Here is a 68,821-nt window from a genome sequence, read left to right as displayed (position 1 = left end):
TGTGAGGACCATCGCCTCGGCTTCCCGGCAGCGGGTGAAGACCGGTGAGCGCCTCTTCATCTGCGACGTGTGCGGCAGACGGTTTACCATCGCCTCCTTCCTCGCCCGCCACCAGCAGACCCACACGGCCGAGCAGCCCCTCGAGTGCGACCTCTGCGGCAAGACCTTCGCCTCGGCCGGCAACTACCGGAGCACCAGCGCCAGCACGACCGGGAGGAGACGGACCGCTGCGACGTGTGCGGCGATTGTTACCCGGAGCCTCACCGGCTGGCCGAGCACCAGCGCAGTCACCTCCAGAGGGAGCCCTACGTGTGCGGGGTGTGCGGCATGAGTTTCAGTCGGCTGCACTACCTGCAGTGGCACCAGCGCATCCACACCGGCCTGCCGGGCACTCCGGGCCAGAGGGTCACCTCCACCAGCCCCACCCGCAAAGTCTCGCCGCTGGACGCCAGGAGGCAGAAAGGGGCGACGCCAGCCCTCGGAGGCAAGCGGCCCGCGGAGGAGGAGGAGGAGGAGGAGGAGGTGGAGGGTGTGCGCGACGAGGTCTTTGCCGCCCGGGGCCTCCCGCAGGAGCACCGGGCCACGCTCACCGGCCGCAGGGAGCCCGGCCAACCGGAACCGCCGCCGCACAGTCCCGCCTGCTGCACGGCGGCCTGCTGCCGCCGCCGGCTTTCCGAAGGGAGCGCCGCCCCGCAGCCCAGCCCCGCCCCCCAGCATCAGCCGCGGATGGACAGCGGTGGGGAGGGGCCGGGCCCGGGGAGCCCGGTACCCGGGCAGCCCGATGCAGGAGGAGGAGGCTCGGGCTCGTTCATCTGCGACCTGTGCGGCGATGACTTTGTCCACTGGCGGGACCTGCAGGGCCATCAGCGGCTGCACCGACCCGCGCTCCCGGACAGCGACAACACGGTGACAGCACCACTGGGCGAGCTGTGACCTGGGGCGGGGTGGGGGGCGTCAGTGAACTATCAGACTGCCTGAGGGAGGAGGAGAGGCTGGGCATTGATGGACCAGTTGGTGGTTAGAGGCCTCCCATGGTTTTGTTTCTGTGACGGGCTTTAGTGCAACCGTCTCTGCATCTTGTGCTCCCCCTCCGCATCCCGCTCTCTCTCCCCCTCTCCATCCCGCTCTCTCTCCCCCTCTCCATCCCGCTCTCTCTCCCCCTCTCCATCCCGCTCTCTCTCCCCCTCTCCATCCCGCTCTCTCTCCCCCTCTCCATCCCGCTCTCTCTCCCCCTCTCCATCCCGCTCTCTCTCCCCCTCTCCATCCCGCTCTCTCTCCCCCTCTCCATCCCGCTCTCTCTCCCCCTCTCCATCCCGCTCTCTCTCCCCCTCTCCATCCCGCTCTCTCTCCCCCTCTCCATCCCGCTCTCTCTCCCCCTCTCCATCCCGCTCTCTCTCCCCCTCTCCATCCCGCTCTCTCTCCCCCTCTCCATCCCGCTCTCTCTCCCCCTCTCCATCCCGCTCTCTCTCCCCCTCTCCATCCCGCTCTCTCTCCCCCTCTCCATCCCGCTCTCTCTCCCCCTCTCCATCCCGCTCTCTCTCCCCCTCTCCATCCCGCTCTCTCTCCCCCTCTCCATCCCGCTCTCTCTCCCCCTCCGCATCCCGCTCTCTCTCCCCCTCCGCATCCCGCTCTCTCTCCCCCTCTCCATCCCCTCTCCCGCTCTCTCCCCCTCCGCACCTCGCTCTCTCTCCCCCTCTCCATCCCGCTCTCTCTCCCCCTCTCCATCCCGCTCTCTCTCCCCCCTCCGCATCCCGCTCTCTCTCCCCCTCTCCATCCCGCTCTCTCTCCCCCTCTCCATCCCGCTCTCTCTCCCCCTCTCCATCCCGCTCTCTCTCTCCCTCCGCATCCCGCTCTCTCTCCCTCCGCATCCCGCTCTCTCTCCCCCTCTCCACCCCGCTCTCTCTCCCCCTCTCCACCCGCTCTCTCTCCCCCTCTCCATCCCGCTCTCTCTCTCCCTCCGCATCCCGCTCTCTCTCTCCCTCCGCATCCCGCTCTCTCTCTCCCTCCGCATCCCGCTCTCTCTCTCCCCCTCTCCATCCCGCTCTCTCTCCCCCTCTCCACCCCGCTCTCTCTCCCCCTCCGCATCCCGCTCTCTCTCTCCCTCCGCATCCCGCTCTCTCTCCCCCTCTCCATCCCGCTCTCTCTCTCCCTCCGCATCCCGCTCTCTCTCCCCCTCTCCACCCCGCTCTCTCTCCCCCTCTCCACCCGCTCTCTCTCCCCCTCTCCATCCCGCTCTCTCTCCCCTCCGCATCCCGCTCTCTCTCCCCCTCCGCATCCCGCTCTCTCTCCCCCTCTCCATCCCGCTCTCTCTCCCCCTCCGCATCCCGCTCTCTCTCCCCCTCTCCATCCCGCTCTCTCTCCCCCTCCGCATCCCGCTCTCTCTCCCCCTCTCCATCCCGCTCTCTCTCTCCCTCTCCATCCCGCTCTCTCTCTCCCTCCGCATCCCGCTCTCTCTCTCCCTCCGCATCCCGCTCTCTCTCTCCCTCCGCATCCCGCTCTCTCTCCCCCTCCGCATCCCGCTCTCTCTCCCCCTCTCCATCCCGCTCTCTCTCCCCCTCCGCATCCCGCTCTCTCTCTCCCTCCGCATCCCGCTCTCTCTCCCTCCGCATCCCGCTCTCTCTCTCCCTCCGCATCCCACTCTCTCTCTCCCTCCGCATCCCGCTCTCTCTCCCCCTCTCCATCCCGCTCTCTCTCCCCCTCTCCATCCCGCTCTCTCTCCCCCTCTCCATCCCGCTCTCTCTCTCCCTCCGCATCCCGCTCTCTCTCCCCCTCTCCATCCCGCTCTCTCTCTCCCTCTCCATCCCGCTCTCTCTCCCCCTCTCCATCCCGCTCTCTCTCCCCCTCTCCATCCCGCTCTCTCTCCCCCTCCCCATCCCGCTCTCTCTCCCCCTCCCCATCCCGCTCTCTCTCTCCCTCCGCATCCCGCTCTCTCTCCCCCTCCCCATCCCGCTCTCTCTCTCCCTCCGCATCCCGCTCTCTCTCCCCCTCTCCATCCCGCTCTCTCTCCCCCTCTCCATCCCGCTCTCTCTCCCCCTCCGCATCCCGCTCTCTCTCCCCCTCTCCATCCCGCTCTCTCTCCCCCTCTCCATCCCGCTCTCTCTCTCCCTCCGCATCCCGCTCTCTCTCCCCTCCGCATCCCGCTCTCTCTCCCTCCGCATCCCGCTCTCTCTCTCCCTCTCCATCCCGCTCTCTCTCCCCCTCCGCATCCCGCTCTCTCTCCCCCTCTCCATCCCGCTCTCTCTCCCTCCGCATCCCGCTCTCTCTCTCCCTCTCCATCCCGCTCTCTCTCCCCCTCTCCATCCCGCTCTCTCTCCCCTCTCCACCCCGCTCTCTCTCTCCCTCTCCATCCCGCTCTCTCTCCCCCTCTCCATCCCGCTCTCTCTCTCCCTCTGCATCCCGCTCTCTCTCCCCCTCTGCATCTCGCTCTCTCTCTCCCTCTCCATCCCGCTCTCTCTCTCCCTCTCCATCCCGCTCTCTCTCTCCCTCTCCATCCCGCTCTCTCTCCCCCTCTCCATCCCGCTCTCTCTCCCTCTCCATCCCGCTCTCTCTCTCCCTCTCCATCTCGCTCTCTCTCCCCCTCCGCATCCCGCTCTCTCTCCCCCTCCGCATCCCGCTCTCTCTCCCCCTCCGCATCCCGCTCTCTCTCTCTCCCTCCGCATCCCGCTCTCTCTCTCCCTCCGCATTCCGCTCTCTCTCCCTCTGCATCCCGCTCTCTCTCTCCCTCTGCATCCCGCTCTCTCTCTCCCTCTGCATCCCGCTCTCTCTCTCCCTCTGCATCTCGCTCTCTCTCTCCCTCTGCATCTCGCTCTCTCTCTCCCTCCGCATCCCGCTCTCTCTCCCCCTCTCCATCCCGCTCTCTCTCCCCCTCTCCATCCCGCTCTCTCTCCCCCTCCCCATCCCGCTCTCTCTCCCCCTCCCCATCCCGCTCTCTCTCCCCCTCTCCATCCCGCTCTCTCTCTCTCTCTGCATCCCGCTCTCTCTCTCCCTCTGCATCCCGCTCTCTCTCTCCCTCTGCATCTCGCTCTCTCTCTCCCTCTGCATCTCGCTCTCTCTCTCCCTCCGCATCCCGCTCTCTCTCCCCCTCTCCATCCCGCTCTCTCTCCCCCTCTCCATCCCGCTCTCTCTCCCCCTCTCCATCCCGCTCTCTCCCCCTCTCCATCCCGCTCTCTCTCTCCCTCTCCATCCCGCTCTCTCTCCCTCTGCATCCCGCTCTCTCTCTCCTCTGCATCTCGCTCTCTCTCTCCCTCTGCATCTCGCTCTCTCTCTCCCTCTGCATCTCGCTCTCTCTCTCCCTCCGCATCCCGCTCTCTCTCTCCCTCCGCATCCCGCTCTCTCTCCCCCTCCGCATCCCGCTCTCTCTCTCCCTCCGCATCCCGCTCTCTCTCTCCCTCCGCATCCCGCTCTCTCTCTCCCTCCGCATCCCGCTCTCTCTCTCCCTCCGCATCCCGCTCTCTCTCCCTCCGCATCTCTCTCTCTCTGCATCTCTCTCTCTCTCCCTCTGCATTTCTCTCTCTCTCTCCCTCCGCATTTCTCTCTCTCTCTCTCTCTGCATTTCTCTCTCTCTCTCTCTGCATTTCTCTCTCTCTCTCTCTCTCTCTCTGCATTTCTCTCTCTCTCTCTCTGCATTTCTCTCTCTCTCTCTGTTTCCCTCTTTATTTCTGTCTCAAAACTTGGCACATTCTCCAGGCCTGTGTGAAAAAGCTCTTGGAAGCTTCAGAAAGTGTGCGTTGCGTGCAGTGGGGCCCCTCTCACTGGTGTGACTGGCCAGCACTTTATCTAATCCTCTCTCTGTTTGGTTGAAAGTTTTATGAGAGGAAAACAACACACAAATAAAAACCGTCAAACCGGTTCTCATTGTTTATCTGATCAGAGAGGGAGACGAGAGATCGGAGAGGAAGAGGGCGGTTCAGAGAGGGATTACAGTACGGTCAGTGAGAGACCTCAAAATCGATCGAGATAGGAACTGGACCCGGGGATTACAGTACGGTCAGTGACAGACCCCACAAAATCGATCGAGATAGGAACTGGACCCGGGGATTACAGTACGGTCAGTGAGAGACCCCACAAAATCGATCGAGACAGGGACTGGACCCGGGGATTACAGTACGGTCAGTGACAGACCTCACAAAATCGATCGAGATAGGAACTGGACCCGGGGATTACAGTACGGTCAGTGAGAGACCCCACAAAATCGATCGAGATAGGGACTGGACCCGGGGATTACAGTACGGTCAGTGACAGACCCCACAAAATCGATCGAGATAGGGACTGGACCCGGGGATTACAGTACGGTCAGTGAGAGACCTCACAAAATCGATCGAGATAGGAACTGGACCCGGGGATTACAGTACGGTCAGTGAGAGACCCCACAAAATCGATCGAGATAGGGACTGGACCCGGGGATTACAGTACGGTCAGTGACAGACCCCACAAAATCGATCGAGATAGGAACTGGACCCGGGGATTACAGTACGGTCAGTGAGAGACCTCACAGAATCGATCGAGATAGGAACTGGACCCGGGGATTACAGTACGGTCAGTGAGAGACCTCACAGAATCGATCGAGATAGGAACTGGACCCGGGGATTACAGTACGGTCAGTGAGAGACCCCACAAAATCGATCGAGATCGGGACTGGACCCGGGGATTACAGTACGGTCAGTGAGAGACCTCACAAAATCGATCGAGATAGGAACTGGACCCGGGGATTACAGTACGGTCAGTGAGAGACCTCACAAAATCGATCGAGATAGGAACTGGACCCGGGGATTACAGTACGGTCAGTGAGAGACCTCACAAAATCGATCGAGATAGGAACTGGACCCGGGGATTACAGTACGGTCAGTGACAGACCTCACAAAATCGATCGAGATAGGAACTGGACCCAGGGATTACAGTACGGTCAGTGAGAGACCTCACAAAATCGATCGAGATAGGAACTGGACCCGGGGATTACAGTCCGGTCAGTGACAGACCTCACAAAATCGATCGAGATAGGAACTGGACCCGGGGATTACAGTACGGTCAGTGAGAGACCTCACAAAATCGATCGAGATAGGAACTGGACCCGGGGATTACAGTACGGTCAGTGAGAGACCCCACAAAATCGATCGAGATAGGAACTGGACCCGGGGATTACAGTACGGTCAGTGAGAGACCTCACAAAATCGATCGAGATAGGGACTGGACCCGGGGATTACAGTACGGTCAGTGAGAGACCCCACAAAATCGATCGAGATAGGAACTGGACCCGGGGATTACAGTACGGTCAGTGAGAGACCCCACAAAATCGATCGAGATAGGAACTGGACCCGGGGATTACAGTACGGTCAGTGAGAGACCTCACAAAATCGATCGAGATAGGAACTGGACCCGGGGATTACAGTACGGTCAGTGAGAGACCTCACAAAATCGATCGAGATAGGGACTGGACCCGGGGATTACAGTCCGGTCAGTGACAGACCTCACAAAATCGATCGAGATAGGAACTGGACCCGGGGATTACAGTACGGTCAGTGAGAGACCTCACAAAATCGATCGAGATAGGAACTGGACCCGGGGATTACAGTACGGTCAGTGACAGACCCCACAAAATCGATCGAGATAGGAACTGGACCCGGGGATTACAGTACGGTCAGTGAGAGACCTCACAATATCGATCGAGATCGGAACTGGACCCGGGGATTACAGTACGGTCAGTGAGAGACCTCACAAAATCGATCGAGATAGGAACTGGACCCGGGGATTACAGTACGGTCAGTGACAGACCCCACAAAATCGATCGAGATAGGAACTGGACCCGGGGATTACAGTACGGTCAGTGAGAGACCTCACAAAATCGATCGAGATAGGAACTGGACCCGGGGATGACAGTACGGTCAGTGAGAGACCCCACAAAATCGATCGAGATAGGAACTGGACCCGGGGATTACAGTACGGTCAGTGAGAGACCTCACAAAATCGATCGAGATCGGGACTGGACCCGGGGATTACAGTACGGTCAGTGAGAGACCTCACAAAATCGATCGAGATAGGAACTGGACCCGGGGATTACAGTACGGTCAGTGAGAGACCTCACAAAATCGATCGAGATAGGGACTGGACCCGGGGATTACAGTACGGTCAGTGAGAGACCCCACAAAATCGATCGAGATAGGAACTGGACCCGGGGATTACAGTACGGTCAGTGAGAGACCTCACAAAATCGATCGAGATAGGAACTGGGCCCGGGGATTACAGTACGGTCAGTGAGAGACCCCACAAAATCGATCGAGATAGGAACTGGACCCGGGGATTACAGTACGGTCAGTGACAGACCCCACAAATTCGATCGAGATAGGAACTGGACCCGGGGATTACAGTACGGTCAGTGACAGACCTAACAAAATCGATCGAGATAGGAACTGGACCGGGGGATTACAGTACGGTCAGTGAGAGACCCCACAAAATCGATCGAGATAGGAACTGGACCCGGGGATTACAGTACGGTCAGTGAGAGACCTCACAAAATCGATCGAGATAGGAACTGGACCCGGGGATTACAGTACGGTCAGTGACAGACCCCACAAAATCGATCGAGATAGGGACTGGACCCGGGGATTACAGTACGGTCAGTGAGAGACCCCACAAAATCGATCGAGATAGGAACTGGGCCCGGGGATTACAGTACGGTCAGTGAGAGACCCCACAAAATCGATCGAGATAGGAACTGGGCCCGGGGATTACAGTACGGTCAGTGAGAGACCCCACAAAATCGATCGAGATAGGGACTGGACCCGGGGATTACAGTACGGTCAGTGAGAGACCCCACAAAATCGATCGAGATAGGAACTGGACCCGGGGATTACAGTACGGTCAGTGAGAGACCCCACAAAATCGATCGAGATCGGAACTGGACCCGGGGATTACAGTACGGTCAGTGAGAGACCTCACAAAATCGATCGAGATAGGAACTGGACCCGGGGATTACAGTACGGTTAGTGAGAGACCCCACAAAATCGATCGAGATAGGAACTGGACCCGGGGATTACAGTACGGTCAGTGACAGACCTCACAAAATCGATCGAGATAGGAACTGGACCCGGGGATGACAGTACGGTCAGTGAGAGACCCCACAAAATCGATCGAGATAGGAACTGGACCCGGGGATTACAGTACGGTCAGTGACAGACCTCACAAAATCAATCGAGATAGGAACTGGACCCGGGGATTACAGTACGGTCAGTGAGAGACCCCACAAAATAGATCGAGATAGGAACTGGACCCGGGGATTACAGTACGGTCAGTGACAGACCCCACAAAATCGATCGAGATAGGGACTGGACCCGGGGATTACAGTACGGTCAGTGAGAGACCTCACAAAATCGATCGAGATAGGGACTGGACCCGGGGATTACAGTACGGTCAGTGAGAGACCTCACAAAATCGATCGAGATCGGTACTGGACCCGGGGATTACAGTACGGTCAGTGAGAGACCCCACAAAATCGATCGAGACAGGGACTGGACCCGGGGATTACAGTACGGTCAGTGACAGACCTCACAAAATCGATCGAGATAGGAACTGGACCCGGGGATTACAGTACGGTCAGTGACAGACCCCACAAAATCGATCGAGATAGGAACTGGACCCGGGGATTACAGTACGGTCAGTGAGAGACCTCACAAAATCGATCGAGATAGGAACTGGACCCGGGGATTACAGTACGGTCAGTGAGAGACCTCACAAAATCGATCGAGATAGGAACTGGACCCGGGGATTACAGTACGGTCAGTGAGAGACCCCACAAAATCGATCGAGATAGGAACTGGACCCGGGGATTACAGTACGGTCAGTGACAGACCCCACAAAATCGATCGAGATAGGAACTGGACCCGGGGATTACAGTACGGTCAGTGAGAGACCCCACAAAATCGATCGAGATAGGAACTGGACCCGGGGATTACAGTACGGTCAGTGAGAGACCTCACAAAATCGATCGAGATAGGAACTGGACCCGGGGATTACAGTACGGTCAGTGAGAGACCTCACAAAATCGATCGAGATAGGAACTGGACCCGGGGATTACAGTATGGTCAGTGAGAGACCCCACAAAATCGATGGAGATAGGAACTGTACCCGGGGATTACAGTACGGTCAGTGAGAGACCTCACAAAATCGATCGAGATAGGAACTGGACCCGGGGATTACAGTACGGTCAGTGAGAGACCTCACAAAATCGATCGAGATAGGAACTGGACCCGGGGATTACAGTACGGTCAGTGAGAGACCTCACAAAATCGATCGAGATGGGAACTGGACCCGGGGATTACAGTACGGTCAGTGAGAGACCCCACAAAATCGATCGAGATAGGAACTGGACCCGGGGATTACAGTACGGTCAGTGAGAGACCCCACAAAATCGATCGAGATAGGAACTGGACCCGGGGATTACAGTACGGTCAGTGAGAGACCTCACAAAATCGATCGAGATAGGAACTGGACCCGGGGATTACAGTACGGTTAGTGAGAGACCCCACAAAATCGATCGAGATAGGAACTGGACCCGGGGATTACAGTACGGTCAGTGACAGACCTCACAAAATCGATCGAGATAGGAACTGGACCCGGGGATTACAGTACGGTCAGTGAGAGACCCCACAAAATCGATCGAGATAGGAACTGGACCCGGGGATTACAGTACGGTCAGTGACAGACCTCACAAAATCAATCGAGATAGGAACTGGACCCGGGGATTACAGTACGGTCAGTGAGAGACCTCACAAAATCGATCGAGATAGGAACTGGGCCCGGGGATTACAGTACGGTCAGTGAGAGACCCCACAAAATCGATCGAGATAGGAACTGGACCCGGGGATTACAGTACGGTCAGTGAGAGACCTCACAAAATCGATCGAGATAGGGACTGGACCCTGGGATTACAGTACGGTCAGTGAGAGACCCCACAAAATCGATCGAGATAGGAACTGGACCCGGGGATTACAGTACGGTCAGTGAGAGACCTCACAAAATCGATCGAGATAGGAACTGGACCCGGGGATTACAGTACGGTCAGTGACAGACCCCACAAAATCGATCGAGATAGGAACTGGACCCGGGGATTACAGTACGGTCAGTGAGAGACCTCACAATATCGATCGAGATCGGAACTGGACCCGGGGATTACAGTACGGTCAGTGAGAGACCTCACAAAATCGATCGAGATAGGAACTGGACCCGGGGATTACAGTACGGTCAGTGACAGACCCCACAAAATCGATCGAGATAGGAACTGGACCCGGGGATTACAGTACGGTCAGTGAGAGACCTCACAAAATCGATCGAGATAGGAACTGGACCCGGGGATTACAGTACGGTCAGTGAGAGACCCCACAAAATCGATCGAGATAGGAACTGGACCCGGGGATTACAGTACGGTCAGTGAGAGACCTCACAAAATCGATCGAGATAGGGACTGGACCCGGGGATTACAGTACGGTCAGTGAGAGACCTCACAAAATCGATCGAGATAGGAACTGGACCCGGGGATTACAGTACGGTCAGTGAGAGACCTCACAAAATCGATCGAGATAGGGACTGGACCCGGGGATTACAGTACGGTCAGTGAGAGACCCCACAAAATCGATCGAGATAGGAACTGGACCCGGGGATTACAGTACGGTCAGTGAGAGACCTCACAAAATCGATCGAGATAGGAACTGGACCCGGGGATTACAGTACGGTCAGTGAGAGACCCCACAAAATCGATCGAGATAGGAACTGGACCCGGGGATTACAGTACGGTCAGTGAGAGACCTCACAAAATCGATCGAGATAGGAACTGGGCCCGGGGATTACAGTACGGTCAGTGAGAGACCCCACAAAATCGATCGAGATAGGAACTGGACCCGGGGATTACAGTACGGTCAGTGACAGACCCCACAAATTCGATCGAGATAGGAACTGGACCCGGGGATTACAGTACGGTCAGTGACAGACCTAACAAAATCGATCGAGATAGGAACTGGACCCGGGGATTACAGTACGGTCAGTGACAGACCCCACAAAATCGATCGAGATAGGAACTGGACCGGGGGATTACAGTACGGTCAGTGAGAGACCCCACAAAATCGATCGAGATAGGAACTGGACCCGGGGATTACAGTACGGTCAGTGAGAGACCTCACAAAATCGATCGAGATAGGAACTGGACCCGGGGATTACAGTACGGTCAGTGACAGACCCCACAAAATCGATCGAGATAGGGACTGGACCCGGGGATTACAGTACGGTCAGTGACAGACCTCACAAAATCGATCGAGATAGGGACTGGACCCGGGGATTACAGTACGGTCAGTGAGAGACCCCACAAAATCGATCGAGATAGGAACTGGGCCCGGGGATTACAGTACGGTCAGTGAGAGACCCCACAAAATCGATCGAGATAGGAACTGGACCCGGGGATTACAGTACGGTCAGTGAGAGACCCCACAAAATCGATCGAGATAGGAACTGGACCCGGGGATTACAGTACGGTCAGTGACAGACCTCACAAAATCAATCGAGATAGGAACTGGACCCGGGGATTACAGTACGGTCAGTGAGAGACCCCACAAAATAGATCGAGATAGGAACTGGACCCGGGGATTACAGTACGGTCAGTGACAGACCCCACAAAATCGATCGAGATAGGGACTGGACCCGGGGATTACAGTACGGTCAGTGAGAAACCTCACAAAATCGATCGAGATAGGGACTGGACCCGGGGATTACAGTACGGTCAGTGAGAGACCTCACAAAATCGATCGAGATCGGTACTGGACCCGGGGATTACAGTACGGTCAGTGAGAGACCCCACAAAATCGATCGAGACAGGGACTGGACCCGGGGATTACAGTACGGTCAGTGACAGACCTCACAAAATCGATCGAGATAGGAACTGGACCCGGGGATTACAGTACGGTCAGTGACAGACCCCACAAAATCGATCGAGATAGGAACTGGACCCGGGGATTACAGTACGGTCAGTGAGAGACCTCACAAAATCGATCGAGATAGGAACTGGACCCGGGGATTACAGTACGGTCAGTGAGAGACCTCACAAAATCGATCGAGATAGGAACTGGACCCGGGGATTACAGTACGGTCAGTGAGAGACCCCACAAAATCGATCGAGATAGGAACTGGACCCGGGGATTACAGTACGGTCAGTGACAGACCCCACAAAATCGATCGAGATAGGAACTGGACCCGGGGATTACAGTACGGTCAGTGAGAGACCCCACAAAATCGATCGAGATAGGAACTGGACCCGGGGATTACAGTACGGTCAGTGAGAGACCTCACAAAATCGATCGAGATAGGAACTGGACCCGGGGATTACAGTACGGTCAGTGAGAGACCTCACAAAATCGATCGAGATAGGAACTGGACCCGGGGATTACAGTACGGTCAGTGAGAGACCCCACAAAATCGATGGAGATAGGAACTGTACCCGGGGATTACAGTACGGTCAGTGAGAGACCTCACAAAATCGATCGAGATAGGAACTGGACCCGGGGATTACAGTACGGTCAGTGAGAGACCTCACAAAATCGATCGAGATAGGAACTGGACCCGGGGATTACAGTACGGTCAGTGAGAGACCTCACAAAATCGATCGAGATGGGAACTGGACCCGGGGATTACAGTACGGTCAGTGAGAGACCCCACAAAATCGATCGAGATAGGGACTGGACCAGGGGATTACAGTACGGTCAGTGAGAGACCCCACAAAATCGATCGAGATAGGAACTGGACCCGGGGATTACAGTACGGTCAGTGAGAGACCTCACAAAATCGATCGAGATAGGGACTGGACCCAGGGATTACAGTACGGTCAGTGAGAGACCCCACAAAATCGATCGAGATAGGAACTGGACCCGGGGATTACAGTACGGTCAGTGACAGACCCCACAAAATCGATCGAGATAGGAACTGGACCCGGGGATTACAGTACGGTCAGTGAGAGACCTCACAATATCGATCGAGATCGGAACTGGACCCGGGGATTACAGTACGGTCAGTGAGAGACCTCACAAAATCGATCGAGATAGGAACTGGACCCGGGGATTACAGTACGGTCAGTGACAGACCCCACAAAATCGATCGAGATAGGAACTGGACCCGGGGATTACAGTACGGTCAGTGAGAGACCTCACAAAATCGATCGAGATAGGAACTGGACCCGGGGATTACAGTACGGTCAGTGAGAGACCCCACAAAATCGATCGAGATAGGAACTGGACCCGGGGATTACAGTACGGTCAGTGAGAGACCTCACAAAATCGATCGAGATAGGGACTGGACCCGGGGATTACAGTACGGTCAGTGAGAGACCTCACAAAATCGATCAAGATAGGAACTGGACCCGGGGATTACAGTACGGTCAGTGAGAGACCTCACAAAATCGATCGAGATAGGGACTGGACCCGGGGATTACAGTACGGTCAGTGAGAGACCCCACAAAATCGATCGAGATAGGAACTGGACCCGGGGATTACAGTACGGTCAGTGAGAGACCTCACAAAATCCATCGAGATAGGGACTGGACCCGGGGATTACAGTACGGTCAGTGAGAGACCTCACAAAATCGATCGAGATAGGAACTGGGCCCGGGGATTACAGTACGGTCAGTGAGAGACCCCACAAAATCGATCGAGATAGGAACTGGACCCGGGGATTACAGTACGGTCAGTGACAGACCCCACAAATTCGATCGAGATAGGAACTGGACCCGGGGATTACAGTACGGTCAGTGACAGACCTAACAAAATCGATCGAGATAGGAACTGGACCGGGGGATTACAGTACGGTCAGTGAGAGACCCCACAAAATCGATCGAGATAGGAACTGGACCCGGGGATTACAGTACGGTCAGTGAGAGACCTCACAAAATCGATCGAGATAGGAACTGGACCCGGGGATTACAGTACGGTCAGTGACAGACCCCACAAAATCGATCGAGATAGGGACTGGACCCGGGGATTACAGTACGGTCAGTGAGAGACCTCACAAAATCGATCGAGATAGGGACTGGACCCGGGGATTACAGTACGGTCAGTGAGAGACCCCACAAAATCGATCGAGATAGGAACTGGGCCCGGGGATTACAGTACGGTCAGTGAGAGACCCCACAAAATCGATCGAGATAGGAACTGGGCCCGGGGATTACAGTACGGTCAGTGAGAGACCCCACAAAATCGATCGAGATAGGGACTGGACCCGGGGATTACAGTACGGTCAGTGAGAGACCCCACAAAATCGATCGAGATAGGAACTGGACCCGGGGATTACAGTACGGTCAGTGAGAGACCCCACAAAATCGATCGAGATCGGAACTGGACCCGGGGATTACAGTACGGTCAGTGAGAGACCTCACAAAATCGATCGAGATAGGAACTGGACCCGGGGATTACAGTACGGTTAGTGAGAGACCCCACAAAATCGATCGAGATAGGAACTGGACCCGGGGATTACAGTACGGTCAGTGACAGACCTCACAAAATCGATCGAGATCGGAACTGGACCCGGGGATTACAGTACGGTCAGTGAGAGACCCCACAAAATCGATCGAGATAGGAACTGGACCCGGGGATTACAGTACGGTCAGTGACAGACCTCACAAAATCAATCGAGATAGGAACTGGACCCGGGGATTACAGTACGGTCAGTGAGAGACCCCACAAAATAGATCGAGATAGGAACTGGACCCGGGGATTACAGTACGGTCAGTGACAGACCCCACAAAATCGATCGAGATAGGGACTGGACCCGGGGATTACAGTACGGTCAGTGAGAGACCTCACAAAATCGATCGAGATAGGAACTGGACCCGGGGATTACAGTACGGTCAGTGAGAGACCTCACAAAATCGATCGAGATCGGAACTGGACCCGGGGATTACAGTACGGTCAGTGAGAGACCCCACAAAATCGATCGAGATAGGAACTGGACCCGGGGATTACAGTACGGTCAGTGACAGACCCCACAAAATCGATCGAGATAGGAACTGGACCCGGGGATTACAGTACGGTCAGTGAGAGACCCCACAAAATCGATCGAGATAGGAACTGGACCCGGGGATTACAGTACGGTCAGTGAGAGACCTCACAAAATCGATCGAGATAGGAACTGGACCCGGGGATTACAGTACGGTCAGTGAGAGACCTCACAAAATCGATCGAGATAGGAACTGGACCCGGGGATTACAGTACGGTCAGTGAGAGACCCCACAAAATCGATGGAGATAGGAACTGTACCCGGGGATTACAGTACGGTCATTGAGAGACCTCACAAAATCGATCGAGATAGGAACTGGACCCGGGGATTACAGTACGGTCAGTGAGAGACCTCACAAAATCGATCGAGATAGGAACTGGACCCGGGGATTACAGTACGGTCAGTGAGAGACCTCACAAAATCGATCGAGATGGGAACTGGACCCGGGGATTACAGTACGGTCAGTGAGAGACCCCACAAAATCGATCGAGATAGGGACTGGACCAGGGGATTACAGTACGGTCAGTGAGAGACCCCACAAAATCGATCGAGATAGGAACTGGACCCGGGGATTACAGTACGGTCAGTGACAGACCTCACAAAATCGATCGAGATAGGAACTGGACCCGGGGATTACAGTACGGTCAGTGAGAGACCTCACAAAATCGATCGAGATAGGAACTGGGCCCGGGGATTACAGTACGGTCAGTGAGAGACCCCACAAAATCGATCGAGATAGGAACTGGACCCTGGGATTACAGTACGGTCAGTGAGAGACCTCACAAAATCGATCGAGATAGGGACTGGACCCAGGGATTACAGTACGGTCAGTGAGAGACCCCACAAAATCGATCGAGATAGGAACTGGACCCGGGGATTACAGTACGGTCAGTGAGAGACCTCACAAAATCGATCGAGATAGGAACTGGACCCGGGGATTACAGTACGGTCAGTGACAGACCCCACAAAATCGATCGAGATAGGAACTGGACCCGGGGATTACAGTACGGTCAGTGAGAGACCTCACAATATCGATCGAGATCGGAACTGGACCCGGGGATTACAGTACGGTCAGTGAGAGACCTCACAAAATCGATCGAGATAGGAACTGGACCCGGGGATTACAGTACGGTCAGTGACAGACCCCACAAAATCGATCGAGATAGGAACTGGACCCGGGGATTACAGTACGGTCAGTGAGAGACCTCACAAAATCGATCGAGATAGGAACTGGACCCGGGGATTACAGTACGGTCAGTGAGAGACCCCACAAAATCGATCGAGATAGGAACTGGACCCGGGGATTACAGTACGGTCAGTGAGAGACCTCACAAAATCGATCGAGATAGGGACTGGACCCGGGGATTACAGTACGGTCAGTGAGAGACCTCACAAAATCGATCGAGATAGGAACTGGACCCGGGGATTACAGTACGGTCAGTGAGAGACCTCACAAAATCGATCGAGATAGGGACTGGACCCGGGGATTACAGTACGGTCAGTGAGAGACCCCACAAAATCGATCGAGATAGGAACTGGACCCGGGGATTACAGTACGGTCAGTGAGAGACCTCACAAAATCGATCGAGATAGGAACTGGACCCGGGGATTACAGTACGGTCAGTGAGAGACCTCACAAAATCGATCGAGATAGGAACTGGGCCCGGGGATTACAGTACGGTCAGTGAGAGACCCCACAAAATCGATCGAGATAGGAACTGGACCCGGGGATTACAGTACGGTCAGTGACAGACCCCACAAATTCGATCGAGATAGGAACTGGACCCGGGGATTACAGTATGGTCAGTGACAGACCTAACAAAATCGATCGAGATAGGAACTGGACCGGGGGATTACAGTACGGTCAGTGAGAGACCCCACAAAATCGATCGAGATAGGAACTGGACCCGGGGATTACAGTACGGTCAGTGAGAGACCTCACAAAATCGATCGAGATAGGAACTGGACCCGGGGATTACAGTACGGTCAGTGACAGACCCCACAAAATCGATCGAGATAGGGACTGGACCCGGGGATTACAGTACGGTCAGTGAGAGACCTCACAAAATCGATCGAGATAGGGACTGGACCCGGGGATTACAGTACGGTCAGTGAGAGACCCCACAAAATCGATCGAGATAGGAACTGGGCCCGGGGATTACAGTACGGTCAGTGAGAGACCCCACAAAATCGATCGAGATAGGAACTGGGCCCGGGGATTACAGTACGGTCAGTGAGAGACCCCACAAAATCGATCGAGATAGGGACTGGACCCGGGGATTACAGTACGGTCAGTGAGAGACCCCACAAAATCGATCGAGATAGGAACTGGACCCGGGGATTACAGTACGGTCAGTGAGAGACCCCACAAAATCGATCGAGATCGGAACTGGACCCGGGGATTACAGTACGGTCAGTGAGAGACCTCACAAAATCGATCGAGATAGGAACTGGACCCGGGGATTACAGTACGGTTAGTGAGAGACCCCACAAAATCGATCGAGATAGGAACTGGACCCGGGGATTACAGTACGGTCAGTGACAGACCTCACAAAATCGATCGAGATCGGAACTGGACCCGGGGATTACAGTACGGTCAGTGAGAGACCCCACAAAATCGATCGAGATAGGAACTGGACCCGGGGATTACAGTACGGTCAGTGACAGACCTCACAAAATCAATCGAGATAGGAACTGGACCCGGGGATTACAGTACGGTCAGTGAGAGACCCCACAAAATAGATCGAGATAGGAACTGGACCCGGGGATTACAGTACGGTCAGTGACAGACCCCACAAAATCGATCGAGATAGGGACTGGACCCGGGGATTACAGTACGGTCAGTGAGAGACCTCACAAAATCGATCGAGATAGTGACTGGACCCGGGGATTACAGTACGGTCAGTGAGAGACCTCACAAAATCGATCGAGATCGGTACTGGACCCGGGGATTACAGTACGGTCAGTGAGAGACCCCACAAAATCGATCGAGACAGGGACTGGACCCGGGGATTACAGTACGGTCAGTGACAGACCTCACAAAATCGATCGAGATAGGAACTGGACCCGGGGATTACAGTACGGTCAGTGAGAGACCCCACAAAATCGATCGAGATAGGAACTGGACCCGGGGATTACAGTACGGTCAGTGAGAGACCTCACAAAATCGATCGAGATAGGAACTGGACCCGGGGATTACAGTACGGTCAGTGAGAGACCTCACAAAATCGATCGAGATAGGAACTGGACCCGGGGATTACAGTACGGTCAGTGAGAGACCCCACAAAATCGATCGAGATAGGAACTGGTCCCGGGGATTACAGTACGGTCAGTGACAGACCCCACAAAATCGATCGAGATAGGAACTGGACCCGGGGATTACAGTACGGTCAGTGAGAGACCCCACAAAATCGATCGAGATAGGAACTGGACCCGGGGATTACAGTACGGTCAGTGAGAGACCTCACAAAATCGATCGAGATAGGAACTGGACCCGGGGATTACAGTACGGTCAGTGAGAGACCTCACAAAATCGATCGAGATAGGAACTGGACCCGGGGATTACAGTACGGTCAGTGAGAGACCCCACAAAATCGATGGAGATAGGAACTGTACCCGGGGATTACAGTACGGTCAGTGAGAGACCTCACAAAATCGATCGAGATAGGAACTGGACCCGGGGATTACAGTACGGTCAGTGAGAGACCTCACAAAATCGATCGAGATAGGAACTGGACCCGGGGATTACAGTACGGTCAGTGAGAGACCTCACAAAATCGATCGAGATGGGAACTGGACCCGGGGATTACAGTACGGTCAGTGAGAGACCCCACAAAATCGATCGAGATAGGGACTGGACCAGGGGATTACAGTACGGTCAGTGAGAGACCCCACAAAATCGATCGAGATAGGAACTGGACCCGGGGATTACAGTACGGTCAGTGACAGACCTCACAAAATCGATCGTGATAGGAACTGGACCCGGGGATTACAGTACGGTCAGTGAGAGACCCCACAAAATCGATCGAGATAGGAACTGGACCCGGGGATTACAGTACGGTCAGTGAGAGACCTCACAAAATCGATCGAGATAGGGACTGGACCCGGGGATTACAGTACGGTCAGTGAGAGACCTCACAAAATCGATCGAGATAGGAACTGGACCCGGGGATTACAGTACGGTCAGTGAGAGACCTCACAAAATCGATCGAGATAGGGACTGGACCCGGGGATTACAGTACGGTCAGTGAGAGACCCCACAAAATCGATCGAGATAGGAACTGGACCCGGGGATTACAGTACGGTCAGTGAGAGACCTCACAAAATCGATCGAGATAGGAACTGGACCCGGGGATTACAGTACGGTCAGTGAGAGACCTCACAAAATCGATCGAGATAGGAACTGGGCCCGGGGATTACAGTACGGTCAGTGAGAGACCCCACAAAATCGATCGAGATAGGAACTGGACCCGGGGATTACAGTACGGTCAGTGACAGACCCCACAAATTCGATCGAGATAGGAACTGGACCCGGGGATTACAGTACGGTCAGTGACAGACCTAACAAAATCGATCGAGATAGGAACTGGACCGGGGGATTACAGTACGGTCAGTGAGAGACCCCACAAAATCGATCGAGATAGGAACTGGACCCGGGGATTACAGTACGGTCAGTGAGAGACCTCACAAAATCGATCGAGATAGGAACTGGACCCGGGGATTACAGTACGGTCAGTGACAGACCCCACAAAATCGATCGAGATAGGGACTGGACCCGGGGATTACAGTACGGTCAGTGAGAGACCTCACAAAATCGATCGAGATAGGGACTGGACCCTGGGATTACAGTACGGTCAGTGACAGACCCCACGAAATCGATCGAGATAGGAACTGGACCCGGGGATTACAGTACGGTCAGTGACAGACCCCACAAAATCGATCGAGATAGGAACTGGACCCGGGGATTACAGTACGGTCAGTGAGAGACCCCACAAAATCGATCGAGATAGGAACTGGACCCGGGGATTACAGTACGGTCAGTGAGAGACCCCACAAAATCGATCGAGATAGGAACTGGACCCGGGGATTACAGTACGGTCAGTGAGAGACCTCACAAAATCGATCGAGATAGGAACTGGACCCGGGGATTACAGTACGGTCAGTGAGAGACCCCACAAAATCGATCGAGATAGGAACTGGACCCGGGGATTACAGTACGGTCAGTGACAGACCTCACAAAATCGATCGAGATAGGAACTGGACCCGGGGGTTGCAGTACGGTCAGTGAGAGACCTCACGAAATCGATCGAGATAGGAACTGGACCCGGGGATTACAGTACGGTCAGTGAGAGACCCCACAAAATCGATCGAGATAGGAACTGGACCCGGGGATTACAGTACGGTCAGTGAGAGACCTCACAAAATCGATCGAGATAGGAACTGGACCCGGGGATTACAGTACGGTCAGTGACAGACCCCACAAAATCGATCGAGATAGGAACTGGACCCGGGGATTACAGTACGGTCAGTGACAGACCCCACAAAATCGATCGAGATAGGAACTGGACCCGGGGATTACAGTACGGTCAGTGAGAGACCCCACAAAATCGATCGAGATAGGAACTGGACCCGGGGATTACAGTACGGTCAGTGAGAGACCTCACAAAATCGATCGAGATAGGAACTGGACCCGGGGATTACAGTACGGTCAGTGAGAGACCCCACAAAATCGATCGAGATAGGGACTGGACCCGGGGATTACAGTACGGTCAGTGAGAGACCTCACAAAATCGATCGAGATAGGAACTGGGCCCGGGGATTACAGTACGGTCAGTGAGAGACCTCTCAAAATCGATCGAGATGGGAACTGGACCCGGGGATTACAGTACGGTCAGTGAGAGACCCCACAAAATCGATCGAGATAGGAACTGGACCCGGGGATTACAGTACGGTCAGTGAGAGACCTCACAAAATCGATCGAGATCGGGACTGGACCCGGGGATTACAGTACGGTCAGTGAGAGACCTCACAAAATCGATCGAGATAGGAACTGGACCCGGGGATTACAGTACGGTCAGTGACAGACCCCACAAAATCGATAGAGATAGGGACTGGACCCGGGGATTACAGTACGGTCAGTGAGAGACCCCACAAAATCGATCGAGATAGGAACTGGACCCGGGGATTACAGTACGGTCAGTGAGAGACCCCACAAAATCGATCGAGATAGGAACTGGACCCGGGGATTACAGTCCGGTCAGTGACAGACCCCACAAAATCGATCGAGATAGGAACTGGACCCGGGGATTACAGTCCGGTCAGTGAGAGACCTCACAAAATCGATCGAGATAGGAACTGGACCCGGGGATTACAGTACGGTCAGTGAGAGACCTCACAAAATCGATCGAGATAGGAACTGGACCCAGGGATTACAGTACGGTAAGTGACAGACCCCACAAAATCGATCGAGATAGGAACTGGACCCGGGGATTACAGTACGGTCAGTGAGAGACCTCACAAAATCAATCGAGATAGGGACTGGACCCGGGGATTACAGTACGGTCAGTGACAGACCTCACAAAATCGATCGAGATAGGAACTGGACCCGGGGATTACAGTACGGTCAGTGAGAGACCTCACAAAATCGATCGAGATAGGGACAGGACCCGGGGATTACAGTACGGTCAGTGACAGACCCCACAAAATCGATCGAGATAGGGACTGGACCCGGGGATTACAGTGCGGTCAGTGACAGACCCCACAAAATCGATCGAGATAGGAACTGGACCCAGGGATTACAGTACGGTCAGTGAGAGACCTCACAAAATCGATCGAGATCGGAACTGGACCAGGGGATTACAGTACGGTCAGTGAGAGACCTCACAAAATCGATCGAGATAGGAACTGGACCCGGGGATTACAGTACGGTCAGTGACAGACCTCACAAAATCGATCGAGATAGGGACTGGACCCGGGGATTACAGTACGGTCAGTGACAGACCTCACAAAATCGATCGAGATAGGAACTGGACCCGGGGATTACAGTACGGTCAGTGAGAGACCTCACAAAATCGATCGAGATAGGAACTGGACCCGGGGATTACAGTACGGTCAGTGAGAGACCCCACAAAATCGATCGAGATAGGAACTGGACCCGGGGATTACAGTACGGTCAGTGAGAGACCTCACAAAATCGATCGAGATAGGAACTGGACCCGGGGATTACAGTACGGTCAGTGAGAGACCTCACAAAATCGATCGAGATAGGAACTGGACCCGGGGATTACAGTACGGTCAGTGAGAGACCCCACAAAATCGATCGAGATCGGGACTGGACCCGGGGATTACAGTACGGTCAGTGAGAGACCCCACAAAATCGATCGAGATAGGAACTGGACCCGGGGATTACAGTACGGTCAGTGACAGACCTCACAAAATCGATCGAGATAGGAACCGGACCCGGGGATTACAGTACGGTCAGTGAGAGACCTCACAAAATCGATCGAGATAGGAACTGGACCCGGGGATTACAGTACGGTCAGTGACAGACCCCACAAAATCGATCGAGATCGGAACTGGACCCGGGGATTACAGTACGGTCAGTGAGAGACCTCACAAAATCGATTGATGAACTGCCGACTGACAGACCACTCCCGATGGAGCAGGTCCAGAAGGAAACTCACTCTCTTCAGGTTAAATACTTTAATGGGAAGCCAATAATCACAGACTGAATAGTTTCAAACTACAACCAAAATTCTCATTCTCGGCCTGAGTACAAACAACTGCATTTCTAACAAATTCTCAGGCTGGTCCTCAAGTCTTTCATTGGAATACAATGGTGATGTATATATACATGGTCAGACCCTCGATACACCCATCAAGCACTCCCCGGGCAGGTACAGGGTTAGATACAGAGTAAAGCTCCCTCTACACTGTCCCGTCAAACACTCCCAGGGCAGGTACAGGGTTAGATACAGAGTAAAGCTCCCTCTACACTGTCCCATCAAACACTCCCAGGGCAGGTACAGGGTTAGATACAGAGTAAAGCTCCCTCTACACTGTCCCATCAAACACTCCCAGGGCAGGTACAGGGTTAGATACAGAGTAAAGCTCCCTCTACACTGTCCCATCAAACACTCCCAGGGCAGGTACAGGGTTAGATACAGAGTAAAGCTCCCTCTGCACTGTCCCATCAAACACTCCCAGGGCAGGTACAGGGTTCGATACAGAGTAAAGCTCCCTCTACACTGTCCCATCAAACACTCCCAGGGGCAGGTACAGGGTTAGATACAGAGTAAAGCTCCCTCCACACTGTCCCATCAAACACTCCCAGCGCAGGTACACGGTTAGATACAGAGTAAAGCTCCCTCTGCACTGTCCCATCAAACACTCCCAGGGCAGGTACAGGGTTAGATACAGAGTAAAGCTCCCTCTACAATGTCCCATCAAACACTCCCAGGGCAGGTACAGGGTTAGATACAGAGTAAAGCTCCCTCTACACTGTCCCATCAAACACTCCCAGGGCAGGTCCAGGGTTAGATACAGAGTAAAGCTCCCTCCACACTGTGCCATCAAACACTCCCAGGGCAGGTACAGGGTTAGATACAGAGTAAAGCTCCCTCTGCACTGTCCCATCGAACACTCCCAGGGCAGGTACAGGGTTAGATACAGAGTAAAGCTCCCTCTCCGCTGTCCCATCAAACACTCCCAGGGCAGGTACAGGGTTAGATACAGAGTAAAGCTCCCTCTCCACTGTCCTGTCAAACACTCCCAGGGCAGGTACAGGGTTAGATACAGAGTAAAGCTCCCTCTACACTGTCCCATCAAACACTCCCCGGGCAGGTACAGGGTTAGATACAGAGTAAATCTCCCTCTACACTGTCCCATCAAACACTCCCAGGGGCAGGTACAGGGTTAGATACAGAGTAAAGCTCCCTCTACACTGTCCCATCAAACACTCCCAGGGCAGGTACAGGGTTAGATACAGAGTAAAGCTCCCTCTGCACTGTCCCATCAAACACTCCCAGGGCAGGTACAGGGTTAGATGCAGAGTAAAGCTCCCTCTGCACTGTCTCATCAAACACTCCCAGGGCAGGTACAGGGTTAGATACAGAGTAAAGCTCCCTCTGCACTGTCCCATCAAACACTCCCAGGGCAGGTACAGGGTTAGATACAGAGTAAAGCTCCCTCTACACTGTCCCATCAAACACTCCCAGGGCAGGTGCAGGGTTAGATACAGAGTAAAGCTCCCTCTACACTGTCCCGTCAAACACTCCCAGGGCAGGTACAGGGTTAGATACAGAGTAAAGCTCCCTCAACACTGTCACATCAAACACTCCCAGGGCAGGTACAGGGTTAGATACAGAGTAAAGCTCCCTCTACACTGTCCCATCAAACACTCCCAGGGATGAGAGGACAGAGTCTGACCCACTGCCCCTCCCAGTCCCCCCTCAGAGAGGAGACCCTGATCCCCTCTGACACGGACTAGGTTTGACTCCAGCCCAAATATTGTGTAACGATGGAAAACTTTCAGGTTCTGAGAGTCCGGGTTCAGTCCAGATCTGCTCCTCTTCTCACTGCCTGCAGTGCTTTCCAGGAGGACAAGGGCCAGCACAAAGCAGTGGGCCGATGGGTCTCACTCTCTCCACAATCTGCATTGAGTCATCAGTTTCCAAGGAGCCAGACAGTGCCCCGTGTCTCCCTCAGTCTGCGCCTCAGGGCCCCGTCTCCCTCAGTCTGTGCCCCCCCAGGGCCCCGTCTCTCCCTCAGTCTGTGCCCCCCCAGGGCCCCGTCTCTCCTCATTCTGTGCCCCCCCCAGGGCCCCGTCCCTCCCTCAGTCTGTGCCCGCCCAGGGCCCCGTCTCTCCCTCAGTCTGCGCCCCAGGGCCCCATCTCTCCCTCAGTCTGTGCCCCCCCCCAGGGCCCCATCTCTCCCTCAGTCTGTGCCCCCCCAGGGCCCCGTCTCTCCCTCAGTCTGTGCCCCCCCAGGGCCCCGTCTCTCCCTCAGTCTGCGCCCCAGGGCCCCATCTCTCCCTCAGTCTGTGCCCCCCAGGGCCCCGTCTCTCCCTCAGTCTGCGCCCCAGGGCCCCGTCTCTCCCTCAGTCTGTGCCCCCCCCCAGGGCCCCGTCTCTCCCTCAGTCTGTGCCCCCCCCAGGGCCCCGTCTCTCCCTCAGTCTGTGCCCCAGGGCCCCGTCTCTCCCTCAGTCTGCGCCCCAGGGCCCCGTCTCTCCCTCAGTCTGCGCCCCCCCAGGGCCCCGTCTCTCCCTCAGTCTGTGCTCCAGGGCCCCGTCTCCCTCAGTCTGTGCCCCCCCCCAGGGCCCCGTCTCCCTCAGTCTGTGCCCCCCCCAGGGCCCCGTCTCCCTCAGTCTGTGCCCCCCCCAGGACCCCGTCTCCCTCAGTCTGTGCCCCCCCAGGGCTCCGTCTCCCTCAGTCTGTGCCCCCGTAGGGCTCCGTCTCCCTCAGTCTGTGCCGCAGGGCCCCGTCTCCCTCAGTCTGCGCCCCAGGGCCCCGTCTCCCTCAGTCTGCGCCCCAGGGCCCCGTCTCTCCCTCAGTCTGTGCCCCCCCCCAGGGCCCCGTCTCTCCCTCAGTCTGCGCCCCAGGGGCCCGTCTCCCTCAGTCTGCGCCCCAGGGCCCCGTCTCTCCCTCAGTCTGCGCCCCAGGGCCCCGTCTCTCCCTCAGTCTGTGCCCCAGGGCCCCGTCTCCCTCAGTCTGCGCCCCAGGGCCCCGTCTCTCCCTCAGTCTGTGCCCCCCCCAGGGCCCCGTCTCTCCCTCAGTCTGCGCCCCAGGGCCCCGTCTCCCTCAGTCTGTGCCCCCCCCAGGGCCCCGTCTCCCTCAGTCTGTGCCCCCCCCAGGGCCCCGTCTACCTCAGTCTGTGCCCCCCCCAGGGCCCCGTCTCTCCCTCAGTCTGCGCCCCAGGGCCCCGTGTCTACCTCAGTCTGTGCCCCCCCCAGGGCCCCGTCTCTCCCTCAGTCTGCGCCCCAGGGCCCCGTCTACCTCAGTCTGTGCCCCCCCAGGGCCCCGTGTCTCCCTCAGTCTGCGCCCCAGGGCCCCGTCTCTCCCTCAGTCTGCGTCCCAGGGCCCCGTCTACCTTGGTGGGAGGAGAGCTCAGTTCCCGGTGGTGGGCAGTAGGACGACGGTGATCTCTGGGACTGACTCCTCCAGGTGGAGGGATTGGTGCCCCTGCAGGTCAGCCCACTGGCAGAAGCTGCCCCCGCACACGTCGCAGATGAAGGAGTTGACGGGCTGCGTCGGCGTCTGGCTCTGTGTCTCGGTCTCGGCGTGCGCCCGCGTCTCGGGCCGGCTCTCGGCCTCCGTCCCGGCCCCCGGGTCGCACCTGTGCAGCCTCATGTGCCAGCGCAGGTAGTGCGAGCGGGCGAAGCCCTTCCTGCAGACGGTGCAGGTGAAGAGCTCGGGCGCAGCGCGGCAGCTCCCGCACCCCCCGCAGGCGGAGGGCCTCTCCTCCAGGTGCTGCCGCTGGTGAAGCTGGTAGCTGGGCAGCCCGGCGAAGGTGCGCCCGCAGCGGGGGCACTGTCGGGGCGGCCGGCCGGTGTGGGCGGCCTGGTGACGCGCCAGCAGCGCCGCCACGGTGAAGGCTTTACCGCACAGGTCGCAGGTGAAGAAGCGCTCGCCCGGGTTGGCCTGTCGGGAGGAGGAGGAGGCCGAGGCCGAGCGGGTGAAGCTCATGGTCGGGAAGGCTCGCTGCCCCACGTGGACCCGCTGGTGCTGCTGGAGGGCCTGGGAGCGGCTGAAGGTGTCGCCGCAGACACCACAGGCCAGTCGCTGCTCCCCGGGCAAGGGGCCCACGGTGGAGGAGGGCCCCGCGGCGCAGGAGGAGGAGGAGGGCCCCATGGTGGAGGAGGAGGAGGAGGAGGGCCCCGTGGCGCAGGTGGAGGAGGAGGGCCCCGTGGTGGAGGAGGAGGGCCCCGTGGTGGAGGAGGAGGGCCCCGTGGTGGAGGAGGAGGAGGAGGGGGGTCCAGTGGTGGAGGAGGAGGAGGAGGGCCCAGTGGTGGAGCAGGAGGAGGTCCCAGTGGCGCAGGAGGAGGAGGGCCCAGTGGCGCAGGAGGAGGGTCCAGTGGCGCAGGAGGAGGAGGAGGGTCCAGTGGCGCAGGAGGAGGAGGAGGGTCCAGTGGCGCAGGAGGAGGAGGGCCCAGTGGCGCAGGAGGAGGAGGGCCCAGTGGCGCAGGAGGAGGGTCCAGTGGCGCAGGAGGAGGAGGAGGGTCCAGTGGCGCAGGAGGAGGAGGAGGGTCCAGTGGCGCAGGAGGAGGAGGAGGGTCCAGTGGCGCAGGAGGAGGAGGAGGGTCCAGTGGCGCAGGAGGAGGAGGAGGGTCCAGTGGTGGAGGAGGAGGAGGAGGAGGGCCCAGTGGTGGAGGAGGAGGAGGAGGGTCCAGTGGCGCAGGAGGAGGAGGGCCCAGTGGCGCAGGAGGAGGAGGGCCCAGTGGTGGAGGAGGAGGAGGGCCCAGTGGTGGAGGAGGAGGAGGGCCCAGTGGTGGAGGAGGAGGAGGGCCCAGTGGTGGAGGAGGAGGAGGGCCCAGTGGTGGAGGAGGAGGAGGGCCCAGTGGTGGAGGAGGAGGAGGAGGGCCCAGTGGTGGAGGAGGAGGAGGGCCCAGTGGTGGAGGAGGAGGAGGAGGGTCCAGTGGTGGAGGAGGATGGTCCTATGGTGGAGGAGGAGGGTCCCGTGGTGGTCGAGGAGGAGGAGGGTCCTGTGGTGGAGGACAGCCCATTGATGGAGAAGGGCCCAGGGATTGAGGAGATGGAGGGCTTGGCAGTGGGGGAGTTGGGGGGCCCGGTGGGGGAGGAGGTGGTGGAGGGCCCAGTGATGGAGGAGTTGGAGGGCCCGGTGATGGAAGGCCCGGTGGTGGAGGGCCCAGTGATGGAGGAGATGGAGGGCCCAGTGATGGAGGAGATGGAGGGCCCAGTGATGGAGGAGATGGAGGGCCCAGTGATGGAGGAGATGGAGGGCCCAGTGATGGAGGGACCGGTGGTGGAGGGCCCAGTGATGGAGGAGATGGTGGGCCCAGTGATGGAGGAGATGGAGGGCCCGGTGATGGAGGGCCCGGTGATGGAGGAGATGGAGGGCCCGGTGATGGAGGAGATGGAGGGCCCGGTGATGGAGGAGATGGAGGGCCCGGTGATGGAGGAACCGGTGGTGGAGGAGTTGGAGGGCCCGGTGATGGACGGCCTGGTGATGGAGGGCCCGGTGATGGAGCAGTTGGAGGGCCCGGTGATGGAGGGCCCAGTGATGGAGGAGATGGAGGGCCCAGTGATGGAGGAGATGGAGGGCCCAGTGATGGAGGAACCGGTGGTGGAGGAGTTGGAGGGCCCGGTGATGGAGGGCCTGGTGATGGAGGGCCCGGTGGTGGAGCAGTTGGAGGGCCCGGTGATGGAGCAGTTGGAGGGCCCGGTGATGGAGCAGTTGGAGGGCCCGGTGATGGAGGGCCCGGTGATGGAGCAGTTGGAGGGCCCGGTGATGGAGGAGATGGAGATCCCGGCCTCTCCTGGTAATTTGAGGCCAGCGTGAACGGGCATGTGCCACTGCAGGAAACGCTCCTGGGTAAAGCCTTTGCCGCAGGCCCGGCAGACGAAGGACTCGCGGAGCCCGTGACACCGCTGGTGTTGCACCAGCTGCTCCCGGTGGATGAAACGGCTCCCGCACTGGTCGCACCGGTAGGTCTCCTCGGCAAAGTGAAGCCGCCGGTGCTGCCGATAGTTCGAGGACAGGGCGAAGGTCTTGCCACACAGGCTGCACTCGTGGGCCTCCTCCCCGGTGTGTGCCGCCTGATGGCGGGCCAGCAGCGCCGCCACCGTGAAGCCTTTGCCGCAGACGTCGCAGACGGCCAGCCGCTCGCCGCGGTTACACTGCTCGTGGGAGGAGACGGCGGCCGAGCGGGTGAAACTCATCTCGCCGAACGCCCGTTGGCCGGCGTGGACCCGCAGGTGCTGCTGGAGGGCGTGCGAGCGGCTGAAGTGGTCGCCACACGTGGCACAGGTGAAGGTCCCCGCGGTCCCTGCGGCCGCGGGCGGAGGGGGCATCGTCTGTCCGGCTCCCTCCATCTCCGCGACGGTCCTCGGCACACCTGGAAATGGGAAACAGACCAAGAACTGAGTGTCGGGAACGGGAGGGGGACACGGGGGGAGGGTCACAGACCGGGGGGGAGGGGGGAGACGGTGAGACCGGGGGGGAGGGGGGAGACGGTGAGACCGGGGGGGGAGGGGGAAACGGTGGGACCGGGGGGTAGGGGGAGACGGTGAGACCGGGGGGGAGGGGGAGACGGTGGGACCGGGGGGAGGGGGAGAGGGTGAGACCGGGGGGAGGGGGAGAGGGTGAGACAGGGGGGAGGGGGAGACCGGGGGGGGAGGGGGGGAAGAGAGTGAGACCGGGGGGGGGAGAGAGTGAGACCGGGGGCGGAGGGGGGAGAGGGTGAGACCGGGGGGAGAGGGGGGGGGGGGAGAGGGGGGGGAGAGGGGGGGGGGGGAGGAGGGGGGGGGGGAGAGGGGGGGGGGAGAGGGGGGAGAGTGAGACCGGGGGGAGAGGGGGAGAGTGAGACCAGGGGGGAGGGGGGTCAGGGGTCACTGACTGAGGGTCAAGGGACGCTGACCCCTGACCCTTGGGCCCAAAAGTCCCCAAAATGGCGGGCCCGCACTTCCGGGCTGCTGATGGGCCGCCGGATGTCCGGGTCCGCGGATTGAACCCTCCGCCCGCGGGTGGGGCTGGTTCACCCTCCCTGGTTCCCCCCCGGGCCCGGTTCCTACCTCCCGCCGCTCCACCGCTACCCGACCCCTCGGCTCGGCTCGGCCTCGACTGGGCCCGGAGCATGCGCACACTGACCGGACACAGCCCCGCCCCCCGAACACCGTCACCGTCCCCGCCCTCCGAACACCGTCACCATCACCGGCCCCGCCCCCCGGACACCGTCACCGGCCCCGCCCCCCGAACACCGTCACCATCACCGGCCCCGCCCTCCGAACACCGTCACCATCACCGGCCCCGCCCCACGGACACCGTCACCGGCCCCGCCCCCCGAACACCGTCACCGGCCCCGCCCCCCGAACACCGTCACCATCACCGGCCCCGCCCTCCGAACACCGTCACCATCACCGGCCCCGCCCCCCGGACACCGTCACCGGCCCCGCCCCCCGAACACCGTCACCATCACCGGCCCCGCCCTCCGAACACCGTCACCATCACCGGCCCCGCCCCACGGACACCGTCACCGGCCCCGCCCCCCGAACACCGTCACCGGCCCCGCCCCCCGAACACCGTCACCATCACCGGCCCCGCCCTCCGAACACCGTCACCATCACCGGCCCCGCCCCCCGGACACCGTCACCGGCCCCGCCCCCCGAACACCGTCACCGGCCCCGCCCCCCGAACACCGTCACCATCACCGGCCCCGCCCCCCGAACACCGTCACCATCACCGGCCCCGCCCTCCGAACACCGTCACCATCACCGGCCCCGCCCCCCGAACACCGTCACCATCACCGTCCCCGCCCTCCGAACACCGTCACCGTCACCGGCCCCGCCCCCCGAACACCGTCACCATCACCGTCCCCGCCCCCCGAACACCGTCACCATCACCGGCCCCGCCCTCCGAACACCGTCACCATCACCGGCCCCGCCCTCCGAACACCGTCACCGGCCCCGCCCCCCGAACACCGTCACCGGCCCCGCCCCCCGAACACCGTCACCATCACCGTCCCCGCCCCCCGAACACCGTCACCATCACCGGCCCCGCCCTCCGAACACCGTCACCATCACCGGCCCCGCCCCCCGAACACCGTCACCGGCCCCGCCCCCCGGACACCGTCACCATCACCAGCCCCGCCCCCCGAACACCGTCACCATCACCGGCCCCGCCCCCGAAAACCGTCACCGGCCCCGCCCTCCGGACACCGTCACCGGCCCCGCCCCCCGGACACCGTCACCGGCCCCGCCCCCGAACACTGTCTCCAGATGTGAGCGCACTGTGAGTCTCCAGATGTGAACCGCACTGTGAGTCTCCAGATGTGAGCGCACTGTGAGTCTCCAGATGTGAACCGCACTGTGAGTCTCCAGATGTGAGGGCACTGTGAGTCTCCAGATGTGAACCGCGCTGTGAGTCTCCAGATGTGAGCGCACTGTGAGTCTCCAGATGTGAACCGCACTGTGAGTCTCCAGATGTGAGCGCACTGTGAGTCTCCAGATGTGAACCGCACTGTGAGTCTCCAGATGTGAGCGCACTGTGAGTCTCCAGATGTGAACCGCACTGTGAGTCTCCAGATATGAACCGCACTGTGAGTCTCCAGATGTGAACCGCACTGTGAGTCTCCAGATATGAACCGCACTGTGAGTCTCCAGATGTGAGCGCACTGTGAGTCTCCAGATGTGTACCGCACTGTTAGTCTCCAGATATGAACCGCACTGTGAGTCTCCAGATGTGTACTGCACTGTGAGTCTCCAGATGTGAACCGCACTGTGAGTCTCCAGATGTGAGCGCACTGTGAGTCTCCAGATGTGAACCGCACTGTGAGTCTCCAGATGTGAACCGCACTGTGAGTCTCCAGATGTGAAACGCACTGTGAGTCTCCAGATGTGAGCGCACTGTGAGTCTCCAGATGTGTACCGCACTGTGAGTCTCCAGATGTGAGCGCACTGTGAGTATCCAGATGCGAACCGCGCTGTGAGTCTCCAGATATGAACCGCACTGTGAGTCTCCAGATGTGAGCGCACTGTGAGTCTCCAGATGTGAACCGCACTGTGAGTCTCCAGATATGAACCGCACTGTGAGTCTCCAGATGTGAGCGCACTGTGAGTCTCCAGATGTGAACCGCACTGTGAGTCTCCAGATGTGAGCGCACTGTGAGTCTCCAGATGTGTACCGCACTGTTAGTCTCCAGATATGAACCGCACTGTGAGTCTCCAGATGTGTACTGCACTGTGAGTCTCCAGATGTGAGCGCACTGTGAGTCTCCAGATGTGAACCGCACTGTGAGTCTCCAGATGTGAGCGCACTGTGAGTCTCCAGATGTGAACCGCACTGTGAGTCTCCAGATGTGAACCGCACTGTGAGTCTCCAGATGTGAGCGCGCTGTGAGTCTCCAGATGTGTACCGCACTGTGAGTCTCCAGATGTGAGCGCACTGTGAGTATCCAGATGTGAACCGCACTGTGAGTCTCCAGATGTGAGCGCACTGTGAATCTCCAGATGTGTACCGCACTGTGAGTCTCCAGATATGAACCGCACTGTGAGTCTCCAGATGTGAACCGCACTGTGAGTCTGCAGATGTGAACCGCACTGTTAGTCTCCAGATGTGAACCGCACTGTTAGTCTCCAGATGTGAACCGCACTGTTAGTCTCCAGATATGAACCGCACTGTGAGTCTCCAGATGTGAACCGCACTGTGAGTCTGCAGATGTGAACCGCAATGTTAGTCTCCAGATGTGAACCGCACGGTGAGTCTCCAGATATGAACCGCACTGTGAGTCTCCAGATGTGAACCACTCTGTGAATCTCCAGATGTGAACCGCACTGTGAATCTCCAGATGTGAACCGCGCTGTGAGTCTCCAGATGAGAACCGCACTGTGAGTCTCCAGATGTGAACCGCACTGTTAGTCTCCAGATGTGAACCGCGCTGTGAGTCTCCAGATATGAACCGCACTGTGAGTCTCCAGATGTGAGCCGCATTGTGAGTCTCCAGATGTGTGCCGCACTGTGAGTCTCCAGATGTGTACCGCACTGTGAGTCTCCAGATATGAACCGCACTGTGATTCTCCAGATATGAACCGCACTGTGAGTCTGCAGATGTGAACCGCACTGTGAGTCTCCAGATGTGAACAGTGCTGTGAGTCTCCAGATGAGAACTGCACGGTGAGTCTCCAGATGTGAACCGCGCTGAGTCTCCAGATGTGAACCGCACTGTGAATCTCCAGATGTGAACCGCGCTTTGAGTCTCCAAAAGTGAACCGCTCTGTGAGTCTCCAGATGTGAACCTCGCGGTGAGTCTCCAGAAGTGAACCGCGCTGTGTCTCCAGATGTGAGGCGCACTGTGAGTCTCCAGATATGAACCGCACTGTGAGTCTCCAGATATGAACCGCACTGTGAGTCTCCAGATGTGAACCGCACTGTGAGTCTCCAGATGTGAAACGCACTGTGAGTCTCCAGATGTGAGCGCACTGTGAGTCTCCAGATGTGTACCGCACTGTGAGTCTCCAGATGTGAGCGCACTGTGAGTATCCAGATGTGAACCGCGCTGTGAGTCTCCAGATATGAACCGCACTGTGAGTCTCCAGATGTGAGCGCACTGTGAGTCTCCAGATGTGAACCGCACTGTGAGTCTCCAGATGTGAGCGCACTGTGAGTCTCCAGATGTGAACCGCACTGTGAGTCTCCAGATGTGAGCGCACTGTGAGTCTCCAGATGTGAACCGCACTGTGAGTCTCCAGATGTGAGCGCACTGTGAGTCTCCAGATGTGTACCGCACTGTTAGTCTCCTGATATGAACCGCACTGTGAGTCTCCAGATGTGTACTGCACTGTGAGTTTCCAGATGTGAGCGCACTGTGAGTCTCCAGATGTGAACCGCACTGTGAGTCTCCAGATGTGAGCGCACTGTGAGTCTCCAGATGTGAACCGCACTGTGAGTCTCCAGATGTGAACCGCACTGTGAGTCTCCAGATGTGAAACGCACTGTGAGTCTCCAGATGTGAGCGCACTGTGAGTCTCCAGATGTGTACCGCACTCTGAGTCTCCAGATGTGAGCGCACTGTGAGTATCCAGATGTGAACCGCGCTGTGAGTCTCCAGATATGAACCGCACTGTGAGTCTCCAGATGTGAGCGCACTGTGAGTCTCCAGATGTGAACCGCACTGTGAGTCTCCAGATATGAACCGCACTGTGAGTCTCCAGATGTGAGCGCACTGTGAGTCTCCAGATGTGAACCGCACTGTGAGTCTCCAGATGTGAGCGCACTGTGAGTCTCCAGATGTGTACCGCACTGTTAGTCTCCAGATATGAACCGCACTGTGAGTCTCCAGATGTGTACTGCACTGTGAGTCTCCAGATGTGAGCGCACTGTGAGTCTCCAGATGTGAACCGCACTGTGAGTCTCCAGATGTGAGCGCACTGTGAGTCTCCAGATGTGAACCGCACTGTGAGTCTCCAGATGTGAACCGCACTGTGAGTCTCCAGATGTGAACCGCACTGTGAGTCTCCAGATGTGAACGCACTGTGAGTCTCCAGATGTGTACCGCACTGTGAGTCTCCAGATGTGAGCGCACTGTGAGTATCCAGATGTGAACCGCACTGTGAGTCTCCAGATGTGAGCGCACTGTGAATCTCCAGATGTGTACCGCACTGTGAGTCTCCAGATATGAACCGCACTGTGAGTCTCCAGATGTGAACCGCACTGTGAGTCTGCAGATGTGAACCGCACTGTGAGTCTGCAGATGTGAACCGCACTGTTAGTCTCCAGATGTGAACCGCACTGTTAGTCTCCAGATATGAACCGCACTGTGAGTCTCCAGATGTGCACCGCACTGTGAGTCTGCAGATGTGAACCGCACTGTTAGTCTCCAGATGTGAACCGCACGGTGAGTCTCCAGATATGAACCGCACTGTGAGTCTCCAGATGTGAACCACTCTGTGAATCTCCAGATGTGAACCGCACTGTGAATCTCCAGATGTGAACCGCGCTGTGAGTCTCCAGATGAGAACCGCACTGTGAGTCTCCAGATGTGAACAGTGCTGTGAGTCTCCAGATGAGAACTGCACGGTGAGTCTCCAGATGTGAACCGCGCTGTGAGTCTCAAGATGTGAACCGCACTGTGAGTCTCCAGATGTGAGCCGCACTGTGAGTCTCGAGATATGAACCGCATTGTGTATCTCCAGATGTGAACCTCGCGGTGAGTCTACAGATGTGAACCGCGCTGTGCGTCTCCAGATGTGAACCGCTCTGTGAGTCTCCAGATGTGAACCTCGCGGTGAGTCTCCAGAAGTGAATCGCGCTGTGAATCTCCAGATGAGAACCGCACTGTGAGTCTCCAGATGTTAACCGCACTGTGAGTCTCCAGATGTGAACCGCACGGTGAGTCTCCAGATGTGAACCGCGCAGTGAGTCTCCAGATGCGAACCGCGCTGTGAATCTCCAGAAGAGAACCTCGCGGTGAGTCTCCAGATGTGAACCGCGCTGTGTATGTCCAGATGTGAACCGCACTGAGTCTCAAGATGTGAACCGCACTGTGAGTCTCAAGATGTGAACCGCACTGTGAGTCTCCAGATGTGAGCCGCACTGTGAGTCTCCAGATATGAACCGCACTCTGTATCTCCAGATGTGAACCTCGCGGTGAGTCTCCAGCTGTGAACCGCGCTGTGAGTCTCCAGCTGTGAACCGCGCTGTGAGTCTCCAGATGTGATCCGCAATGTGTGTCTCCAGATGAGAACCGCACTGTGAGTCTCCAGATGTGAACAGTGCTGTGAGTCTCCAGATGAGAACTGCACGGTGAGTCTCCAGATGTGAACCGCGCTGTGAGTCTCCAGATGTGAACCGCGATGTGAATCTCCAGATGTGAACCGCGCTGTGAGTCTCCAGATGAGAACCGCACTGTGAGTCTCTAGATGTGAACCGCACTGTGAGTCTCCAGATGTGTACCGCACTGAGTCTCCAGATGTGAGCCGCACTGTGATTCTCCACATATGAACCGCACTGTGAGTCTCCAGATGTGAACCGCACTGTGAGTCGCCAGATGTGAACCGCACTGTTAGTCTCCAGATATGAACCGCACTCTGAGTCACCAGATATGAACCGCACTGTTAGTCTCCAGATGTGAACCGCACTGTGATTCTCCAGATATGAACCGCACTGTGAGTCTCCAGATGTGAGCCGCATTGTGAGTCTCCAGATGTGTACCGCACTGTGAGTCTCCAGATGTGTACCGCACTGTGAGTCTCCAGATATGAACCGCACTGTGATTCTCCAGATATGAACCGCACTGTGAGTCTGCAGATGTGAACCGCACTGTGAGTCTCCAGATGTGAACAGTGCTGTGAGTCTCCAGATGAGAACTGCACGGTGAGTCTCCAGATGTGAACCGCGCTGTGAGTCTCAAGATGTGAACCGCACTGTGAGTCTCCAGATGTGAGCCGCACTGTGAGTCTCGAGATATGAACCGCATTGTGTATCTCCAGATGTGAACCTCGCGGTGAGTCTACAGATGTGAACCGCGCTGTGCGTCTCCAGATGTGAACCGCTCTGTGAGTCTCCAGATGTGAACCTCGCGGTGAGTCTCCAGAAGTGAATCGCGCTGTGAATCTCCAGATGAGAACCGCACTGTGAGTCTCCAGATGTTAACCGCACTGTGAGTCTCCAGATGTGAACCGCACGGTGAGTCTCCAGATGTGAACCGCGCAGTGAGTCTCCAGATGCGAACCGCGCTGTGAATCTCCAGAAGAGAACCTCGCGGTGAGTCTCCAGATGTGAACCGCGCTGTGTATGTCCAGATGTGAACCGCACTGAGTCTCAAGATGTGAACCGCACTGTGAGTCTCAAGATGTGAACCGCACTGTGAGTCTCCAGATGTGAGCCGCACTGTGAGTCTCCAGATATGAACCGCACTCTGTATCTCCAGATGTGAACCTCGCGGTGAGTCTCCAGCTGTGAACCGCGCTGTGAGTCTCCAGCTGTGAACCGCGCTGTGAGTCTCCAGATGTGATCCGCAATGTGTGTCTCCAGATGAGAACCGCACTGTGAGTCTCCAGATGTGAACAGTGCTGTGAGTCTCCAGATGAGAACTGCACGGTGAGTCTCCAGATGTGAACCGCGCTGTGAGTCTCCAGATGTGAACCGCGATGTGAATCTCCAGATGTGAACCGCGCTGTGAGTCTCCAGATGAGAACCGCACTGTGAGTCTCGAGATGTGAACCGCACTGTGAGTCTCCAGATGTGTACCGCACTGAGTCTCCAGATGTGAGCCGCACTGTGATTCTCCACATATGAACCGCACTGTGAGTCTCCAGATGTGAACCGCACTGTGAGTCGCCAGATGTGAACCGCACTGTTAGTCTCCAGATATGAACCGCACTCTGAGTCACCAGATATGAACCGCACTGTTAGTCTCCAGATGTGAGCCGCACTGTGAGTCTACAGATGTGTACCGCACTGTGAGTCTCCAGATGTGTACCGCACTGTGAGTCTCCGGATGTGAGCCGCACTGTGAGTCTCCAGATATGAACCGCACTGTGAGTCTCCAGATGTGAGCCGCACTGTGAGTCTCCAGATATGAACCGCACTGTGAGTCTCCAGATATGAACCGCACTGTGAGTCTCCAGATGTGAACCGCACTGTGAGTCTCCAGATGTGAACCTTGCGGTGAGTCTCCAGAAGTGAACCGCGCTGTGTATCTCCAGATGGGAACCGCGCTGTGATTCTCCAGATGAGAACCGCACTGTGAGTGTCCAGATGTGAACCGCACTTTGAGTCTGCAGATGTGAGCCGCACTGTGAGTCTCCAGATATGAACCGCACTGTGAGTCTCCAGATGTGTACCGCACTGTGAGTCTCCAGATATGAACCGCACTGTGAGTCTCCAGATATGAACCGCACTGTGGGTCTCCAGATATGAACTGCACTGTGAGTCTCCAGATATGAACCGCACTGTGAGTCTCCAGATGTGAACCGCACTGTGAGTCTCCAGATGTGAACCTCGCGGTGAGTCTGCAGAAGTGAACCGCGCTGTTTATCTCCAGATGTGAACCGCGCTGTGATTCTCCAGATGAGAACCGCACTGTGAGTCTCTAGATGTGAACCGCACTGTGAGTCTCCAGATGTGTACCGCACTGAGTCTCCAGATGTGAGCCGCACTGTGAGTCTCCAGATATGAACCGCACTGTGAGTCTCCAGATGTGTACCGCACTGTGAGTCTCCAGATGTGAGCGGACTGTGAGTATCCAGATGTGAACCGCGCTGTGAGTCTCCAGATATGAACCGCACTGTGAGTCTCCAGATGTGAGCGCACTGTGAGTCTCCAGATGTGAACCGCACTGTGAGTCTCCAGATATGAACCGCACTGTGAGTCTCCAGATGTGAGCGCACTGTGAGTCTCCAGATGTGAACCGCACTGTGAGTCTCCAGATGTGAGCGCACTGTGAGTCTCCAGATGTGTACCGCACTGTTAGTCTCCAGATATGAACCGCACTGTGAGTCTCCAGATGTGTACTGCACTGTGAGTCTCCAGATGTGAGCGCACTGTGAGTCTCCAGATGTGAACCGCACTGTGAGTCTCCAGATGTGAGCGCACTGTGAGTCTCCAGATGTGAACCGCACTGTGAGTCTCCAGATGTGAACCGCACTGTGAGTCTCCAGATGTGAACCGCACTGTGAGTCTCCAGATGTGAGCGCACTGTGAGTCTCCAGATGTGTACCGCACTGTGAGTCTCCAGATGTGAGCGCACTGTGAGTATCCAGATGTGAACCGCACTGTGAGTCTCCAGATGTGAGCGCACTGTGAATCTCCAGATGTGTACCGCACTGTGAGTCTCCAGATATGAACCGCACTGTGAGTCTCCAGATGTGAACCGCACTGTGAGTCTGCAGATGTGAACCGCACTGTGAGTCTGCAGATGTGAACCGCACTGTTAGTCTCCAGATGTGAACCGCACTGTTAGTCTCCAGATATGAACCGCACTGTGAGTCTCCAGATGTGAACCGCACTGTGAGTCTGCAGATGTGAACCGCACTGTTAGTCTCCAGATGTGAACCGCACGGTGAGTCTCCAGATATGAACCGCACTGTGAGTCTCCAGATGTGAACCACTCTGTGAATCTCCAGATGTGAACCGCACTGTGAATCTCCAGATGTGAACCGCGCTGTGAGTCTCCAGATGAGAACCGCACTGTGAGTCTCCAGATATGAACCGCACTGTGAGTCTCCAGATGTGAGCCGCATTGTGAGTCTCCAGATGTGTACCGCACTGTGAGTCTCCAGATGTGTACCGCACTGTGAGTCTCCAGATATGAACCGCACTGTGATTCTCCAGATATGAACCGCACTGTGAGTCTGCAGATGTGAACCGCACTGTGAGTCTCCAGATGTGAACAGTGCTGTGAGTCTCCAGATGAGAACTGCACGGTGAGTCTCCAGATGTGAACCGCGCTGTGAGTCTCAAGATGTGAACCGCACTGTGAGTCTCCAGATGTGAGCCGCACTGTGAGTCTCGAGATATGAACCGCATTGTGTATCTCCAGATGTGAACCTCGCGGTGAGTCTACAGATGTGAACCGCGCTGTGCGTCTCCAGATGTGAACCGCTCTGTGAGTCTCCAGATGTGAACCTCGCGGTGAGTCTCCAGAAGTGAATCGCGCTGTGAATCTCCAGATGAGAACCGCACTGTGAGTCTCCAGATGTGAACCGCACGGTGAGTCTCCAGATGTGAACCGCGCAGTGAGTCTCCAGATGCGAACCGCGCTGTGAATCTCCAGAAGTGAACCTCGCGGTGAGTCTCTAGATGTGAACCGCGCTGTGTATGTCCAGATGTGAACCGCACTGTGAGTCTCAAGATGTGAACCGCACTGTGAGTCTCAAGATGTGAACCGCACTGTGAGTCTCCAGATGTGAGCCGCACTGTGAGTCTCCAGATATGAACCGCACTCTGTATCTCCAGATGTGAACCTCGCGGTGAGTCTCCAGCTGTGAACCGCGCTGTGAGTCTCCAGATGTGTACCGCACTGTGAGTCTCCAGATATGAACCGCACTGTGATTCTCCAGATATGAACCGCACTGTGAGTCTGCAGATGTGAACCGCACTGTGAGTCTCCAGATGTGAACAGTGCTGTGAGTCTCCAGATGAGAACTGCACGGTGAGTCTCCAGATGTGAACCGCGCTGTGAGTCTCAAGATGTGAACCGCACTGTGAGTCTCCAGATGTGAGCCGCACTGTGAGTCTCGAGATATGAACCGCATTGTGTATCTCCAGATGTGAACCTCGCGGTGAGTCTACAGATGTGAACCGCGCTGTGCGTCTCCAGATGTGAACCGCTCTGTGAGTCTCCAGATGTGAACCTCGCGGTGAGTCTCCAGAAGTGAATCGCGCTGTGAATCTCCAGATGAGAACCGCACTGTGAGTCTCCAGATGTTAACCGCACTGTGAGTCTCCAGATGTGAACCGCACGGTGAGTCTCCAGATGTGAACCGCGCAGTGAGTCTCCAGATGCGAACCGCGCTGTGAATCTCCAGAAGTGAACCTCGCGGTGAGTCTCCAGATGTGAACCGCGCTGTGTATGTCCAGATGTGAACCGCACTGTGAGTCTCAAGATGTGAACCGCACTGTGAGTCTCAAGATGTGAACCGCACTGTGAGTCTCCAGATGTGAGCCGCACTGTGAGTCTCCAGATATGAACCGCACTCTGTATCTCCAGATGTGAACCTCGCGGTGAGTCTCCAGCTGTGAACCGCGCTGTGAGTCTCCAGATGTGAACCTCGCGGTGAGTCTCCAGATGTGAACCGTGCTGTGCGTCTACAGATGTGAACCGTGCTGTGAGTCTCCAGCTGTGAACCGCGCTGTGAGTCTCCAGATGTGATCCGCAATGTGTGTCTCCAGATGAGAACCGCACTGTGAGTCTCCAGATGTGAACAGTGCTGTGAGTCTCCAGATGAGAACTGCACGGTGAGTCTCCAGATGTGAACCGCGCTGTGAGTCTCCAGATGTGAACCGCGATGTGAATCTCCAGATGTGAACCGCGCTGTGAGTCTCCAGATGAGAACCGCACTGTGAGTCTCTAGATGTGAACCGCACTGTGAGTCTCCAGATGTGTACCGCACTGAGTCTCCAGATGTGAGCCGCACTGTGATTCTCCACATATGAACCGCACTGTGAGTCTCCAGATGTGAACCGCACTGTGAGTCGCCAGATGTGAACCGCACTGTTAGTCTCCAGATATGAACCGCACTCTGAGTCACCAGATATGAACCGCACTGTTAGTCTCCAGATGTGAGCCGCACTGTGAGTCTACAGATGTGTACCGCACTGTGAGTCTCCAGATGTGTACCGCACTGTGAGTCTCCGGATGTGAGCCGCACTGTGAGTCTCCAGATATGAACCGCACTGTGAGTCTCCAGATGTGAGCCGCACTGTGAGTCTCCAGATATGAACCGCACTGTGAGTCTCCAGATGTGTACCGCACTGTGAGTCTCCAGATATGAACCGCACTGTGAGTCTCCAGATATGAACCGCACTGTGAGTCTCCAGATATGAACTGCACTGTGAGTCTCCAGATGTGAACCGCACTGTGAGTCTCCAGATGTGAACCTTGCGGTGAGTCTCCAGAAGTGAACCGCGCTGTGTATCTCCAGATGGGAACCGCGCTGTGATTCTCCAGATGAGAACCGCACTGTGAGTGTCCAGATGTGAACCGCACTTTGAGTCTGCAGATGTGAGCCGCACTGTGAGTCTCCAGATATGAACCGCACTGTGAGTCTCCAGATGTGTACCGCACTGTGAGTCTCCAGATATGAACCGCACTGTGAGTCTCCAGATATGAACCGCACTGTGGGTCTCCAGATATGAACTGCACTGTGAGTCTCCAGATATGAACCGCACTGTGAGTCTCCAGATGTGAACCGCACTGTGAGTCTCCAGATGTGAACCTCGCGGTGAGTCTGCAGAAGTGAACCGCGCTGTTTATCTCCAGATGTGAACCGCGCTGTGATTCTCCAGATGAGAACCGCACTGTGAGTCTCTAGATGTGAACCGCACTGTGAGTCTCCAGATGTGTACCGCACTGTGAGTCTGCAGATGTGAACCGCACTGTGAGTCGCCAGATGAGAACCGCACTGAGTCTCGAGATGTGAACCGCACTGTGAGTCTCCAGATGTGTACCGCACTGAGTCTCCAGATGTGAGCCGCACTGTGAGTCTCCAGATATGAACCGCGCTGTGAGTCTCCAGATGAGAACCGCACTGTGAGTCTCGAGATGTGAACCGCACTGTGAGTCTCCAGATGTGTACCGCACTGAGTCTCCAGATGTGAGCCGCACTGTGAGTCTCCAGAAGTGAACCGCGCTGTGTATCTCCAGATGTGAACCGCGCTGTGAGTCTCCAGATGAGAACCGCACTGTGAGTCTCGAGATGTGAACCGCACTGTGAGTCTCCAGATGTGTACCGCACTGAGTCTCCAGATGTGAGCCGCACTGTGAGTCTCCAGATATGAACCGCACTGTGAGTCTCCAGATATGAACCGCACTGTGAGTCTGCAGATGTGAACCGCACTGTGAGTCGCCAGATGTGAACCGCACTGTTAGTCTCCAGATATGAACCGCACTGTGAGTCTCCAGATATGAACCGCACTGTGAGTCTCCAGATGTGAGCCGCACTGTGAGTCTCCAGATATGAACTGCACTGTGAGTCTCCAGATGTGAACCGCACTGTGAGTCTCCAGATATGAACCGCACTGTGAGTCTCCAGATGTGAACCGCACTGTGAGTCTCCAGATGTGAACCTCGCGGTGAGTCTGCAGAAGTGAACCGCGCTGTTTATCTTCCGATGAGAACCGCGCTGTGATTCTCCAGATGAGAACCGCACTGTGTGTCTCCAGATGTGAACCGCACTGTGAGTCTCCAGATGTGAACCGCGCTGTGAGTCTCCAGATGTGAACCGCAATGTGAATCTCCAGATGTGAACCGCGCTGTGAGTCTCCAGAAGTGAACCGCGCTGTGTATCTCCAGATGTGAACCGCGCTGTGAGTCTCCAGATGAGAACCGCACTGTAAATCTCTAGATGTGAACCGCACTGTGAGTCTCCAGATGTGTACCGCACTGAATCTCCAGATGTGAGCCGCACTGTGATTCTCCACATATGAACCGCACTGTGAGTCTCCAGATGTGAACCGCACTGTGAGTCGCCAGATGTGAACCGCACTGTTAGTCCCCAGATATGAACCGCACTGTGAGTCTCCAGATATGAACCGCACTGTGAGTCTCCAGATGTGAGCCGCACTGTGAGTCTACAGATGTGTACCGCACTGTGAGTCTCCAGATGTGTACCGCACTGTGAGTCTCCGGATGTGAGCCGCACTGTGAGTGTCCAGATATGAACCGCACTGTGAGTCTCCAGATGTGAGCCGCACTGTGAGTCTCCAGATATGATCCGCACTGTGAGTCTCCAGATGTGTACCGCACTGTGAGTCTCCAGATATGAACCGCACTGTGAGTCTCCAGATATGAACCGCACTGTGAGTCTCCAGATATGAACCGCACTGTGAGTCTCCAGATATGAACCGCACTGTGAGTCTCCAGATATGAACCTCGCGGTGAGTCTCCAGAAGTGAACCGAGCTGTGTATCTCCAGATGTGAACCGCGCTGTGAGTCTCCAGATGAGAACCGCACTGTGAGTCTCGAGATGTGAACCGCACTGTGAGTCTCCAGATGTGTACCGCACTGAGTCTCCAGATGTGAACCGCACTGTGAGTCTCCAGATATGATCCGCACTGTGAGTCTGCAGATGTGAACCGCACTGTGAGTCGCCAGATGTGAACCGCACTGTGAGTCTCCAGATGTGTACCGCACTGTGAGTCTCCAGATATGAACCGCACTGTGAGTCTCCAGATATGAACCGCACTGTGAGTCTCCAGATATGAACTGCACTGTGAGTCTCCAGATGTGTACCGCACTGTGAGTCTCCAGATATGAACCGCACTGTGAGTCTCCAGATGTGAGCCGCACTGTGAGTCTCCAGATGTGTACCGCACTGTGAGTCTCCAGATATGAACCGCACTGTGAGTCTCCAGATATGAACCGCACTGTGAGTCTCCAGATATGAAACGCACTGTGAGTCTCCAGATGTGAACCGCACTGTTAGTTCTCCAGATATGAACCGCACTGTGAGTCTCCAGATATGAACCGCACTGTGAGTCTCCAGATGTGAGCCGCATTGTGAGTCTCCAGATGTGTACCGCACTGTGAGTCTCCAGATATGAACCGCACTGTGAGTCTCCAGATATGAACCGCACTGTGAGTCTCCAGATGTGAACCGCACTGTGAGTCTGCAGATGTGAACCGCACTGTGAGTCTCCAGATGTGAACAGTGCTGTGAGTCTCCAGATGAGAACTGCACGGTGAGTCTCCAGATGTGAACCGCGCTGTGAGTCTCAAGATGTGAACCGCACTGTGAGTCTCCAGATGTGAGCCGCACTGTGAGTCTCGAGATATGAACCGCATTGTGTATCTCCAGATGTGAACCTCGCGGTGAGTCTACAGATGTGAACCGCGCTGTGCGTCTCCAGATGTGAACCGCTCTGTGAGTCTCCAGATGTGAACCTCGCGGTGAGTCTCCAGAAGTGAATCGCGCTGTGAATCTCCAGATGAGAACCGCACTGTGAGTCTCCAGATGTTAACCGCACTGTGAGTCTCCAGATGTGAACCGCACGGTGAGTCTCCAGATGTGAACCGCGCAGTGAGTCTCCAGATGCGAACCGCGCTGTGAATCTCCAGAAGTGAACCTCGCGGTGAGTCTCCAGATGTGAACCGCGCTGTGTATGTCCAGATGTGAACCGCACTGTGAGTCTCAAGATGTGAACCGCACTGTGAGTCTCAAGATGTGAACCGCACTGTGAGTCTCCAGATGTGAGCCGCACTGTGAGTCTCCAGATATGAACCGCACTCTGTATCTCCAGATGTGAACCTCGCGGTGAGTCTCCAGCTGTGAACCGCGCTGTGAGTCTCCAGATGTGTACCGCACTGTGAGTCTCCAGATATGAACCGCACTGTGATTCTCCAGATATGAACCGCTCTGTGAGTCTGCAGATGTGAACCGCACTGTGAGTCTCCAGATGTGAACAGTGCTGTGAGTCTCCAGATGAGAACTGCACGGTGAGTCTCCAGATGTGAACCGCGCTGTGAGTCTCAAGATGTGAACCGCACTGTGAGTCTCCAGATGTGAGCCGCACTGTGAGTCTCGAGATATGAACCGCATTGTGTATCTCCAGATGTGAACCTCGCGGTGAGTCTACAGATGTGAACCGCGCTGTGCGTCTCCAGATGTGAACCGCTCTGTGAGTCTCCAGATGTGAACCTCGCGGTGAGTCTCCAGAAGTGAATCGCGCTGTGAATCTCCAGATGAGAACCGCACTGTGAGTCTCCAGATGTTAACCGCACTGTGAGTCTCCAGATGTGAACCGCACGGTGAGTCTCCAGATGTGAACCGCGCAGTGAGTCTCCAGATGCGAACCGCGCTGTGAATCTCCAGAAGTGAACCTCGCGGTGAGTCTCCAGATGTGAACCGCGCTGTGTATGTCCAGATGTGAACCGCACTGTGAGTCTCAAGATGTGAACCGCACTGTGAGTCTCAAGATGTGAACCGCACTGTGAGTCTCCAGATGTGAGCCGCACTGTGAGTCTCCAGATATGAACCGCACTCTGTATCTCCAGATGTGAACCTCGCGGTGAGTCTCCAGCTGTGAACCGCGCTGTGAGTCTCCAGATGTGAACCTCGTGGTGAGTCTCCAGATGTGAACCGTGCTGTGCGTCTACAGATGTGAACCGTGCTGTGAGTCTCCAGCTGTGAACCGCGCTGTGAGTCTCCAGATGTGATCCGCAATGTGTGTCTCCAGATGAGAACCGCACTGTGAGTCTCCAGATGTGAACAGTGCTGTGAGTCTCCAGATGAGAACTGCACGGTGAGTCTCCAGATGTGAACCGCGCTGTGAGTCTCCAGATGTGAACCGCGATGTGAATCTCCAGATGTGAACCGCGCTGTGAGTCTCCAGATGAGAACCGCACTGTGAGTCTCTAGATGTGAACCGCACTGTGAGTCTCCAGATGTGTACCGCACTGAGTCTCCAGATGTGAGCCGCACTGTGATTCTCCACATATGAACCGCACTGTGAGTCTCCAGATGTGAACCGCACTGTGAGTCGCCAGATGTGAACCGCACTGTTAGTCTCCAGATATGAACCGCACTCTGAGTCACCAGATATGAACCGCACTGTTAGTCTCCAGATGTGAGCCGCACTGTGAGTCTACAGATGTGTACCGCACTGTGAGTCTCCAGATGTGTACCGCACTGTGAGTCTCCGGATGTGAGCCGCACTGTGAGTCTCCAGATATGAACCGCACTGTGAGTCTCCAGATGTGAGCCGCACTGTGAGTCTCCAGATATGAACCGCACTGTGAGTCTCCAGATGTGTACCGCACTGTGAGTCTCCAGATATGAACCGCACTGTGAGTCTCCAGATATGAACCGCACTGTGAGTCTCCAGATATGAACCGCACTGTGAGTCTCCAGATGTGAACCGCACTGTGAGTCTCCAGATGTGAACCTTGCGGTGAGTCTCCAGAAGTGAACCGCGCTGTGTATCTCCAGATGGGAACCGCGCTGTGATTCTCCAGATGAGAACCGCACTGTGAGTGTCCAGATGTGAACCGCACTTTGAGTCTGCAGATGTGAGCCGCACTGTGAGTCTCCAGATATGAACCGCACTGTGAGTCTCCAGATGTGTACCGCACTGTGAGTCTCCAGATATGAACCGCACTGTGAGTCTCCAGATATGAACCGCACTGTGGGTCTCCAGATATGAACTGCACTGTGAGTCTCCAGATATGAACCGCACTGTGAGTCTCCAGATGTGAACCGCACTGTGAGTCTCCAGATGTGAACCTCGCGGTGAGTCTGCAGAAGTGAACCGCGCTGTTTATCTCCAGATGTGAACCGCGCTGTGATTCTCCAGATGAGAACCGCACTGTGAGTCTCTAGATGTGAACCGCACTGTGAGTCTCCAGATGTGTACCGCACTGAGTCTCCAGATGTGAGCCGCACTGTGAGTCTCCAGATATGAACCGCACTGTGAGTCTGCAGATGTGAACCGCACTGTGAGTCGCCAGATGAGAACCGCACTGAGTCTCGAGATGTGAACCGCACTGTGAGTCTCCAGATGTGTACCGCACTGAGTCTCCAGATGTGAGCCGCACTGTGAGTCTCCAGATATGAACCGCGCTGTGAGTCTCCAGATGAGAACCGCACTGTGAGTCTCGAGATGTGAACCGCACTGTGAGTCTCCAGATGTGTACCGCACTGAGTCTCCAGATGTGAGCCGCACTGTGAGTCTCCAGAAGTGAACCGCGCTGTGTATCTCCAGATGTGAACCGCGCTGTGAGTCTCCAGATGAGAACCGCACTGTGAGTCTCGAGATGTGAACCGCACTGTGAGTCTCCAGATGTGTACCGCACTGAGTCTCCAGATGTGAGCCGCACTGTGAGTCTCCAGATATGAACCGCACTGTGAGTCTCCAGATATGAACCGCACTGTGAGTCTGCAGATGTGAACCGCACTGTGAGTCGCCAGATGTGAACCGCACTGTTAGTCTCCAGATATGAACCGCACTGTGAGTCTCCAGATATGAACCGCACTGTGAGTCTCCAGATGTGAGCCGCACTGTGAGTCTCCAGATATGAACTGCACTGTGAGTCTCCAGATGTGAACCGCACTGTGAGTCTCCAGATATGAACCGCACTGTGAGTCTCCAGATGTGAACCGCACTGTGAGTCTCCAGATGTGAACCTCGCGGTGAGTCTGCAGAAGTGAACCGCGCTGTTTATCTTCCGATGAGAACCGCGCTGTGATTCTCCAGATGAGAACCGCACTGTGTGTCTCGAGATGTGAACCGCACTGTGAGTCTCCAGATGTGAACCGCGCTGTGAGTCTCCAGATGTGAACCGCAATGTGAATCTCCAGATGTGAACCGCGCTGTGAGTCTCCAGATGTGTACCGCTCTGTGAGTCTCCAGATGTGAACCTCGCGGTGAGTCTCCAGAAGTGAACCGCGCTGTGTATCTCCAGATGTGAACCGCGCTGTGAGTCTCCAGATGAGAACCGCACTGTAAATCTCTAGATGTGAACCGCACTGTGAGTCTCCAGATGTGTACCGCACTGAATCTCCAGATGTGAGCCGCACTGTGATTCTCCACATATGAACCGCACTGTGAGTCTCCAGATGTGAACCGCACTGTGAGTCGCCAGATGTGAACCGCACTGTTAGTCCCCAGATATGAACCGCACTGTGAGTCTCCAGATATGAACCGCACTGTGAGTCTCCAGATGTGAGCCGCACTGTGAGTCTACAGATGTGTACCGCACTGTGAGTCTCCAGATGTGTACCGCACTGTGAGTCTCCGGATGTGAGCCGCACTGTGAGTGTCCAGATATGAACCGCACTGTGAGTCTCCAGATGTGAGCCGCACTGTGAGTCTCCAGATATGATCCGCACTGTGAGTCTCCAGATGTGTACCGCACTGTGAGTCTCCAGATATGAACCGCACTGTGAGTCTCCAGATATGAACCGCACTGTGAGTCTCCAGATATGAACCGCACTGTGAGTCTCCAGATATGAACCGCACTGTGAGTCTCCAGATATGAACCTCGCGGTGAGTCTCCAGAAGTGAACCGAGCTGTGTATCTCCAGATGTGAACCGCGCTGTGAGTCTCCAGATGAGAACCGCACTGTGAGTCTCGAGATGTGAACCGCACTGTGAGTCTCCAGATGTGTACCGCACTGAGTCTCCAGATGTGAACCGCACTGTGAGTCTCCAGATATGATCCGCACTGTGAGTCTGCAGATGTGAACCGCACTGTGAGTCGCCAGATGTGAACCGCACTGTGAGTCTCCAGATGTGTACCGCACTGTGAGTCTCCAGATATGAACCGCACTGTGAGTCTCCAGATATGAACCGCACTGTGAGTCTCCAGATATGAACTGCACTGTGAGTCTCCAGATGTGTACCGCACTGTGAGTCTCCAGATATGAACCGCACTGTGAGTCTCCAGATGTGAGCCGCACTGTGAGTCTCCAGATGTGTACCGCACTGTGAGTCTCCAGATATGAACCGCACTGTGAGTCTCCAGATATGAACCGCACTGTGAGTCTCCAGATATGAAACGCACTGTGAGTCTCCAGATGTGAACCGCACTGTTAGTTCTCCAGATATGAACCGCACTGTGAGTCTCCAGATATGAACCGCACTGTGAGTCTCCAGATGTGAGCCGCATTGTGAGTCTCCAGATGTGTACCGCACTGTGAGTCTCCAGATATGAACCGCACTGTGAGTCTCCAGATATGAACCGCACTGTGAGTCTCCAGATGTGAACCGCACTGTGAGTCTGCAGATGTGAACCGCACTGTGAGTCTCCAGATGTGAACAGTGCTGTGAGTCTCCAGATGAGAACTGCACGGTGAGTCTCCAGATGTGAACCGCGCTGTGAGTCTCCAGATGTGAACCGCACTGTGAGTCTCCAGATATGAACCGCACTGTGAGTCTCCAGATGTGAACCGCACTGTGAGTCTCCAGATGTGAACCTCGCGGTGAGTCTCCAGAAGTGAACCGCGCTGTGTATCTCCAGATGTGAACCGCGCTGTGATTCTCCAGATGAGAACCGCACTGTGAGTCTCTAGATGTGAACCGCACTGTGAGTCTCCAGATGTGTACCGCACTGTGAGTCTCCAGATATGAACCGCACTGTGAGTCTCCAGATATGAACCGCACTGTGAGTCTCCAGATATGAACCGCACTGTGAGTCTCCAGATGTGAACCGCACTGTGAGTCTCCAGATGTGAACCTTGCGGTGAGTCTCCAGAAGTGAACCGCGCTGTGTATCTCCAGATGGGAACCGCGCTGTGATTCTCCAGATGAGAACCGCACTGTGAGTCTCCAGATGTGAACCGCACTGTGAGTCTCCAGATGTGAGCCGCACTGTGAGTCTCCAGATGGTAACCGCACTGTGAGTCTCCAGATATGAACCGCACTGTGAGTCTCCAGATGTGAACCGAGCTGTGTATCTCCAGATGTGAACCGCGCTGTGTATCTCCAGATGGGAACCGCGCTGTGATTCTCCAGATGAGAACCGCACTGTGAGTCTCCAGATGTGAACCGCACTGTGAGTCTCCAGATGTGAGCCGCACTGTGAGTCTCCAGATGGTAACCGCACTGTGAGTCTCCAGATATGAACCGCACTGTGAGTCTCCAGATATGAACCTCGCGGTGAGTCTCCAGAAGTGAACCGAGCTGTGTATCTCCAGATGTGAACCGCGCTGTGAGTCTCGAGATGTGAACCGCACTGTGAGTCTCCAGATGTGTACCGCACTGAGTCTCCAGATGTGAGCCGCACTGTGAGTCTCCAGATATGAACCGCACTGTGAGTCTCCAGATGTGAACCGCACTGTTAGTCTCCAGATATGAACCGCACTGTGACTCTCCAGATATGAACCGCACTGTGAGTATCCAGATGTGAGCCGCACTGTGAGTCTCCAGATGTGTACCGCACTGTGAGTCTCCAGATGTGTACCGCACTGTGAGTCTCCAGATATGAACCGCACTGTGAGTCTCCAGATATGAACCGCACTGTGAGTCTCCAGATATGAACTGCACTGTGAGTCTCCAGATGTGTACCGCACTGTGAGTCTCCAGATATGAACCGCACTGTGAGTCTCCAGATGTGAGCCGCACTGTGAGTCTCCAGATGTGTACCGCACTGTGAGTCTCCAGATATGAACCGCACTGTGAGTCTCCAGATATGAACCGCACTGTGAGTCTCCAGATATGAACCGCACTGTGAGTCTCCAGATGTGAACCGCACTGTTAGTTCTCCAGATATGAACCGCACTGTGAGTCTCCAGATATGAACCGCACTGTGAGTCTCCAGATGTGAGCCGCATTGTGAGTCTCCAGATGTGTACCGCACTGTGAGTCTCCAGATATGAACCGCACTGTGAGTCTCCAGATATGAACCGCACTGTGAGTCTCCAGATGTGAACCGCACTGTGAGTCTGCAGATGTGAACCGCACTGTGAGTCTCCAGATGTGAACAGTGCTGTGAGTCTCCAGATGAGAACTGCACGGTGAGTCTCCAGATGTGAACCGCGCTGTGAGTCTCCAGATGTGAACCGCACTGTGAGTCTCCAGATATGAACCGCACTGTGAGTCTCCAGATGTGAACCGCACTGTGAGTCTCCAGATGTGAACCTCGCGGTGAGTCTCCAGAAGTGAACCGCGCTGTGTATCTCCAGATGTGAACCGCGCTGTGATTCTCCAGATGAGAACCGCACTGTGAGTCTCTAGATGTGAACCGCACTGTGAGTCTCCAGATGTGTACCGCACTGAGTCTCCAGATGTGAGCCGCACTGTGAGTCTCCAGATATGAACCTCGCGGTGAGTCTCCAGAAGTGAACCGCGCTGTGTATCTCCAGATGTGAACCGCGCTGTGAGTCTCCAGATGAGAACCGCACTGAGTTTCGAGATGTGAACCGCACTGTGAGTCTCCAGATGTGTACCGCACTGAGTCTCCAGATGTGAGCCGCACTGTGAGTCTCCAGATATGAACCGCACTGTGAGTCTCCAGGTATGAACCGCACTGTGAGTCTCCAGATGTGAACCGCACTGTGAGTCGCCAGATGTGAACCGCACTGTTAGTCTCCAGATATGAACCGCACTGTCAGTCTCCAGATATGAACCGCACTGTGAGTCTCCAGATGTGAGCCGCACTGTGAGTCTCCAGATGTGAACCGCACTGTTAGTTCTCCAGATATGAACCGCACTATGAGTCTCCAGATATGAACCGCACTGTGAGTCTCCAGATGTGAGCCGCATTGTGAGTCTCCAGATGTGTACCGCACTGTGAGTCTCCAGATGTGTACCGCACTGTGAGTCTCCAGATATGAACTGCACTGTGAGTCTCCAGATATGAACTGCACTGTGAGTCTCCAGATATGAACCGCACTGTGAGTCTCCAGATGTGAACCGCACTGTGAGTCTGCAGATGTGAACCGCACTGTTAGTCTCCAGATATGAACCGCACTGTGAGTCTCCAGATATGAACCGCACTGTGAGTCTGCAGATGTGAACCGCACTGTGAGTCTGCAGATGTGAACCGCACTGTGAGTCTCCAGATGTGAACAGTGCTGTGAGTCTCCAGATGAGAACTGCACGGTGAGTCTCCAGATGTGAACCGCGCTGTGAGTCTCCAGATGTGAACCGCGCTGTGAATCTCCAGATGTGAACCGCGCTGTGAGTCTCCAGAAGTGAACCGCTCTGTGAGTCTCCAGATGTGAACCTCGCGGTGAGTCTGCGGAAGTGAACCGCGCTGTGAGTCTCCAGATATGAACCGCACTGTGAGTCTCCAGATGTGAGCCGCACTGTGAGTCTCCAGATGTGTACCGCACTGTGAGTCTCCAGATGTGAGCCGCACTGTGAGTCTCCAGATGTGAACCGCGCTGTGAGTCTCCAGCTGTGAACCGCGCTGTGAGTCTCCAGATGTGATCCACAATGTGTGTCTCCAGAAATGAACCGCATTGTGAGTCTCCAGATGTGAACCACACTGTGAGTCTCCAGATGTGAACCTTGCGGTGAGTCTCCAGAAGTGAACCGCGCTGTGTATCTCCAGATGGGAACCGCGCTGCGATTCTCCAGATGAGAACCGCACTGTGAGTCTCCAGATGTGAACCGCACTGTGAGTCTCCAGATGTGAGCCGCAGTGTGAGTCTCCAGATATGAACCGCACTGTGAGTCTCCAGATGTGTACCGCACTGTGAGTCTCCAGATATGAACCGCACTGTGAGTCTCGAGATGTGAACCGCACTGTGAGTCTCCAGATGTGCACCGCACTGAGTCTCCAGATGTGAGCCGCACTGTTAGTCTCCAGATATGAACCGCACTGTGAGTCTCCAGATATGAACCGCACTGTGAGTCGCCAGATGTGAACCGCACTGTTAGTCTCCAGATATGAACCGCACTGTGACTCTCCAGATATGAACCGCACTGTGAGTCTCCAGATGTGAGCCGCACTGTGAGTCTCCAGATGTGTACCGCACTGTGAGTCTCCAGATGTGTACCGCACTGTGAGTCTCCAGATATGAACCGCACTGTGAGTCTCCAGATGTGAACCGCACTGTTAGTTCTCCAGATGTGAGCCGCATTGTGAGTCTCCAGATGTGTACCGCACTGTGAGTCTCCAGATATGAACCGCACTGTGAGTCTCCAGATATGAACCGCACTGTGAGTCTCCAGATGTGAACCGCACTGTGAGTCTGCAGATGTGAACTGCACTGTGAGTCTCCAGATGTGAACAGTGCTGTTAGTCTCCAGATGATAACTGCACGGTGAGTCTCCAGATGTGAACCGCGCTGTGAGTCTCCAGATGTGAACCTCGCGGTGAGTCTCCAGAAGTGAACCGCACTGTGAGTCTCCAGATGTGAACCGCACTGTGAGTCTCCAGATGTGAACCTCGCGGTGAGTCTCCAGAAGTGAACCGCGCTGTGTATCTCCAGATGTGAACCGCGCTGTGATTCTCCAGATGAGAACCGCACTGTGCGTCTCTAGATGTGAACCGCACTGTGAGTCTCCAGATGTGTACCACACTGAGTCTCCAGATGTGAGCCGCACTGTGAGTCTCCAGATATGAACCTCGCGGTGAGTCTCCAGAAGTGAACCGCGCTGTGTATCTCCAGATGTGAACCGCGCTGTGAGTCTCCAGATGAGAACCGCACTGTGAGTTTCGAGATGTGAACCGCACTGTGAGTCTCCAGATGTGTACCGCACTGAGTCTCCAGATGTGAGCCGCACTGTGAGTCTCCAGATATGAACCGCACTGTGAGTCTCCAGGTATGAACCGCACTGTGAGTCTCCAGATGTGAACCGCACTGTGAGTCGCCAGATGTGAACCGCACTGTTAGTCTTCAGATATGAACCGCACTGTTAGTCTTCAGATATGAACCGCACTGTCAGTCTCCAGATATGAACCGCACCGTGAGTCTCCAGATGTGAGCCGCACTGTCAGTCTCCAGATGTGAACCGCACTGTTAGTTCTCCAGATATGAACCGCATTATGAGTCTCCAGATATGAACCGCACTGTGAGTCTCCAGATGTGAGCCGCATTGTGAGTCTCCAGATGTGTACCGCACTGTGAGTCTCCAGATATGAACCGCACTGTGAGTCTCCAGATGTGAACCGCACTGTGAGTCTGCAGATGTGAACCGCACTGTTAGTCTCCAGATATGAACCGCACTGTGAGTCTCCAGATATGAACCGCACTGTGAGTCTCCAGATGTGAACCACTCTGAATCTCCAGATGTGAACCGCACTGTGAATCTCCAGATGTGAACCGCGCTGTGAGTCTCCAGATGAGAACCGCACTGTGAGTCTCCAGATGTGAACCGCACTGTGAGTCTCCAGATGTGAACCGCACTGTGAGTCTCCAGATGTGAACCGCACTGTTAGTCTCCAGATATTAACCGCACTGTGAGTCTCCAGATATGAACCGCACTGTGAGTCTCCAGATGTGAGCCGCATTGTGAGTCTCCAGATATGAACCGCACTGTGAGTCTCCAGATGTGAACCGCACTGTGAGTCTGCAGATGTGAACCGCACTGTGAGTCTGCAGATGTGAACCGCACTGTGAGTCTCCAGATGTGAACAGTGCTGTGAGTCTCCAGATGAGAACTGCACGGTGAGTCTCCAGATGTGAACCGCGCTGTGAGTCTCCAGATGTGAACCGCGCTGTGAATCTACAGATGTGAACCGCGCTGTGAGTCTCCAGAAGTGAACCGCTCTGTGAGTCTCCAGATGTGAACCTCGCGGTGAGTCTCCGGAAGTGAACCGCGCTGTGAGTCTCCAGGTATGAACCGCACTGTGAGTCTCCAGATGTGAACCGCACTGTGAGTCGCCAGATGTGAACCGCACTGTTAGTCTTCAGATATGAACCGCACTGTTAGTCTTCAGATATGAACCGCACTGTCAGTCTCCAGATATGAACCGCACCGTGAGTCTCCAGATGTGAGCCGCACTGTCAGTCTCCAGATGTGAACCGCACTGTTAGTTCTCCAGATATGAACCGCATTATGAGTCTCCAGATATGAACCGCACTGTGAGTCTCCAGATGTGAGCCGCATTGTGAGTCTCCAGATGTGTACCGCACTGTGAGTCTCCAGATATGAACCGCACTGTGAGTCTCCAGATGTGAACCGCACTGTGAGTCTGCAGATGTGAACCGCACTGTTAGTCTCCAGATATGAACCGCACTGTGAGTCTCCAGATATGAACCGCACTGTGAGTCTCCAGATGTGAACCACTCTGAATCTCCAGATGTGAACCGCACTGTGAATCTCCAGATGTGAACCGCGCTGTGAGTCTCCAGATGAGAACCGCACTGTGAGTCTCCAGATGTGAACCGCACTGTGAGTCTCCAGATGTGAACCACACTGTGAGTCTCCAGATGTGAACCGCACTGTTAGTCTCCAGATATTAACCGCACTGTGAGTCTCCAGATATGAACCGCACTGTGAGTCTCCAGATGTGAGCCGCATTGTGAGTCTCCAGATATGAACCGCACTGTGAGTCTCCAGATGTGAACCGCACTGTGAGTCTGCAGATGTGAACCGCACTGTGAGTCTGCAGATGTGAACCGCACTGTGAGTCTCCAGATGTGAACAGTGCTGTGAGTCTCCAGATGAGAACTGCACGGTGAGTCTCCAGATGTGAACCGCGCTGTGAGTCTCCAGATGTGAACCGCGCTGTGAATCTACAGATGTGAACCGCGCAGTGAGTCTCCAGAAGTGAACCGCTCTGTGAGTCTCCAGATGTGAACCTCGCGGTGAGTCTCCGGAAGTGAACCGCGCTGTGAGTCTCCAGATATGAACCGCACTGTGAGTCTCCAGATGTGAGCCGCACTGTGAGTCTCCAGATGTGTACCGCACTGTGAGTCTCCAGATGTGAGCCGCACTGTGAGTCTCCAGATGTGAACCGCGCTGTGAGTCTCCAGATGTGATCCGCAATGTGTGTCTCCAGATATGAACCGCACTGTGAGTCTCCAGATTTGAACCTCGCGGTGAGTCTGCAGAAGTGAACCGCGCTGTTTATGTCCAGATGTGAACCGCGCTGTGATTCTCCAGATGAGAACCGCACTGTGAGTCTCTCGATGTGAACCGCACTGTGAGTCTCCAGATGTGTACCGCACTGAGTCTCCAGATGTGAGCCGCACTGTGAGTCTCCAGATATGAACCTCGCGGTGAGTCTCCAGAAGTGAACCGCGCTGTGTATCTCCAGATGTGAACCGCGCTGTGAGTCTCCAGATGAGAACCGCACTGTGAGTCTCGAGATGTGAACCGCACTGTGAGTCTCCAGATGTGTACCGCACTGAGTCTCCAGATGTGAGCCGCACTGTGAGTCTCCAGATATGAACCGCACTGTGAGTCTCCAGATGTGAGCCGCACTGTTAGTCTCCAGATGTGTACCGCACTGTAAGTCTCCAAATGTGTACCGCACTGTGAGTCTCCAGATATGAACCGCACTGTGAGTCTCCAGATATGAACCGCACTGTGAGTCTCCAGATATGAACTGCACTGTGAGTCTCCAGATGTGTACCGCACTGAGTCTCCAGATATGAACCGCACTGTGAGTCTCCAGATGTGAGCCGCACTGTGAGTCTCCAGATGTGTACCGCACTGTGAGTCTCCAGATATGAACCGCACTGTGAGTCTGCAGATGTGAACCGCACTGTGAGTCGCCAGATGTGAACCGCACTGTTAGTCTCCAGATATGAACCGCACTGTGAGTCTCCAGATATGAACCGCACTGTGAGTATCCAGATGTGAGCCGCACTGTGAGTCTCCAGATGTGTACCGCACTGTGAGTCTCCAGATGTGTACCGCACTGTGAGTCTCCAGATATGAACCGCACTGTGACACTCCAGATATGAACCGCACTGTGAGTCTCCAGATATGAACTGCACTGTGAGTCTCCAGATGTGTACCGCACTGTGAGTCTCCAGATATGAACTGCACTGTGAGTCTCCAGATGTGAGCCGCACTGTGAGTCTCCAGATGTGTACCGCACTATGAGTCTCCAGATATGTACCGCACTGTGAGTCTCCAGATATGAACCGCACTGTGAGTCTCCAGATATGAACCGCACTATGAGTCTCCAGATGTGAACCGCACTGTGAGTCTGCAGATGTGAACCGCACTGTGAGTCTCCAGATGTGAACAGTGCTGTGAGTCTCTAGATGAGAACTGCACGGTGAGTCTCCAGATGTGAACCGCGCTGTGAGTCTCCAGATGTGAACCGCACTGTGAGTCTCCAGATATGAACCGCACTGTGAGTCTCCAGATGTGAACCGCGCTGTGAGTCTCCAGATGTGAACCGCACTGTGAGTCTCCAGATATGAACCGCACTGTGAGTCTCCAGATGTGAACCGCACTGTGAGTCTCCAGATGTGAACCTCGCGGTGAGTCTCCAGAAGTGAACCGCGCTGTGTATCTCCAGATGTGAACCGCGCTGTGATTCTCCAGATGACAGCCGCACTGTGAGTCTCGAGATGTGAACCGCACTGTGAGTCTCCAGATGTGAGCCGCACTGAGTCTCCAGATGTGAGCCGCACTGTGAGTCTCCAGATATGAACCGCACTGTGAGTCTCCAGGCATGAACCGCACTGTGAGTCTCCAGATGTGAACCGCACTGTGAGTCGCCAGATGTGAACCGCACTGTTAGTCTCCAGATATGAACCGCACTGTCAGTCTCCAGATATGAACCGCACTGTGAGTCTCCAGATATGAACCGCACTGTGAGTCTCCAGGTATGAACCGCACTGTGAGTCTCCAGATGTGAACCGCACTGTGAGTCGCCAGATGTGAACCGCACTGTTAGTCTTCAGATATGAACCGCACTGTCAGTCTCCAGATATGAACCGCACTGTTAGTCTCCAGATGTGAGCCGCACTGTGAGTCTACAGATGTGAACCGCACTGTGAGTCTCCAGATGTGTACCGCACTGAGTCTCCAGATGTGAGCCGCACTGTGAGTCTCCAGATATGAACCTCGCGGTGAGTCTCCAGAAGTGAACCGCGCTGTGTATCTCCAGATGTGAACCGCGCTGTGAGTCTCCAGATGAGAACCGCACTGTGAGTCTCGAGATGTGAACCGCACTGTGAGTCTCCAGATGTGTACCGCACTGAGTCTCCAGATGTGAGCCGCACTGTGAGTCTCCAGATATGAACCGCACTGTGAGTCTCCAGATGTGAGCCGCACTGTTAGTCTCCAGATGTGTACCGCACTGTAAGTCTCCAAATGTGTACCGCACTGTGAGTCTCCAGATATGAACCGCACTGTGAGTCTCCAGATATGAACCGCACTGTGAGTCTCCAGATATGAACTGCACTGTGAGTCTCCAGATGTGTACCGCACTGAGTCTCCAGATATGAACCGCACTGTGAGTCTCCAGATGTGAGCCGCACTGTGAGTCTCCAGATGTGTACCGCACTGTGAGTCTCCAGATATGAACCGCACTGTGAGTCTGCAGATGTGAACCGCACTGTGAGTCGCCAGATGTGAACCGCACTGTTAGTCTCCAGATATGAACCGCACTGTGAGTCTCCAGATATGAACCGCACTGTGAGTATCCAGATGTGAGCCGCACTGTGAGTCTCCAGATGTGTACCGCACTGTGAGTCTCCAGATGTGTACCGCACTGTGAGTCTCCAGATATGAACCGCACTGTGACACTCCAGATATGAACCGCACTGTGAGTCTCCAGATATGAACTGCACTGTGAGTCTCCAGATGTGTACCGCACTGTGAGTCTCCAGATATGAACTGCACTGTGAGTCTCCAGATGTGAGCCGCACTGTGAGTCTCCAGATGTGTACCGCACTATGAGTCTCCAGATATGTACCGCACTGTGAGTCTCCAGATATGAACCGCACTGTGAGTCTCCAGATATGAACCGCACTATGAGTCTCCAGATGTGAACCGCACTGTGAGTCTGCAGATGTGAACCGCACTGTGAGTCTCCAGATGTGAACAGTGCTGTGAGTCTCTAGATGAGAACTGCACGGTGAGTCTCCAGATGTGAACCGCGCTGTGAGTCTCCAGATGTGAACCGCACTGTGAGTCTCCAGATATGAACCGCACTGTGAGTCTCCAGATGTGAACCGCGCTGTGAGTCTCCAGATGTGAACCGCACTGTGAGTCTCCAGATATGAACCGCACTGTGAGTCTCCAGATGTGAACCGCACTGTGAGTCTCCAGATGTGAACCTCGCGGTGAGTCTCCAGAAGTGAACCGCGCTGTGTATCTCCAGATGTGAACCGCGCTGTGATTCTCCAGATGACAGCCGCACTGTGAGTCTCGAGATGTGAACCGCACTGTGAGTCTCCAGATGTGAGCCGCACTGAGTCTCCAGATGTGAGCCGCACTGTGAGTCTCCAGATATGAACCGCACTGTGAGTCTCCAGGCATGAACCGCACTGTGAGTCTCCAGATGTGAACCGCACTGTGAGTCGCCAGATGTGAACCGCACTGTTAGTCTCCAGATATGAACCGCACTGTCAGTCTCCAGATATGAACCGCACTGTGAGTCTCCAGATATGAACCGCACTGTGAGTCTCCAGGTATGAACCGCACTGTGAGTCTCCAGATGTGAACCGCACTGTGAGTCGCCAGATGTGAACCGCACTGTTAGTCTTCAGATATGAACCGCACTGTCAGTCTCCAGATATGAACCGCACTGTGAGTCTCCAGATGTGAGCCGCACTGTGAGTCTCCAGATGTGAACCGCACTGTTAGTTCTCCAGATATGAACCGCATTATGAGTCTCCAGATATGAACCGCACTGTGAGTCTCCAGATGTGAGCCGCATTGTGAGTCTCCAGATGTGTACCGCACTGTGAGTCTCCAGATGTGAACCGCACTGTGAGTCTCCAGATGTGAACCGCACTGTGAGTCTCCAGATGTGAACCGCACTGTTAGTCTCCAGATATTAACCGCACTGTGAGTCTCCAGATATGAACCGCACTGTGAGTCTCCAGATGTGAGCCGCATTGTGAGTCTCCAGATATGAACCGCACTGTGAGTCTCCAGATGTGAACCGCACTGTGAGTCTGCAGATGAGAACCGCACTGTGAGTCTGCAGATGTGAACCGCACTGTGAGTCTCCAGATGTGAAAAGTGCTGTGAGTCTCCAGATGAGAACTGCACGGTGAGTCTCCAGATGTGAACCGCGCTGTGAGTCTCCAGATGTGAACCGCGCTGTGAATCTACAGATGTGAACCGCGCTGTGAGTCTCCAGATATGAACCGCACTGTGAGTCTCCAGATGTGAGCCGCACTGTGAGTCTCCAGATGTGTACCGCACTGTGAGTCTCCAGATGTGAGCCGCACTGTGAGTCTCCAGATGTGAACCGCGCTGTGAGTCTCCAGCTGTGAACCGCGCTGTGAGTCTCCAGATGTGATCCGCAATGTGTGTCTCCAGATATGAACCGCACTGTGAGTCTCCAGATGTGAACCGCACTGTGAGTCTCCAGATGTGAACCTTGCGGTGAGTCTCCAGAAGTGAACCGCGCTGTGTATCTCCAGATGGGAACCGCGCTGTGATTCTCCAGATGAGAACCGCACTGTGAGTCTTCAGATGTGAACCGCACTGTGAGTCTCCAGATGTGAGCCGCACTGTGAGTCTCCAGATATGAACCGCACTGTGAGTCTCCAGATGTGTACCGCACTGTGAGTCTCCAGATATGAACCGCACTGTGAGTCTCCAGATATGAACCGCACTGTGAGTCTCCAGATATGAACCGCACTGTGAGTCTCCAGATTTGAACCTCGCGGTGAGTCTGCAGAAGTGAACCGCGCTGTTTATGTCCAGATGTGAACCGCGCTGTGATTCTCCAGATGAGAACCGCACTGTGAGTCTCTCGATGTGAACCGCACTGTGAGTCTCCAGATGTGTACCGCACTGAGTCTCCAGATGTGAGCCGCACTGTGAGTCTCCAGATATGAACCTCGCGGTGAGTCTCCAGAAGTGAACCGCGCTGTGTATCTCCAGATGTGAACCGCGCTGTGAGTCTCCAGATGAGAACCGCACTGTGAGTCTCGAGATGTGAACCGCACTGTGAGTCTCCAGATGTGTACCGCACTGAGTCTCCAGATGTGAGCCGCACTGTGAGTCTCCAGATATGAACCGCACTGTGAGTCTCCAGATATGAACCGCACTGTGAGTCTCCAGATGTGAGCCGCACTGTTAGTCTCCAGATGTGTACCGCACTGTAAGTCTCCAAATGTGTACCGCACTGTGTCTCCAGATATGAACCGCACTGTGAGTCTCCAGATATGAACCGCACTGTGAGTCTCCAGATATGAACTGCACTGTGAGTCTCCAGATGTGTACCGCACTGAGTCTCCAGATATGAACCGCACTGTGAGTCTCCAGATGTGAGCCGCACTGTGAGTCTCCAGATGTGTACCGCACTGTGAGTCTCCAGATATGAACCGCACTGTGAGTCTGCAGATGTGAACCGCACTGTGAGTCGCCAGATGTGAACCGCACTGTTAGTCTCCAGATATGAACCGCACTGAGTCTCCAGATATGAACCGCACTGTGAGTATCCAGATGTGAGCCGCACTGTGAGTCTCCAGATGTGTACCGCACTGTGAGTCTCCAGATGTGTACCGCACTGTGAGTCTCCAGATATGAACCGCACTGTGACACTCCAGATATGAACCGCACTGTGAGTCTCCAGATATGAACTGCACTGTGAGTCTCCAGATGTGTACCGCACTGTGAGTCTCCAGATATGAACCGCACTGTGAGTCTCCAGATGTGAGCCGCACTGTGAGTCTCCAGATGTGTACCGCACTGTGAGTCTCCAGATATGTACCGCACTGTGAGTCTCCAGATATGAACCGCACTGTGAGTCTCCAGATATGAACCGCACTATGAGTCTCCAGATGTGAACCGCACTGTGAGTCTGCAGATGTGAACCGCACTGTGAGTCTCCAGATGTGAACAGTGCTGTGAGTCTCCAGATGAGAACTGCACGGTGAGTCTCCAGATGTGAACCGCGCTGTGAGTCTCCAGATGTGAACTGCACTGTGAGTCTCCAGATATGAACCGCACTGTGAGTCTCCAGATGTGAACCGCGCTGTGAGTCTCCAGATGTGAACCGCACTGTGAGTCTCCAGATATGAACCGCACTGTGAGTCTCCAGATGTGAACCGCACTGTGAGTCTCCAGATGTGAACCTCGCGGTGAGTCTCCAGAAGTGAACCGCGCTGTGTATCTCCAGATGTGAACCGCGCTGTGATTCTCCAGATGAGAAACGCACTGTGAGTCACGAGATGTGAACCGCACTGTGAGTCTCCAGATGTGAGCCGCACTGAGTCTCCAGATGTGAGCCGCACTGTGAGTCTCCAGATATGAACCGCACTGTGAGTCTCCAGGTATGAACCGCACTGTGAGTCTCCAGATGTGAACCGCACTGTGAGTCGCCAGATGTGAACCGCACTGTTAGTCTCCAGATATGAACCGCACTGTCAGTCTCCAGATATGAACCGCACTGTGAGTCTCCAGATGTGAGCCGCACTGTGAGTCTCCAGATGTGAACCGCACTGTTAGTTCTCCAGATATGAACCGCACTATGAGTCTCCAGATATGAACCGCATTGTGAGTCTCCAGATGTGAGCCGCATTGTGAGTCTCCAGATGTGTACCGCACTGTGAGTCTCCAGATGTGTACCGCACTGTGAGTCTCCAGATATGAAGTGCACTGTGAGTCTCCAGATATGAACCGCACTGTGAGTCTCCAGATATGAACCGCACTGTGAGTCTCCAGATGTGAACCACTCTGTGAATCTCCAGATGTGAACCGCACTGTGAATCTCCAGATGTGAACCACGCTGTGAGTCTCCAGATGAGAAGCGCACTGTGAGTCTACAGATGTGAACCGCACTGTGAGTCTCCAGATGTGAACCGCACTGTGAGTCTCCAGATGTGAACCGCAGTTAGTCTCCAGATATTAACCGCACTGTGAGTCTCCAGATATGAACCGCACTGTGAGTCTCCAGATGTGAGCCGCATTGTGAGTCTCCAGATGTGTACCGCACTGTGAGTCTCCAGATGTGTACCGCACTGTGAGTCTCCAGATATGAACCGCACTGTGAGTCTCCAGATATGAACCGCACTGTGAGTCTCCAGATGTGAACCGCACTGTGAGTCTGCAGATGTGAACCGCACTGTGAGTCTCCAGATGTGAACAGTGCTGTGAGTCTCCAGATGAGAACCGCACTGTGAATCTCCAGATGTGAACCGCACTGTGAATCTCCAGATGTGAACCACGCTGTGAGTCTCCAGATGAGAACCACTCTGTGAATCTCCAGATGTGAACCGCACTGTGAATCTCCAGATGTGAACCATGCTGTGAGTCTCCAGATGAGAACCGCACTGTGAGTCTCCAGATGTGAACCGCACTGTGAGTCTCCAGATGTGAACCGCACTGTGAGTCTCCAGATGTGAGCCGCAGTTAGTCTCCAGATATTAAACGCACTGTGAGTCTCCAGATATGAACCGCACTGTGAGTCTCCAGATGTGAGCCGCATTGTGAGTCTCCAGATGTGTACCGCACTGTGAGTCTCCAGATGTGTACCGCACTGTGAGTCTCCAGATATGAACCGCACTGTGAGTCTCCAGATGTGAACCGCACTGTGAGTCTGCAGATGTGAACCGCACTGTGAGTCTCCAGATGTGAACAGTGCTGTGAGTCTCCAGATGAGAACTGCACGGTGAGTCTCCAGATGTGAACCGCGCTGTGAGTCTCCAGATGTGAACCGCGCTGTGAATCTCCAGATGTGAACCGCGCTGTGAGTCTCCAGAAGTGAACCGCTCTGTGAGTCTCCAGATGTGAACCTCGCGGTGAGTCTCCAGAAGTGAACCGCGCTGTGAGTCTCCAGATATGAACCGCACTGTGAGTCTCCAGATGTGAGCCGCACTGTGAATCTCCAGATGTGAACCGCGCTGTGAGTCTCCAGATGAGAACCGCTCTGTGAGTCTCCAGATGTGAACCGCACTGTGAGTCTCCAGATGTGAACCGCACTGTGAGTGTCCAGATGTGAACCGCACTGTGAGTCTCCAGATGTGAACCGCACTGTTAGTCTCCAGATATGAACCGCACTGTGAGTCTCCAGATATGAACCGCAGTGTGAGTCTCCAGATCTGAGCCGCATTGTGAGTCTCCAGATGTGTGCCGCACTGTGAGTCTCCAGATGTGCACCGCACTGTGAGTCTCCAGATGTGTACCGCACTGTGAGTCTCCAGATATGAACCGCACTGTGAGTCTCCAGATGTGAACCACACTGTGAGTCTCCAGATGTGAACCGCACTGTGAGTCTGCAGATGTGAACCGCGCTGTGAGTCTCCAGAAGTGAACCGCTCTGTGAGTCTCCAGATGTGAACCTCGCGGTGAGTCTCCAGAAGTGAACCGCGCTGTGAGTCTCCAGATATGAACCGCACTGTGAGTCTCCAGATGTGAGCCGCACTGTGAATCTCCAGATGTGAACCGCGCTGTGAGTCTCCAGATGAGAACCGCTCTGTGAGTCTCCAGATGTGAACCGCACTGTGAGTCTCCAGATGTGAACCGCACTGTGAGTCTCCAGATGTGAACCGCACTGTGAGTCTCCAGATGTGAACCGCACTGTTAGTCTCCAGATATGAACCGCACTGTGAGTCTCCAGATATGAACCGCAGTGTGAGTCTCCAGATCTGAGCCGCATTGTGAGTCTCCAGATGTGTGCCGCACTGTGAGTCTCCAGATGTGCACCGCACTGTGAGTCTCCAGATGTGTACCGCACTGTGAGTCTCCAGATATGAACCGCACTGTGAGTCTCCAGATGTGAACCACACTGTGAGTCTCCAGATGTGAACCGCACTGTGAGTCTCCAGATGTGAACCGCACTGTGAGTCTCCAGATGTGAACAGTGCTGTGAGTCTCCAGATGTGAACCGCGCTGTGAGTCTCCAGATGTGAACCGCACTGTGAATCTCCAGATGTGAACCGCGCTGTGAGTCTCCAGAAGTGAACCGCTCTGTGAGTCTCCAGATGTGAACCTCACGGTGAGTCTCCAGAAGTGAACCGCACTGTGAGTCTCCAGATGTGTACCGCACTGAGTCTCCAGATATTAACCGCACTGTGAATCTCCAGATGTGAACCGCACTGTGAGTCTCCAGATGAGAACCGCACTGTGAGTCTCGAGATGTCAACCGCACTGTGAGTCTCCAGATGTGTACCGCACTGAGTCTCCAGATGTGAGCCGCACTGTGAGTCTCCAGATATGAACCGCACTATGAGTCTCCAGATATGAACCGCACTGTGAGTCTGCAGATGTGAACCGCACTGTGAGTCGCCAGATGTGAACCGCACTGTCAGTCTCCAGATATGAACCGCACTGTGAGTCTCCAGATATGAACCGCACTGTGAGTCTCCAGATGTGAGCCGCACTGTGAGTCTCCAGATATGAACTGCACTGTGACTCTCCAGATGTGCACCGCACTGTGAGTCTCCAGATATGAACCGCACTGTGAGTCTCCAGATATGAACCGCACTGTGAGTCTCCAGATATGAACCGCACTGTGAGTCTCCAGATATGAACCGCACTGTGAGTCTCCAGATGTGAACCGCACTGTTAGTTCTCCAGATATGAACCGCACTGTGAGTCTCCAGATATGAACCGCACTGTGAGTCTCCAGATGTGAGCCGCATTATGAGTCTCCAGATGTGTACCGCACTGTGAGTCTCCAGATGTGAACCGCACTGTGAGTCTCCAGATGTGAGCCGCACTGTGAGTCTCCAGATATGAACCGCACTCTGTATCTCCAGATGTGAACCTCGCGGTGAGTCTCCAGCTGTGAACCGCGCTGTGAGTCTCCAGATGTGAACCTCGCGGTGAGTCTCCAGATGTGAACCGTGCTGTGCGTCTACAGATGTGAACCGCGCTGTGAGTCTCCAGCTGTGAACAGCGCTGTGAGTCTCCAGATGTGGTCCGCAATGTGTGTCTCCAGATGAGAACCGCACTGTGAGTCTCCAGATGTGAACAGTGCTGTGAGTCTCCAGATGAGAACTGCACGGTGAGTCTCCAGATGTGAACCGCGCTGTGAGTCTCCAGATGTGAACCGCGCTGTGAGTCTCCAGATGTAAACCGCAATGTGAATGTCCAGATGTGAACTGCGCTGTGAGTCTCCAGATGTGAACCGCTCTGTGAGTCTCCAGATGTGAACCTCGCGGTGAGTCTCCAGAAGTGAACCGCGCTGTGTATGTCCAGATGTGAACCGCGCTGTGAGTCTCCAGATGAGAACCGCACTGTGAGTCTCTAGATGTGAACCGCACTGTGAGTCTCCAGATGTGTACCGCACTGAGTCTCCAGATGTGAGCCGCACTGTGATTCTCCACATATGAACCACACTGTGAGTCTCCAGATGTGAACCGCACTGTGAGTCGCCAGATGTGAACCGCACTGTTAGTCTCCAGATATGAACCGCACTGTGAGTATCCAGATATGAACCGCACTGTGAGTCTCCAGATGTGAGCCGCACTGTGAGTCTACAGATGTGTACCGCACTGTGAGTCTCCAGATGTGTACCGCACTGTGAGTCTCCGGATGTGAGCCGCACTGTGAGTGTCCAGATATGAACCGCACTGTGAGTCTCCAGATGTGAGGCGCACTGTGAGTCTCCAGATATGATCCGCACTGTGAGTCTCCAGATGTGAACCGCATGGTGATTCCCCAGATGTGAACCGCATGGTGAGTCTCCAGATGTGAACTGTGCTGTGAATCACCAGATGTGAACCGCGCTGTGAATCTCCAGATGTGAACCTCGCGGTGAGTCTCCAGATGTGAACCGCGCCGTGAGTCTCCAGATGAGAACCGCGCCGTGAGTCTCCAGATGTGAACCGCGCGGTGAGTCTCCAGATGTGAACCACGCTGTGAGTCTCCAGATGTGAACCGCGCTGTGAATCTCCAGATGTGAACTGTGCTGTGAGTCTCCAGATGTGAACCGTGCTGTGTGTCTCCAGATGTTGACCTCACGGTGAGTCTCCAGATGTGAACCGCGCTCTGAATCTCCAGATGTGAACCGCACGGTGAGTCTCCAGATGTGAACCGCGCTGTGAATCTCCAAATGTGAACCGCACTGTTAGTCTCCAGATGTGAACCGCACTGTGTGTCTCCAGATGTGAACCGCACGGTGAGTCTCCAAATGTGAACCGCACTGTGAGTATCCAGATGTGAACCGCGCTGTGAGTCTCCAGATGTGAACCGCATGGTGATTCCCCAGATGTGAACCGCATGGTGAGTCTCCAGATGTGAACCGTGCTGTGAATCACCAGATGTGAACCGCGCTGTGAATCTCCAGATGTGAACCTCGCCGTGAGTCTCCAGATGCGAACCGCGCCGTGAGTCTCCAGATGTGAACCGCGCGGTGAGTCTCCAGATGTGAACCGCGCTGTGAGTCTCCAGATGTGAACCGCGCTGTGAATCTCCAGATGTGAACCGTGCTGTGAGTCTCCAGATGTGAACCGTGCTGTGTGTCTCCAGATGTTGACCTCACGGTGAGTCTCCAGATGTGAACCGCGCTCTGAATCTCCAGATGTGAACCGCACGGTGAGTCTCCAGATGTGAACCGCGCTGTGAGTCTGCAGATGTGAACCGCACTGTGAGTCTCCAGATGTGAACAGTGCTGTGAGTCTCCAGATGTGAACCGCGCTGTGTGTCTCCAGATGTGAACCGCACTGTGAATCTCCAGATGTGAACCGCGCTGTGAGTCTCCAGAAGTGAACCGCTCTGTGAGTCTCCAGATGTGAACCTCGCGGTGAGTCTCCAGAAGTGAACCGCACTGTGAGTCTCCAGATGTGTACCGCACTGAGTCTCCTGATATTAACCGCACTGTGAATCTCCAGATGTGAACCGCACTGTGAGTCTCCAGATGTGAACCGCACTGTGAGTCTCCAGATGAGAACCGCACTGTGAGTCTCGAGATGTCAACCGCACTGTGAGTCTCCAGATGTGTACCGCACTGAGTCTCCAGATGTGAGCCGCACTGTGAGTCTCCAGATATGAACCGCACTGTGAGTCTCCAGATATGAACCGCACTGCGAGTCTGCAGATGTGAACCGCACTGTGAGTCGCCAGATGTGAACCGCACTGTCAGTCTCCAGATATGAACCGCACTGTGAGTCTCCAGATATGAACCGCACTGTGAGTCTCCAGATGTGAGCCGCACTGTGAGTCTCCAGATATGAACCGCACTGTGAGTCTCCAGATGTGCACCGCACTGTGAGTCTCCAGATATGAACCGCACTGTGAGTCTCCAGATGTGTACCGCACTGTGAGTCTCCAGATATGAACCGCACTGTGAGTCTCCAGATGTGAACCGCACTGTTAGTTCTCCAGATATGAACCGCACTGTGAGTCTCCAGATATGAACCGCACTGTGAGTCTCCAGATGTGAGCCGCATTATGAGTCTCCAGATGTGTACCGCACTGTGAGTCTCCAGATGTGAACCGCACTGTGAGTCTCCAGATGTGAGCCGCACTGTGAGTCTCCAGATATGAACCGCACTCTGTATCTCCAGATGTGAACCTCGCGGTGAGTCTCCAGCTGTGAACCGCGCTGTGAGTCTCCAGATGTGAACCTCGCGGTGAGTCTCCAGATGTGAACCGTGCTGTGCGTCTACAGATGTGAACCGCGCTGTGAGTCTCCAGCTGTGAACAGCGCTGTGAGTCTCCAGATGTGATCCGCAATGTGTGTCTCCAGATGAGAACCGCACTGTGAGTCTCCAGATGTGAACAGTGCTGTGAGTCTCCAGATGAGAACTGCACGGTGAGTCTCCAGATGTGAACCGCGCTGTGAGTCTCCAGATGTGAAACGCGCTGTGAGTCTCCAGATGTAAACCGCAATGTGAATCTCCAGATGTGAACCGCGCTGTGAGTCTCCAGATGTGAACCGCTCTGTGAGTCTCCAGATGTGAACCTCGCGGTGAGTCTCCAGAAGTG

At 55.3% G+C, this 68,821-nt stretch overlaps 1 protein-coding gene across 1 annotated transcript; it reads right to left on the bottom strand.

The window, feature by feature from the left end:
• Positions 1–25,942: 25,942 nt before the first annotated feature.
• On the bottom strand, positions 25,943–29,848 carry LOC137310711 (zinc finger protein 628-like). The gene is made up of 2 exons (XM_067978394.1): positions 29,766–29,848; positions 25,943–29,089 (listed from the first exon to the last, which is right to left on the bottom strand). Exons 1-2 carry the CDS (start codon positions 29,827–29,829, stop codon positions 26,121–26,123), a joined length of 3,033 nt encoding a protein of 1,010 aa, XP_067834495.1. The 5' UTR covers positions 29,830–29,848; the 3' UTR covers positions 25,943–26,120.
• Positions 29,849–68,821: the final 38,973 nt, after the last annotated feature.

This window comes from Heptranchias perlo, unplaced genomic scaffold (assembly GCF_035084215.1).
Source record: "Heptranchias perlo isolate sHepPer1 unplaced genomic scaffold, sHepPer1.hap1 HAP1_SCAFFOLD_272, whole genome shotgun sequence".
Lineage (NCBI taxonomy): Eukaryota > Metazoa > Chordata > Chondrichthyes > Hexanchiformes > Hexanchidae > Heptranchias > Heptranchias perlo.
This window is presented reverse-complemented; position numbering and strand designations above follow the sequence as displayed.

Excerpts from the sequence above, each read along its gene's own strand:
- LOC137310711 (XM_067978394.1), bottom strand. The coding sequence starts at position 29,829 with ATGCTCCGGGCCCAGTCGAGGCCGAGCCGAGCCGAGGGGTCGGGTAGC. Across the intron at positions 29,090-29,765 it reads TAGCGGTGGAGCGGCGGGAG|GTGTGCCGAGGACCGTCGCG; the intron begins GTAGGAACCGGG and ends TCCCATTTCCAG.